Source organism: Hyla sarda, chromosome 1 (genome assembly GCF_029499605.1).
Source record: "Hyla sarda isolate aHylSar1 chromosome 1, aHylSar1.hap1, whole genome shotgun sequence".
NCBI classification, from domain to species: domain Eukaryota; kingdom Metazoa; phylum Chordata; class Amphibia; order Anura; family Hylidae; genus Hyla; species Hyla sarda.
In genome coordinates this window covers 423,272,079-423,344,167 of record NC_079189.1, presented here as the reverse complement: position 1 = coordinate 423,344,167, position 72,089 = coordinate 423,272,079, and the positions used below count along the sequence as shown (strand labels likewise).

The window sequence follows — 72,089 nt, the reverse complement described above, 5'->3', positions numbered from 1 at the left end:
ATTACCATTATACTGCATCAAATGCCAGAATGTTGAGATCAATATTATCAATAGTACCAGTACACAAGGAAAAAATATTATCGCCACTTTACAAAATTCAGTGTCTACCGGGATCAACATTACCAGTAATAACAATAAACAAGGGATGAATAATACTGGCACACCACAGCCACATTCTGTATAACCACCACATAGTGACTGAATAACATACCGTTACCAAGTAATACTATCTCACCATGATCACAAAGATGTTTGGGTTGCACAGAACCCATAGAGCAGCACAAACCTAACTGGTGTGAACCCCTAGTGTTGTAAATGGGTCTTCTGTGGACCAATTCACACTGTGGAAATTCCACCGCTGAAATTGATCCACGCAAAGAAAGAACATGTTTATTCTTTGCACAGAAGTCCACAAGCCCTGCATTGCCATCAATGGTGACAGCATAGGGCTATGTGGTCCTACAGCCGAAGTATTTCGATGGCCGCCACCAGATGGCGTTTCAGATCGCGAAATTCTCTGAGCAGGGATTCCGTTCACATTACTCAATGTGAGCATACCCTAAGGCAGAAAAGTAGGGGGGTTGGGGGGTAAGGCATATAGATCAAAGGGGTATTCCAGAAAAAACCTATATATATATATATATATATATATATATATATATATATATATATCTAGGGGAATATGCAAATCAGCTCATTACATCACCTTTTCAGGCAATGTTCCCTGGTATCAGCTTAGCTCCAGTTATGGAATATAAAAAGCTAATCTGGATTAATGCCAAGCCAGAATTCTCTCTCCAGAAGGAAAGAGCACCCATCTGCAGACAGCTGTTTTGGGGTACTTGCCCCTCATCAGTTCAGAGCAGGGTAATCTGGCTTGGCTGAGATGAGGGGCCTTAAAAGGTGATGTAATGAGCTGATTTGCAAAGTAAGGCCCCTCATAATAAAATGCACCTTTTTTTGGAGTGCTGCACCATTGGAATTTATATATTTATTTATTTAAAGTTTTTTCCTGGATAACCCCTTTACTGTATGGGGGGATGGGGTGGTTATGGGGAGCTATATATAGGTGGATAAGGAGCAATATATGTGAGATGGAGAGCTGTATATAGGTGTATAAGGAGCAATATATGTGAGATAGAGAGCTTTATATAGGTGGTATAGGGAGCAGTATATAGTGGGTTCATAGGGAGCTATATATGTGAGATAGGGGGCAATATATGGGGGCCATGTGGAGCAGTATGAGGAGGAGGGGGGGGTTCTGATTTGAGGTCTGTATCCCTAGATTAAAGGTCATTCCTTACACACAGGATAGGGGGAAAGTATCTTATTGGTGGCATCTGACCACTGGGACCCCCCAATAATCATGAGAACAGAGGTTCCTGTTCCCTTGCATGGATGGAGCAGCAGCACTTAATCGCATGCAGCTTCATTTATTCTATGGGAATAAGGAATATTGTTAAGCACTGGACTTGTCAATGTACTTAGATCTGGGGGTGATCATGTGCTCTACTGCTCTATCCACCTAGGGAACAGGTATCTTTGTTCTCCTTATAAGCTGGAGTCCCATTTAATGAATCCCATTAATCAGATACTTACAGTATACCCAGGTCCATTCATTGGTGTTTATATGTTGGGATGCTATGATACATTTGTATTATGGTCTTACAGAACTTTCTCGTCATTGGAATCTTAGGCTGTATTCACATGGGGGGGGGGGGGTGAATCTCAAAACCTGTCCAGAGGAAAAGCCCATAGCAACCAATCATATCGCTTCTTTGATTTTCCAGAGGCCTTTTCAAAAATGAAAGAAGCAATCTGATTGGTTGCTATGGGCAACTCAGCAACTTTTCCTCTGGACAGATTTTGATAAATCTCTCCCATGGTGTGCAATTGGTAAGGCTAAGTTCACATTGATGTTGCGCTCTGTCCTGTTAAGGGTCTGTTCAGCTCTTTTTATGCGACAAACATGGGTCAGAGCACAACGAACTCCACCGGGTCCCGACACATCAATTTGACTTTAATAGGGTCCTTTGGAGATCCGGTAGTCTACCAGAGTTTAATGGAGAAAAGAATAGTGCATTGCACTATTTTTTGCTCCAGTAAAATTTATGAAATTGGATCATAGATCCCCTCAGAGGAAATGAGGAAAACTGTCCCAGTGGAAAGTTTTGGAAAATATGTCCTGTTCTCTGCTAAGGGTTTCCAATCTGTTTTTGATATAAAGTATACCGCGCTAAAGCTGACAACAATAGAGTGGTGTAAATACAGACTAAACAATATGCTGTAAGGGACACAAAAGGGGCCATTATTATTGTGTGAGCATGATAATTACAATGTGGCACATTAAGAGGAGAACTATTGTGTAATGCCAAAAAGTTACACTTTTACTGATTGTCAGCACTGATGAGATCATGCAGTAGTAATAGTGCCGACACACTACGACAGTGAAGTAGAAAATGTTACACTCATAGGTTAGAGCTACACAGTGACTGTGACCATGACATGGATTGTGCAGCCAAATATTACCTTCTTGCGCTCACTGAATCATGCTGCATCGCAGCTAATGTGTGTGATAGGGTCACGTCACAATTGTCAGGTCACGGTTGCTACCATTTGCAGTTTGCAGTGCAAATCCATTTACTCAGATTAGCTGAAATGCAGCACAATTCAGGTAACTCAAAAGGAGAAAAGCATGGGCACTGCTGAATGAAAGGAAGAATGGGTGCAAACAGTGGCCAAAAAATTGTAATAGGAGCAAAGAAGAAAAGCTGACCACTACAAAGGATCCACAACCAAATAAAAAATGAAAAATATATATTTTTTATTGGATCCCTAGACTAGCACACAACATTTAAAACCACTAAAAAACACAATGTACATGAGGTGGAGGAGTGTAATCCTCACGACATCCAATGGACATCCCAGTGGACATTGAGGGCCTAGCGGAAGTGTGTATAGACACCCCTAATGGGACTTTTGTATGGCTTTAAAAGAGTAAGTATTCCTTTATATTACAATCCATCTTTACCAAGGGAACACCAAGCTGAAACAATAAGATTCAAAATGGCTGACTTCAAAATGGCCGCCATGGTCACCACCCATCTTGAAAAGTTTCCCCCCTCACATATATTAGTGTGCAACAAACAGAAAGTTAATATCACCAACCATTCCCATTTTATTAAGGTGTATCCATATAAATGGCCCACCCTGTACATTCCCTTGGTACACAGGAGATGCCCATGACCAGTCACTAGTGACAGTGGGGATCTACCAGTGATTGGCTGGGTAGTTGTTTCCCTGTTGAGTAAAAGACTAGAATATAGAGATCAGCAGGGATCCAGACACCATAAGAATAGTAGCAACAGGTTATCACCTACTGCTTTGTTTTTATTTTAGTCCACTGGACAATCCCTTCAATCTGACAACAGCAGAAATACAATATATTGTGCAGATGAACAAGAGCCCAATAGGTAGTGGGCCTGCTACCACTTTAATTGCAGCATCTTAGGGTCTATTGAAATCTATGCAAGGGACTGAAAAAAATAAATATGGCTATCAATTATTGCTGGATTGTTGGAGATATAGAGAAGGAGATGCTGTAAAGCGTACTTGTACTTTCAAAAGTGAAAGTACTGGTCAGTCACAGGCAGCACCTAGTCCTCTCTGCTATATCATGACATAATGCTGGAGAAAGGGCACTGGGCTGCACAAGCTGGCACTGTGCTGGGCTGGTGATTTTCCCAGTATACTACTATAGAAGGTATGTTGAGAAAAGAAGAAGGTAACAGCACATGAAGGAAGGGGGAGCACTAAGCACTAAAATGCTGATGATAATGATGATGACAAGACTATAGACTAAAGGGAATAGGGAGGGGGAGATTACATTCAGGAGTCAGAACCTTGTAGTCGAAGGAACACTGGTAGTTACACAAAGGGCAACTGCAAAACTTTATGAGTGATAAGCAATAGGGGGAAGCCTTTATTTACCTTTTAGATACAGTGTGGACCACATAAAGAAGGCCCATATACTGATTTTGTATTGGGACTCCCTGCTGTCTGTATCTGCAAGTGAAATCATATAATACTATGACAGTAAAATATGTAGCTGAAATGTCATTCATGTAATGTATCGGTTTAGCTGTATCAGTATACATAATAAATGCAGCACAATGGCAAAATATACACTTTCAGTTTCAGATGTGATATTCAGAATAAGCCATTATGCTTGTGTTGATAAGTGCTTTGTGAAGGAATGGCCTGCCATGTTTCCATTTTACGTTTCTTCCTTTGTATTCTGAGAAGCATGCCATTTCATTTGCTTCACTATTATCTCAACAATTTCAACGCTGGAGAATATTGCTTAAAAACATTTTTAATTAAATTGTTTGAAAAACAAGAATGTAATTTAGTTGTGACTCCAGGGTCACAGCCATTAAATTCATTTTTGGAAGGCAGCAACCATACATATTCTTCCCAGTCACTTTTAAGCAGCAGTAGCCTGATATGCATGAATAAGGGTCAGATACCGTTTCAGTTTTGGCATGCATTTTCTTTCTGCTGGTGGATTGTTCTTCAACTACATGTGATTACTTAAGCACTTCATATTGTAAAATCAGCATTGGTGAAGTCTGTTAACTTAAACTTGTCTGATCAATATTCCAGTATCACTTCCGACATCTAACATCTATGTCAGATGGAATTCTTACTGCACAGTCAGCGGTTTCTCATTGTCAAGGCTAAGTTACATGTACAGCTTGTTTTATTCAGTACCAACTGACATAATCTAGAGAAAAAACTTTATTTTAACAGTCCCCTAAAAAAGTTACTAAGTTTTATGTAAAGACAGAACATATAGTTTGCGTTTAAATTCCTGATAGTTCTGATTGGTGGGTATGAATGCTGCCATTTTTATGTACAATCACAGACTGAAGACCGCCAGGCCTTAATTCTGCTATCTGAACTAAGTGAATGTTACATTGCATCAATGTGTACAGGCTCGAATTCTAGAACAGAAGATATTTTAATTTAGTGCAGGAATACCTTTCTCCCCATTCCCACCCCCCCCCCCCCCCCCCCTACTTATAACTGGGAGTTTCCTGCTTCACCTCTATAGCATCTGTAGCCAGCACTAGACTTTTTGTGTGACTCTTTTTATACTTTTATTGTCATAGGCATGGTGGGACGAGCGGGTAGGAGATGTACAGGAGGGAGACAATCTTGCCCATGCAACACTACTACAAATCCCAGCATGTCCTTACTGTAAGGACATGCTGGGAATTGTAGTTGTACAGCACGGGGGGAGTGTGTTAGATGGGCGGGCGGATGACACCTGCTTGTCACCCGCCCACGCCGCATGACTAAAACTCCCAGCATGTCCTTACTGTAAGGGCATGCTGGGAGTTGTAGTAATGCAGTGGGGGCAGGTGACAAGCTTGTCAACCGCTTGCACATCTCCCCCCAGCCCTGCTGCATGCATGACTACAACTCCCATTATGTTCTTACTGAAAGTCATGCTGGGAGTTGTAGTCATGTGGTGCGGTGCAGGCGGGAAATGTGCAGGTGGATTACAGTAAATGTACTAACCTATTTTCCTTGTTTTTTTTTTTCCTTCTCATTTCAGATTTGTGTATCTTGTGGCCTACAACGATGACCAGTGTTCTTTTGTTTTGTTTTTGTTTAATGTTAATAAAATTATTTACGAGGTGAGGGAGTGTTTTCTGGAATAAAAGTTTTTTAAACATGTTTATTTTATTTACTTTACAGGCTTAGCAGTGAAAGCAGTCTTATAGACAGAATCCATTACTAAACCAGGGCTTAGTGTTAGCACCAAAAACAGCAAGCGCTAACCCCCAATTATTACCCCCGGTTCCCACCGCCACAGGGGTGCCGGGAAGAGCCGATACCAACAAGCCCGGAGCGTCAAATATGGCACTCCTGGGCCTAGGCGGTAACAGGCTGGCGATATTTAGGCTGGGGAGGGTCAGTAACAATGGTCCTCGCCGACCCTGTAAACGTCAGGCTCTTGCTGCTTGGTTGGTATTTGACTGAGAATGAAAATATGGGGAATCCTTTTCCTTTTTTTTTTCCATAATTAATTAAATAATAAAAGAAAAATGCATAGGGTTCCCTGTATTTTTTTATTCTCAGCGAGAAACCAACCAAACAGCAACAGCCTGATGTTACCAGGGTGGGCGAGGACCATTGTTACTGGCCCTCCCCAGCATAAATAACACCAGCCTGTTACCGCCTAGGCCCAGGAGCACCATTTTTGACACTCCGGGCTTCCTGACACCCCTGTGGCAGTGGGTATCGGGGGAAAAATTGGGGGGTTAGCGCTAGCTGTTTTGGGGGCTAAGGCTAAGCCCCGGCTTAGTATAGGACTCCGTCTAAAATATGGCTTCCATTACTAAGCCTGTAGAATAAAAAAATAAAAAAACACATTTAAAAAACTTTTATTCCAAAAAACACTCCCTCATAAGCCCTCGTTACAAAATGTTGTTAAAGGGGTTATCCAGGAAAAAACTTTTTTTTATATATCAACTGGCTCCAGAAAGTTAAACAGATTTGTAAATTACTTCTATTAAAAAATCTTAATCCTTTCAGTATTTATGAGCTTCTGAAGTTAAGGTTGTTCTTTTCTGTCTAAGTCCTCTCTGATGACACCTGTCTCGGGAAACGCCCAGTTTAGAAGCAAATCCCCATAGCAAACCTCTTCTAAACTGGGCGTTTCCCGAGACAGGTGTCATCAGAGATCACTTAGACACAATAGAACAACCTTAACTTCAGAAGCTCATAAGTACTGAAAGGATTAAGATTTTTTAATAGAAGTAATTTACAAATCTGTTTAACTTTCTGGAGCCAGTTGATATATATAAAAAAGATTTTTCTTGGAATACCCCTTAAATATTAAACAAAAAAACGCTGCTCATCGTAGTCCACCAAATCTGAAGTAGCCCACAGGATACACGGATCAGAAATGAAAAAGAAAAAAACAAACAAAAAATGGGTTAGTACATTTATGGTCTATTCACACGGACAGTATTCTGCGCAGATTTGATGTGCAGGATTTTCTGCTACAGATTTCAATGTAAACTGAATGACTGAACACAGCTTAGAATCTTGTGCATCAAATCTTCACATTAAATCTGCGCAGAATACTGTATGTGTGAATGTGTAAATGGTATAAAAAAATTAATAAACACACGTACATATTTTTTTGCTAAGAAAATTGTATTCCAAAGTGATTTAATTGTTTTTTGCTTATGTGAGCCAAATTTATGAACCCCTTGGTATAGTATGATAAATACACTGCTCAAAAAAAATAAAGGGAACACTTAAACAACACAATGTAACTCCAAGTCAATCACACTTCTGTGAAATCACACTGTCCACTCAGGAAGCAACACTGATTGACAATCAATGTTACATGCTGTTGTGCAAATGGAACAGAAAACAGGTGGAAATTATAGGAAATTAGTAAGACTCAGCCAATGAAGGAGTGGTTCTGTAGGTGGTGACCACAGACCACTTCTCAGTTCCTATGCTTCCTGGCTGATGTTTTGGTCACTTTTGAATGCTGGGGGGGCTTTCACTCTAGTGGTAGCATGAGACGAAGTCTACAACCCACACAATTGGCTCAGGTAGTGCAGCTCATTCAGGATGGCACATCAATGCGAGCTGTGGCAAGAAGGTTTGCTGTGTCTGTCAGCTTTGTGTCCAGAGCATGGAGGTGCTACCAGGAGACCGGCCAGTACATCAGGAGACATGGAGGAGGCTGTAGAAGGGTAACAAACCAGCAGCAGGACCGCTACCTCCGCCTTTGTGCAAGGAGGTGCACTGCCAGAGCCCTGCAAAATGACCTCCAGCCGGCCACAAATGTGCATGTGTCCACTCAAACGGTCAGAAGCAGACTCCATGAGGGTGGTATGATGGCCGACGTCCACAGGTGGGGGTTGTGCTTACAGCCCAACACCGTGTAGGACGTTTGGCATTTGCCAGAGAACACCAAGAATAGCAAATTCGCCACTGTGCTCATCACAGAGGAAAGTAGGTTCACACTGAGCACATGTGACAGACTTGACAGAATCTGGAGACATCATGGAGACCCACCAGCATGACCGGTTTGGTGGTGGGTCAGTAATGGTGTGGGGTGACATTTACTTGGGGGGCCGCACAGCCCTCCATGTGCTTGCCAGAGGTAGCCTGACTGCCATTAGGTGCCGAGATGAGATCCTCAGACCTCTTGTGAGACCATATGCTGGTGCAGTTGGCCATGGATTCCTCCTAATGCAAGACAATGCTAGAACTCATGTGGCTGGAGTGTGTCAGCAGTTCCTGCAAGAGGAAGGCAGTGATGCTATGGACTGGCCCTCCTGCTCCCCAGACCTGAATCTGATTGAGCACATCTGGGACATTATGTCTCGCTCCATCCACCAATGCCACGTTGCACCACAGACTGTCCAGGAGTTGGCGGATGCTTTAGTCCAGGTCTGGGAGGACATCCCTCAGGAGACCATCCACCACCTCATCAGTAGCATGCCCAGGCGTTGTAGGGAGGTCATACGGGCACGTGGAGGCCACACACACTACTGAGCCTACTCATTTTGACTTGTTTTAAGGACATTACATCAAAGTTAGATCAGCCTGTAGTGTGGTTTTCCACTTTGATTTTGAGTGTGACTCCATATCCAGACCTCCATGGGTTGATAAATTTGATTTCCATTGATAATTTTTGTGTGATTTTGTTGTCAGCACATTCAACTATGTAAAAACAAAAGTATTTCATATGATTAGTTCATTCATTCAGACCTAGAATGTGTTATCTTACTGTTCCCTTTATTTTTTGAGCAGTGTATGTCACACCTAAGCAAACCCAAAGAAAAAAAAATGCCTAGAGAACTCGCTTGCCAAAGCAACAATGATAAATGTCCCGCTATGTTGTGTGATCCTTCTGATATTTCTTTTACATATTTAAGAAATTGATATCTGTGTCCCTACACTGTCTGACCCTATCCACTCAGCGGTGACTGTGCTTGACTGTGTAAGAATAATGCCCTTTGATAAAGCAAATGGTAACACCTAGTTGTCAATTTAGTCTTACATTTCTAGAAGGAATTACAGAGAAATCACAGAGCACAGAGTATAAAGGGAAGTCCTCAAATTGTTATTTTACGGAGAAGAAAAGTATTTGGTAAAACAGACAGGCCAGGAGATGTGACAGGTCCTCTTTAAGGTAAAATTAATAAAATTGTAGATGGTTCTTTTTCCAAACTCATTCCGAACAGAACCCTTTTTACGTAAATACAATGAATGGAATTTTAATTAGACACATATTGCTACAGGTCAAGGCTGTATTACCTATCTGCAATATCAGTAATAGAAATGGCTCTTTGAAAACCCCTCAATCATTTTCATAGGAGAGAGGCAGACTGCCATCATTATAAATGGAACATGTGTTACTGGTGTGGAATGTGAATAGGTCTCCTAAATGCCATATTACAATATGAAAGAGTCACAAAGTTACAGAATTAAAGTGCAAAGAGGAGGATGCTGTATTTGTAGTAGACTCAAGTTTCCTTTAAAGGAAAACTGTCTGCTTGCTCCCCCCGCACTAACCATTTGTGCTGGCTGGTAGTGCGGGGGTACACTGATCAGTTTGATGCTTACCGTGCCTGGATCCGCCCCGCCATTTGGCAGTCATTTTCTATTTGCGGTATATGCTAATTAGGTGCTAACTGGCACTTTGACGTCAGCGCTTTTGGCAGCAGCGCCGCCTAGCTCATCAATATTCCTCTCGTCTCTCTGCCTCTCCTTCTTCATTACAGAGCGGGGAGAAGAGGGAGAGGTGGTGGGACGGGAGGAATATTGATGAGATGGGCGGCGCTGTGGCCAGAAACACTGACCTCAGAGTTCCAGTTAGCCCCGCCTGTGCAAGTTAGCACCTAATTAGCATATACCGCAAATAGAACATTACGTTCGAAAGGCAGGGCGGATCTGGGCACGATAAGCATCAAACTGATCAGCGTCCCCCGCACTACCAGCCAGTACCACTGGTTATTGTGGGGAGAGCAAGCTGACAGTTTTCCTTTAAAGTGAATATATGGACATATACACATGCAGTGAGGGTTCTGAAGATACAATAATGTTCAATGTTTATTCATTTAAATGTTAAGATGTTTTGATTTTTAAATGTGAGTCCATGTTGGATAATTCATAAATATCTATTTAAGCAATTTTGTTTTTGGAACACTGAGAATTTGGCTGTTTTTTTTCTTTTAACATTCCATCTCTTGCCAAAATTTCACAGCATGTAGGCAAGCCCTGAACATGAGCAATAACTTGCACTTCCAGCAAACAGCTGCTGGAGATAACCACGCTTTGTGGAGATTAGCAGTGTTGACATGTTCTTTTCAAAGCCTGAATCAACCTGTTTATCATGAAGTATTTTCCATTAATGTGACTGGAGCTGTCTATGAATAAACACACATGCATGGAGGTTGGGTTATGCCTGTGCTTTTCTTCACCATGATCAAGTCATAAAAGTACCTTGGGATAATATCCATACTAATAATACACAAATCCATCTTAGATCTCTTCTAATGAGAACTATTTACCTAATAGCAAATAAAGCTCCAATTTGGAGAAATGGGTACAACACATAACAGCTTCTTTATTAGCATTTTCCTATTATAATGTGATTTAAAACGGTTATCCATCCTTTGAAAATTGATGGCCTAGCCACATGATCAGTTTCAGGGTGGCTGTTAGGGTCCATTCATACGGCAGAACTTGTTTGCTGAATTTTGCCTAAAAATTGCGATGCAGCAGCCTCCCATTGCTTGCAATAAGATTCTGCTGTACTGTTCACACATCACAATTTCTGCCATGGTGTGAAACTCTGCAACGGAAATTCAAATTCCGACTCAATTTTGAATAAACATGTTCATTCTTTCAACGGAATTTGTTCAGAAGTGCATTGCTGTCTACGAAAACTGTGTATGTCTGAGCGTTCCTAGTGCTGAATGGGCTGAACTGCCTGAATGGGCCCTAACTTGCAACACTCCGCCACACTTTTTGTGGCAGCAAAGCAAGACTCATTTAGGTGAACAGGACCTAAAGGGCCAACTAATATATGAATTTCATATTTGCAAATACTAAGATTCTTGTAACCGATGTAAATATTGCAGCACTTTCATGAGCCCATCAGCCTTTTCAATCATCAGCAGAGGTGCCAGGAATCTGACCCCTGACCATCTAATATTAATGACCTATCATGATGACATGCCATCAAATTTTAAAGTTACGATGGTTCTTTTAAAAATGACCCTTGTGTGTGCACTAAAAGAGCTAGGCACAATGAGCCATAGTGCAGCTGGCAGTTGAACAATATAGGTGGCATTTACAAATATAACATATAGTAGCCTCTGTGGTTTTGAAATCCACCCTGAGAGAGCATTATAATGCACTTACTTATAAGTGCAGTGAGTTTCATCTCATCACAGTCCTGCTGGCTTTTTACCAGAAGTCTACACGTACAAATTACCACTGTACTACATGGCCATATACTTTTTCATATTATATTTATAATTCAACAAGCTAAGCAAAGAAAGCAAAGAAAAATGATAGTGGATCAGCAGTCATATCCTCCTACAGGAAAATCAATGCTTTTCCTGTTACAACAGATTGGGTAGATTTGTTATACACAGGATCAAAGAAAGGTCAAAACATTATATAGGGGTTCTGCCCCCCTTTTCTTAAAGAGAGCGAAAGCTTAAAAAAACTACACAGAAATGATATATTACAAGTAACAAATATTTCTGGAAAATTACCACATAATACTTTAACCCCTTCCCGCAGAATATATGTCATATATAAACGCCGGGTTGTGCAGTGCGTTCGCGCATCCCGGCGTCTATAAATGACATTCAGTTAACCCGGCGATGCGCAGCATCGCACGGGTTAATGGCAGAAGTCCCGCTGTTTCCAGCAGGGGACAACTTCTGCTTCACCCCCCAGGACCATCCATTGATGGTCCTGGTCAGCGATCACTGTGATTGGTCCCTGTGGACCAATCACAGTGATCTGGGGTGAAAGTTCAGATCCCCCGCACTGCCCGCCCCTGGAAGTCGGGCAGAACGGGGGACGAAGGCTGCAGGGGCTCGCGGGGACCTGCGGCACACGGGGGGAACACGTGGGGACCGGCGGACTTACCTGGAGCAGCGGCGGGACCGAGGAGCAGCGGCAGGACCGGCCACGTGGAGGAGCAGCGACGGGTAAGTATGTAGTCCTCAGAGGCAGCAGTGAAGATCTTCACTGCTGCTTCTAGGAGTCTGAAAACTACAACTCCCAGCATGCCTAGACAGCCTTTGGCTGTCTGGGCATGCTGGGAGTTGTAGTTTTGCAACATCTGGAGGGCCCCAGTTTGGAGACCATTGTATAATGGTCTCCAATCTGTGCTCTTCCAGCTGTTGCAAAACTACAACTCCCAGCATGCACTGACTGTCCAGGCATGCTGGGAGTTTTAGTTCAGCAACATCTGGCCCTTCAGATGCTGCCGAACTACAACTCCCAGCATGCCCTTCAGCCTTCTGGGCATGCTGGGAGTTGTAGTTTTGCAACAACTGGAGACACACTGGTTGGGAAACATTGTTTCTAACTCAGTGTTTCCTAACCTGTGTGCCTCCAGCTGTTGCAAAACTATAACTCCCAGCATGCACTAACAGACCATGCATGCTGGGAGTTGTAGTTTTGCAACATTGGAGGGCCCCAGTTTGGAAACCATTGTATAATGGTCTCCAATCTGTGCTCTTCCAGCTGTTGCAAAACTACAACTCCCAGTATGCACTGACTGTCCAGGCATGCTGGGAGTTTTAGTTCAGCAACATCTGGCCCTTCAGATGTTGCCGAACTACAACTCCCAGCATGCCCTTCAGCTGTCTGGGCATGCTGGGAGTTGTAGTTTTGCAACAACTGGAGACACACTGGTTGGGACACATTGTCTGTTTCTAACTCAGTGTTTCCTAACCTGTGTGCCTCCAGCTGTTGCAAAACTATAACTCCCAGCATGCACTAACAGACCATGCATGCTGGGAGTTGTGGTTTTGCAACAGCTGGTGCACCCCCCCCCCCCCCCTGCTGTGAATGTACAGGGTACATTCACATGGGCGAGGCTTTTACAGTGGGTTTCTCGCATCTTGAGATGCAGCAAATTTGGCGCTGGGAAACTCGCTGTAATCCCCCGCCCATGTGACTGTACCCTAAAAACACTACACTACACTAACACAAAAAAAAATAAAAAGTTAAAAACACTACATATACACATACCCCTACACAGCCCCCCTCCCCCAATAAGAACGTCCGGTACACCACTGTTTCCAAAGCAGAGCCTCCAGCTGTTGAAAAACAACAACTCCCAGTATTGCCGGACAGCCGTTGACTGTCCACGCATGCTGGGAGTTTTGCAACAGCTGGAGGCACCCTGTTTGGGAATCACTGGCGTAGAATTCCCCTATGTCCCCCCCTATGCAAGTCCCTAATTTAGGCCTCAAATGGGCATGGTGCTCTCACTTTGGAGCCCTGTCGTATTTCAGGGCAACAGTTTAGGGCCACATATGGGGTATCGCTGTACTCGGGAGAAATTGTGTTACAAGGTTTGGGGGGCTTTTTCTTCTTTAACCCTTCATGAAAAGGAAATGTTGGGGTCTACACCAGAATGTTAGTGTAAACATTTTTTATTTTTTACACTAACATGCTGATGTTGCCCTATACTTTACATTTTCACAAGAGGTAAAAGGGAAAAAAGCCCCCAAAATTTGTAATTTCTCCCGACTACAGAGATACCCCATATGTGAGCGCAAAGTGCTCTGGGAGCGCACAACAAGGCCCAGAGGGGAGAGCGCACCATGTACATTTGAGGTGATTTGCACAGGGGTGGCTGATTGTTACAGCAGTTTTGACAAACGCAAAAAAAACAAAACCCCACATGTGACCCCATTTCGGAAACGACACCCCTCACAGAATGTAATGAGGGGTGCAGTGAGAATTTACCCCCCACAGGTGTCTGACGGATCTTTGGAACAGTGGTCTGTGAAAATGAAAACTTGTACAGCCCACTGTTCCAAAGATCTGTCAGACACCAGTGGGGGCAAATGCTCACTGTACCCCTTGTTACGTTCCTCAAGGGGTCTAGTTTCCAAAATGGTATGCCATGTGGTTTTTTTTTGCTGTCCTGGCACCATAGGGGCTTCCTATATGGGACATGCCCCCGAGCAAAATTTGCTCTCAAAAAGCCAAATATGACACCTTCTCTTCTGAGCATTGTAGTTCGCCCATAGTGCACTTCAGGTCAATTTATGGGGTACCTCCATACTCAGAAGAGATGGGGTTACAAATTTTGGCTGGTATTTTCTGCTATTAACTCTTGCAAAAAGGTGAAATTAGGGGGGAAACACACATTTTAGTGGAAATTATTTTTTTTTTTTTTTTACATATGCAAAAGTCGTGAAACACCTGTGGGGTAATAAGGCTCACTTTATTCCTTATTACATTCCTCAAGGGGTCTAGTTTCCAAAATGGTATGCCTTGTGGATATTTTTTGCTGTTCTGGCACCATAGGGGCTTCCTAAATGCGACATGCCCCCCTAGCAAAATTTGCTCTCAAAAAGCCAAATATGACTCCTTCTCTTCTGAGCATTGTAGTTCGCCCATAGTGCACTTCAGGTCAACTTATGGGGTACCTCCATACTCAGAAGAGAAGAGGTTACAAATATTGGGGGTATTCCCTGCTATTAACCCTTGGAAAAATGTGAAATTTGGGGGGAAACACACATTTTAGTGAAATTTTTTTTTTTTTTACATATGTAAAAGTCGTGAAACACCTGTGGGGTATTAAGGCTCACTTTATTCCTTGTTATGTTCCTCAAGGGGTCTAGTTTCCAAAATGGTATGCCATGTGAGGGTTTTTTGCTGTTCTGGCACCATAGGGGCTTCCTAAATGCAACATGCCCCCCAAAAACCATTTCAGAAAAACGTACTCTCCAAAATCCCCTTGTCGCTCCTTCGCTTCTGAGCCCTCTACTGCGCCCGCCGAACAGTTTACATAGACATATGAGGTATGTGCTTACTCGAGACAAATCAGGCTACAAATATAAGTATACATTTTCTCCTTTTACCCCTTGTAAAAATTCAAAAATTGGGTCTACAAGAACATGCGAGTGTAAAAAATGAAGATTGTGAATTTTCTCCTTCACTTTGCTTCTATTCCTATGAAACACCTAAAGGGTTAAAATGATGACTGAATGTCATTTTGAATACTTTTGGGGGGTGCAGTTTTTATAATGGGGTCTTTTGTGGGGTATTTCTAATAAGAAGACCCTTCAAATCCACTTCAAACCTGAACTGGTCCCTGAAAAATAGTGAGTTTGAAAATTTTGTGAAAAATTGGAAAATTGCTGCTGAACTTTGAAGCCCTCTGGTGTCTTCCAAAAGTAAAAACTCGTCACTTTTATGATGCAGACATAAAGTAGACATATTGTATATGTGAATAAAAAAATTTTTTATTTGTAATATCCATTTTCCTTACAAGCAGAGAGCTTCAAAGTTAGAAAAATGCAACATTTTCAAATTTTTCATCAAATTTTAGGATTTTTCACAAGGAAAGGATGCAAGTTACCACAAAAATTTACCACCATGTTAAAGTAGAATATGTCACGAAAAAACAATCTTGGAATCAGAATGATAACTAAAAGCATTCCAGAGTTATTAATGTTTAAAGTGACAGTGGTCAGATGTGCAAAAAACGCTCTGGTCCTTAAGGCCAAAATGGGCTTGGTCCTGAAGGGGTTAATAATATAACTGGGTAAATCAAAGGTTTATTAACTATAGAGGCAGATAATATGTCTGCTATGGGACCCTTACTAAGGAGGTTCTAGATGGATTTATGCCCTACTGTGGAGAAAGGGACATTCCAGATGAGCTGCATTGTTAGCAAACAAGGTTGTATGTAAAATACTGCATGCAATGTCTGTATAAAGCAAGTAAGGAAGAAGCAAAGGAGGCACAGTTCACAACTATAATATAAAGGGAGAGACTACATGGATGCAACTCAAACAAAAAATATATATAGGATGGTATAGGTGGTGCACAGATAAGAAGGTGGGATGAAATCAATGACAGTAAATAAGATTTGAAAATCCAGCACTCACCGTGTCCATCGCAACATCAATGAAGACACATGGAAAGGAAGGGGGTGGAGGTGGTAGACGGGGGCTCAGAGACAAGGACCGGTGGTTTTGTGCTAATCAGCACTTCTACCGGCCGGCAGGCCGGAAGAAGTGCTAATTAGCACAAAACCACAGAATGGACACGGTGAGTGCGGGATTTTCAAATAGTGTTTACTGTCTATAATGCTGCTTACCGTGCCATCACAATGTAGCAGTCCAGTGGGAGCATAAATGTTACTGCATGGAAGAACACCTTTGGGATAGCTGAAACTATAATCTTATGCGGGTTACAGCCACTGTAATGCTGGTCATGTAGGCCCAAGGCTTCCATAGGGTCTTTCCACACTTCGTTGACTCGTGCAGGAATGAGGGGGCTTTGATGATAAGAGTTCCTCTGGGGAACACACTGTTAGATGTCCAGCATCATTGTGTTTGGAGTGCACTTGATGGTTTCATGCAAAAAGCAGGGCTGATGCTCCACAAAAAAGAAGGCACAGTCTGTTTAATGAACAGTTAATAAACAGTTCAAGGGTGGATCCAGAGTTTAGTCTCGGGAGGGGCACTATTAGAGTATTTTGTGTTGGCAGACAGAAAATAAGTTGTTGCTTAAGGAACTTACAATGTTATTAAATGTATAATACGGTCCTATCCTTGTTTAAGACTCATAGGTCATGTTCACACATCAGAATTTCCAATGCGGAATTTGGCACGGAAATTTCGCTGCAGCAGAGTCCTGTTGAATTGAACAGGATTCTGCTGCTCTGTGCACACGGCAGAATATCCATGCCAGATGTTTCCAACATGGAAATTCTGTCTTCTGTATCTGCAGAAAGAATGAACATGTTCATTCTTTCTGCATACACCGTGCGGACATTCCGTAGTGTGGACATGGCCTTACATTACATACAGATAGGATATGGTTAAACAGAGGCAAAGGAAAGGGTTTATTTTACACTAAGAATAATAAGGATGTGGAATCCTTTGCCTGCAGATGTAGTTTTATTAGAGTCTGTACAGACGTTTTAACTGGATGAATACTTGCAAAAACATAACATTAAGGGATATAGGCCCTGATTTTTTTAGCATGTTGTAATGCTCGCGGTATAGCCTGTTGCAGAAAATAATTTCCAGTATAATAATCAAATATACCAATTGCCACAGAATGGCAATGCTAAAGAAGATTTTAAACCGTTTTAAAGCATTTAAATCTACAGCTCCTAGTATGACCTTAAGTATGTGGTAAGGTTATGCTGGGAGTTGTTGTTTCACCCATCATTACTGCAAAACTTACAAGTGACTACAGCTCTGATAGGACATAGTGAAGAGACTACAGAATAATATCAGTGACTACAGGTGACGTCTTCTGTATAGTGAGGAGAATACACAATGATATCAGTGACTACAGGTGACGTCTTCTGTATAGTAAGGAGAATACACAATGATATCAGAGACTACAGGTGACGTCTTCTCTATAGTGAGGAGAATACACAATAATATCAGTGACTACAGGTGACGTCTTCTCTATAGTGAGGAGAATGCACAATGATATCAGTGATTACAGGTGACATCTTCTCTATAGTGAGGAGAATACACAATTATATCAGTGACTACAGGTGACGTCTTCTCTATAATGAGGGGAATACACAATGATATCAGTGACTACAGGTGACGTCTTCTCTATAGTGAGGAGAATACACAATGATATCAGTGACTACAGGTGATGTCTTCTGTATAGTTAGGAGAATACTTAATGATATCAGTGACTACAGGTGATGTCTTCTCTATAGTGAGGAGAATACACAATGGGGGACATTTATCAGAGCATTTAGTAGATTTTTTTGCTCAAAATTGTCGCAAAAAAGTCGCAACTTTTCTGCAACTTTTTGATTGTGCAGTGTCCTAAGCAAAAATATAAAAATCTTGCTTACCAAAGCAAAAATAGATTTTTGACTTTCAGTGGTCAGAGATTTATCAAGTGCGAAAGTCTCAAAAAAGTCGCATGACATGAAAAAACTTACAAAATTTACTCCAGCTCAGACATGGAGCAGAAAAAGCTAGTACCAAAGCAAAAAAATACTAAATTGCTTATGTGAAAGAAATTTATCAACAGGCTGAAACCAGTTGAAAAAAATTGTAATAAAAAATTACTAAAAAAGGAAGACATGAGCAAACATTGATAAATGTCCCCCAATGTTATCAGTGACTACAGGTGACGTCTTCTGTATAGTGAGGAGAATACACCATGATATCAGTGACTAGAGGTGACATCTTCTGTATAGTGAGAATACACAATGATTTTTTTAGCGTGTTGGGATGCACGCGGTGTAGCATGTTGCAGAAAATTATTTCCAGTATAATAATCAAATATACCAATTGCCACAGAATGGGAAAGTGCTAAAGAAGTTTGTAAACAGTTTTATCGCATTTAAAACTACAGCTCCTAGTATGACCTTAAGTATGTGGTAAGGTTATGCTGGGAGTGGTTGTTTCACCCATTATTACTGCAAAACTTAGAAGTGACTACAGCTCTGATAGGAAATAGTGAGGAGAATACACAATGATATCAGTGACTACAGGTGGCGTCTTCTATATAGTGAGGGGAATACACAATGATATCAATGACTACAGGTGGCATCTTCTCTATAGTGAGGGGAATACACAATGATATCAGTGACTACAGGTGACATCTTCTCTATAGTAAGGAGAAAACACAATGATATAAGTGACTACAGGTTACATCTTCTGTATAGAGAGGAGAATACACATCGATATCAGTGACTACAGGTGACGTCTTCTCTATAGTGAGGACCATACACAATGATATCAGTGATTACAGGTGACGTCTTCTCTATAGTGAGGAGAATACAGAATGATATCAGTGGCTACAGGTGACGTCTTCTCTATAGTCTTTCCTTATCTAATTTAGATGTACATACAGCCGGGTCCAGCTAAATGTTTTCTCTGCAGAACTTGACGCCGAGATGCCTTCTCACTATGTCAGCGGATTCTGATCCTCTATATGAAAACATAAAGAGGTGATGTCTTCTCTATAGTGAGGAGAATACACAATGATATCAGTGACTACAGGTGATGTCTTCTCTATAGTGAGGAGAATACACAATGATATTAGTAATTACAGGTGACATCTTCTCTATAGTGAGGAGACTACACAATGATATTAGTGATTACAGGTGACGTCTTCTCTATAGTGAGGAGAATACACAATGATATCAGTAACTACAGGTGATGTCTTCTCTATAATGAGGACAATACACAATGATATCAGTGACTACAAGTGACATCTTCTCTATAGTCTTTCATAATCTAATTTAGATGTACATATTACCGTGTCCAGCTTAATGTTCTCTCTGCAGAACTTGATGCCGAGATGCCTTCTCACTATGTCAGCGGATTCTAATCCTCTACATGAAAACAATAATTATTATAATACTGCCAAACACCATATCCTTTGAATATATTTCTGCCAGATACTGTATTCTGTGAATATATAGTAATACTGGCACACACTCTCTGAATATAATTCTGACACACTGTACACACTCTGAAAATACCACAACACACTGTACCCTCGGAATATAAAACTGCCATACACTGAACCTTCTTAATATATCCTTATAATATACACTATACCTCTGGAATGCAAAACACTCTGTGCCTCTCATATATAATAAATATTGTCCCATCTTGTGCTCCCACATATAATAATTATGACCCGTCCTGTTCCCCCCACATAATAATAATGCCCTCTGTCCTGTGCCCCTAGTATATAATGACCCCTGTCCTGTGCCCCTCACATATAATGGACCTGTCATGTTCCCCTCACATACCTACCCCCTCAGGGGCAATTTTATGTGAGGGGCACAGCATAGGGGGCATTATATGTGAGGGGCACAGGACATATAATGCCCTGTTATTACATTATATGTGGGGGGCATATGACAGGGGGCCCCACTGTCATGTGCCACTTACATATAATGCCCCCTGACATTTGCTCCTGACTTGTAATGCCCCCTGTTATGTTCCCCTCACTTATAATGTGCCCTTTTCTGTGCATCCCCCCCCCGAGTTTTAGTTTTAATAATTACCCTGTACCATATACAGCGCCCGAGCATCTCTCCCTTGCAGTCACCCTTCTCACATGCTGCTCCATTCTTACAGAGTGTGAGCGAGGATGTGACGTCATTTCACCGGCCTGCAGTGGATGGCGTCCACACGGCTCAAACGCTACAGCGGCTCACATGTAGGAAAGCGGCCCACATGGAGGAAAGATGAGGAAATGGTGAAGCAGGAGCTGACAGCTCCCGCTCCACCATGCTATGGTACGGGAGGGGCAGCAATCTCAGGGGAGGCAATTGCCCCGTTGCCCCCCCCCCCCCCCCCCCGGATACGGCACTGGACAGTCTTTGGTGGAAGTTACTGGAAGTATAACAGGGTTCCTGTGGCTGACAATCTAAGCTCTAGCCTATGTGTTTAATCACTACTTGCCCCCACCCTTTCCCAAAAGTCTCTGCTCCCTTGTCTAGCTGCAATGCCCAATGGCAGAGTACAGACTTCTTAAAGTTCTGTACCCTTGCAGAGACTTGGTCCTAGGCCCAGCCTAATACCCAAAAAGGTTCTAGGGTGATATTACAGTTCACTTGTACCACTTTTCCCTGTAGGCTTGTACCTTTTTATTCCTTTCTTCAATCTCTCTTATTTAGTCTCAGGAGGAACCAGAAACTTTGTAATGGTTCTTTGCTGGAGTTAGAACACCCCCAAGCTGTCTTGGGTATAGGACTTAGGCCATGTTCACACCTTGGAATGTACACACCGAAAATCGGTGCGGACAATACGAAGACTGCAGGGAATGTGCCGTCTCATAGACAGCAATGCATCCTGTGTGGAGTCCGCAGGAGCATTCTTTCTGCCGACACAGAATTTAGAATTCCCACGCCAGAAATATCTGGTGCGGAAATTCTGCTGTGTGCAAAGCACAGCAAAATCCGAATTCAAGGGGATGCTGCAGTGGATTCCCCAGACAGAATTCCAATGTGGAATTCCGGACAGAAATTTTGACTTGTGAACATAAAGAGATGTATGACACCTTCTATCTCATTTTGCACTCTTTACTATACTAATACACTCATACCCTTCCTGATTCTTTCTTTAGAGAGGCTGCGCCTTGAGCAAGCTCCTCCCCTCACTAGAAGCCTCCCCGAGAGTGTATGGGGCCATCTAAGTGCATATAGTATTCCATGGATCACAGCCAAACCTGGAACAATCAAGGAACAGCATAAAAACTTATAAAACTTTATTAAACATAAATAAATCAAACAAAAAAAGTTTTTGTCTCATGTGTCATATCCTTACTTACCGTATATACTCGAGTATAAGCCGACCCGAGTATAAGCCGAGACCCCTAATTTCAACCCAAAATCCCAGGAAAAAGTTATTGACTCGAGTATAAGCCTAGGGTGGGAAATACATCATCCCTCCCTGTCATCATCCAGATCCGTCATTAACATCCTCATCATCATCACCGCCTGTCATCATCCAGACCCTCATCATCATCACCTGTCATCATCCCCTTGTCATCATCCCACACATCCCCCCTTCATCATCCCCTTGTCATCATCCCACACATCCCCCCTTCATCATCCCCTTGTCATCATCCCCACCCCCCTTCATCATCCCCTTGTCATCATCCCCACCCCCCTTCATCATCCCCTTGTCATCATCCCCACCCTCTTCATCATCCCCTTGTCATCATCCCCACCCCCCTTCATCATCCCCTTGTCATCATCCCACACACACCCCTTCATCATCCCACACACCCCCCTTCATCAGCTGTCCGGGCTTGCTGGGAGTTGTAGTTTTGAAACCTCCGGAGGTCCGCATGTTGAAGACCACTGCGGCCTTCGACATCATCCAGCCCCCTCTCACCCCCCTTTAGTTCTGTACAGTACTCACCTCCGCTCGGCACTGGTCCGGTCCTGCAGGGCTGTCCGGAGAGGAGGTGGTCCGGTGGGATAGTGGTTCCGGGCTGCTATCTTCACCGGGGGCGCCTCTTCTCTGCGCTTCCGGCCCGGAATAGAGGTGTTGCCTTGACAATGACGCAGAAGTACGTTGGCAATGAACGTACCTCTGCGTCGTTGTCAAGGCAACGTGACTATTCTGAGGCCGGGCCAGAAGCGCTTAGAAGAGGCCTCCCCGGTGAAGATAGCAGCCCGGAACCACTATCCCACCGGACCACCTCCTCTCCAGACAGTCCTGCAGCACCGGACCAGCGCCGAGCGGAGGTGAGTACTGTACAGAACTAAAGGAGGGTGAGAGGGGGCTGGATGATGTCGAAGGCCGCAGTGGTCTTCAACCTGCGGACCTCCGGAGATTTCAAAACTACAACTCCCAGCAAGCCCGGACAGCCGATGGCTGCCCGGGCTTGCTGGGAGTTGTAGTTTTGAAACCTCTGGAGGTCCGCAGGTTGAAGACCACTGCGGGTGGAGAGTTCACTCGAGTATAAGCCGAGGGGGGTGTTTTCAGCACGAAAAATCGTGCTGAAAAACTCGTCTTATACTCGAGTATATACGGTACATACTTTATAACCTTGGATTTGTGTTTAGCTTGCTACTTCTACACAAAATATTACATTAAACAGTTTTAGGATTAATATTTTGTAATTATTGTATAATGCAATACAGAGAAAACACCTATCTAGAGTTACAGACTTCAATTGTTAAAATAGAAGCGGCAGCTGAACCAGCAAAGCCCTTGGTTTATGTGCTGTATTTTACACCAGCAACTAACAATTTTTTTAAATAACTGGTATATGACAATGATCGTCTGCAGCAGAACATATGGGATTATTCTCAAGTGATGTTTTATGAAAATAACTCTTGTAGACACTTAATCAATATCATGTGCAGCTGGCTAGCTAGCAGGTAACACATTATATTTACTGCCCCATAGAAAGCAAATTATTATTGAATAGACAAAGGTTTTCTTTGAATATGGAGTTTATTTTTATTTATTTGTTACAAGTAAATAAATGGTAAAGTGGTTGTAAGCTGATTTTAACCACTGATCACCTAAGATTCAAGTACACCGGAACCCTTGCTTACTATTATGGAAAGGTAACCTTTTGGAAAAATCTATATTCAGTAAAAGTAGCGTGTATGTATTTGTATGTAAATGAAGCAACATTATTTTAAGAAATGATGACAATTTGAGGGAACACTAAATGAAAATATGGGGCTGGTCTAAGAAAATGATATGTATTAGCAACACCTAACATGGCAGTAAATTGCTTAACCGCTTCCTAACCCATGACATACATTTACGCCATGGGTCGGTTGGGGGGTATGACTCGCGCTTAGGACCTGGGCCACCATAATCCCCCGCAGGTATTGGCTTCTGTCTGCAGCTGACACTTGCCAGTAATAATGGACATCGGAGATTACTCATGTTTAAATGCTGGGACAGCGGCATTTAAGCAGTTATAGAGTGTATAGCTATATGTGGTCAGATCACTCCCCCATGACTGTTTCTCTGACCAGCCCAAGGCCTGTACTAGGCTTCGGTGTGGGCCGTGACTTGGCAGTTGATACATTGGCAGGCTGAAGCAATATCATGTCAATCTCAAAGCTTATATGCATTACATTGATCTATATAATTAATCAAATGATTGCATATCATAGGTCTATAGTGAGGCCAAAACAGTGAATAAAAAAGTAAAAAAAAAAATGTTTTAATGAATCCCTCCTAATATAAGTTCAAATCACACGATTTTCCTTTAAAAAACGAAATAAATAAAAAATAAAGTTAAATAAACATATTTGATATTACCACGTGTAGAATTGTCTGAATTATTAAACTATCACATTCTTGATCCCACATGGAATAAATTTAGCATCTCAGTTTTACATTGTGGTGAAAAATTATTACCTTACAAAATTGTGCATTTCCATTTATTCTAGATTTTTTTGGTTATTTTGCCCCACAAACCTACACATATTTTTGTGTAGGGTTTTGTGTAGTGCCAGTAAGTAGTACTGAAAAAGTTATTGGTTTTAGAAGGTGGGAGGAAGAAAATGTAAGGCAAAAATCAATTTGGGAAATTTGTACGGTGGTAATGGGGTTAAACCCAACTTATATACATATATATATATATATATATATATATATATATAATAAAATGATGAAGGAGCACCGTGACAAGGCTTCAAGCTATAGTATATCAGCGCGGGTGCTCAGCCGGCTCCAACCTCGACCACAGGTACAATGAACAACAAAGTTTCAATAGGAAGCAAAACAGCGGCACTCCAGCAGTTTTAAGAAGAAAAATGTTTCCTTTATTCACACATATGGTGCTACGTTTCGACCCACTCAATTGGGGTCTTTGCCAAGCATGATAAAGACCCCATTGAGTGGGTCGAAACGTAGCACCAAATGGGTGAATAAAGGAAGCATTTTTCTTCTTGAAAATTTTGTAAAGACAAGCTTTTGGGATTCCTCCCTTTATCAAGTCCAAAGCAGATCTAAGCTCACAAACAGAAGACACAGGTTACATCTCACAAATATGCAGGGGTTAAGACATGCAACCTGTGTCCTCTGCTTGTGAGCCTAGTTTTGCCCCGGACTCCACAAAGGGAGGAATCCCGAAAGGCCGTCTCCACAAAACTCTGTTAGTACAACAAAAAAGGCACCACAAGACACAACAACACCTCCCGACATGTACGGCCACCATACATATATATAGAAAATTTGAGCAGCCGCACCAATCCAGTGATGCCGATGCAAGTCAAAAAATGTTGCAGAATCCGGCAACACCTTTCCCATCGGACCAACAGAACCCCGTAGAGACAAGCCCCCGGGACCCCTCCCTCCACCAAGTCCAAAGCAAATCCAAGCTCGCAAGCAGAAGACACAGGTCACATCTCACAAATATGCAGGGGTTAAGACAAAAGATGTGGAGAATTCACACTAAGATGGGCAATAAATTGTCCTGCTATAGGAACATAGACTAAATAGATAAGGATGAGAAAAAGGGGGGAGGGAGGGGGAGCAGGGGAGAGACTGATAATTAAAAAGGACAAAGTGAGATGCAAAAGAGAATCCAGTACAGGTTATAAGAAATTTTGATAATGAGATAAGAAGCTCAAATCCACATTGAGTCCCCTGTTTTTCGAGTCAAAAAAACAGTATTATTTTGGCTTCAAATATCTTTCTCTCTTGTGTGTTTTTAAAGTTCCCTCTCAGTATCCTGATTGTAAGGTCATGTACGGAGTGGCCTGTTTGGCTAAAATGATGTCCAACTGGGGTGCAGCAGTCATTTTCTTTATGACGGTTGATGCAATGTCTGTGTAGATTCATCCTTTCGTTGAGTTTCCGTCCGGTGTCATCAATATAGCATCCCGTGTCATTGTATCATTAGTGTTGAGCGGCATAGGCCATATTCGAATTCGCGAATATTCTCGAATATATGGACGAATATTCGTCATATATTCGCGAATATTCGCATATTCGTTATATTCTCGTTTTATTTTCGCATATGCGAAACTTCGCGTATGCGAAAATCAACATATGTGAATATTAGCATACACAAAATTAACATACGCGAAAATTCGCATATGCGAAAATTCGCATATGCTAATTTTCACATATGCGAATTTTCGCACGCCAGTCTCACACAGTAGTAATACAGCGTTCTTTACACCACACAAGCTGGAAGCAGAGAGGGATGATCACTGTGATGTGTACTGTGGAAAAAAAAAAAAAAAAAACGAATATTCGTAATTACGAATATAGCGCTATATTCGCGAAATTCGCGAATTCGCGAATTTGCGATATTCGCGAATAATATTCGAATTGCGAATATTCGTGAGCAACACTATGTATCATGTAGACCACATTTGGGGATGTGCAGGAGTATAGTCCCCTAATGTTATATGTCTTGTTGTTGTGGGTGGCTTCCATCTTGGTGCAGATATGTTGGCGGAGTTTTCGGCTGACCAGCTTTGTTTGTAAATTGTGTGGTTGTCTGAAGGCCAAGATGGGAGGTTCTGGGAAGATTTCTTTTGGCATCTCATCTTCCGCCAATATTGGCTGCAGGTCCTTGATTATTTTGCGTATTTCTTCAAGGGCCGGATTATATATAAATATAAAAAATAATATGTAAGATTTGTGTCATTTCTAGCATTATTTGTATTTTCAATGTTTTTGTTTCTTTGTAATATTATGTGGAGAATCTAGTGTAGTATTAAAGTACAAAACATTGTGCCACAACAGACTCATTCTAGCTTGTGCATTCATGAGGCTCACAAAACAGGGCTTTGTTTCTGAAAACATAGGTAAAGCAATGAGCAGTATTAATTTTTCATGTGAACTCTGCCCCTTTCAGTTGCCAGACTTATTCGAGCCTAGATTGTAGCCCTATAAGTAACTGTATTCATAACTGTCCTATCACATCTGCTATAACTATAGAGAGAAACAAAAGAGGGTAAATATGAGACTGCTTAAGCTTCAGGGCATAGCCGTCTGTATTTTTTCATATGTGGACATTGTGGTAACTTGAAATGCTGAAAGACAAAAGGACAATGGGCTGTATAGAACAACCAATGATAATTTCTTTCTGTACTATACTTTGGACATATCTTCAAAAAAAGGGAAAGAACCGGTGGTTTAAGTTTTGGATCCCAAGATAAAAGGACAATAAAAATACCTGGGAACATAAGGTGTTGTTCGAATTGGTTACTTCAGTGAATGCATTTTTATTTAGCAATTTAGTGCTATCTTGAACTATAACAGATGCTGGATTTTCACTAATCATGACTTTTACGGTGCCCATAGGGGTTGTCACCAAGCTTTTCCACACCCTAAATTACATATAAATCTGAATTGCTATACAGTTACACTCCCCCATGTTCCATTTTTCCTGCTGTTCTGGTGGTGTAAGTGCTACACTAGTTATGGCAATATATTCATGAACCATGACGTTTAATGATAATATAGGTCCTGCTCTGATGGAGGACAGCTGCAGCGTATGGGTTAATGGAGGACCCCAGTGAAAAGACAACTTAATTGAGAAAAATATGTATGAACTTATATATGCGTTAACATCAGTAAACAATACAAGTATAGTACACCTGCTGAGTGCTATAGAGGTATAATGGGTCATTTGGTCTCTGTCCTCATGTTTGGTTTCCTTTAAAATAAAAAAAAAAGACAAGTACAGGCTAATGTAATTGAGACAACCAATTTTACTGATCTTTCTTTCACACGCAGTGGTACAGCAATCTTTGTGGTTGCAGCCTCCTAAAAGACACATAGAAGCTTTACACTTATTCTGCACACTAGGGGGCACAATTGTTTTCAACATTACAAACAGAATTGTAACTGTAACACTGGGGGTCTGCTGACACCAGGCTCAACTCTTAGGCTAGGGTTAACTCCAGGCCTTCTTTAGTAGATGTCTCACCATTAATTTATCGCTAACCCCACTACTGGGGCCAAAGATATCCTGAATCTATCGTCTGAGTTCCCTCTAAATCTGCTGGGGCAGCAGCTACCACTTTAAGAGAGCAGTGGCTGCTGGGAGGTAGAGTAGCAGGACTTGCCATGCTCAGGCATGTCCAGCGCTACATTATCATGAGCAGGCATCCGTGCAATAGAAAGGCAACAGGCAACAGCAAAACAGCCTTTCTAGAGAACCGGACTGTGAGTGACCCTGAGGAGTGGGTCTTGCCAAGCCAGACCCAGGATGCTACCAGCAACCGCATACACAGTCAGTCTCTGCAGCTTCTATACTCCACTGTTTACTGCTATGGCCCATAGCAGTAGGTTTCAACTTCAGACCAGATGAGCAGTGGAGCCAAAAAGCGTATAATATGGTGGTTGGTACTCCAGGGGGGCAACTATCTATAGGGGAATTGCTATCTACAGGGTGGCTGCTACCTACAAGATGAAAACTATCTAGGAGGTTCTTCCTACAGGGGGACAACTATCTGGGGTCAACCTACAGGAGTCGGTTGCCTGGGGAGCTATCTACAGTAGACAGCTATCTAAGGGGGGGTCTACCTACAGGGCACAGCTATCTGTGTTGGGTCTACTTATAGGGGACAGCTATTTAGAAGAGTCTACCTATTCTGGCCAGCTATCTAGGGCGTCTTCCTAGAGGGGCACTAAAGGTCCTGGCAAAATGTGAAGCCTAATATTTCTTTTTGGCAGGCTCTGCAAAGACAAATTGTAGCTGGAAGAAATCATTATGATGGTCTGAGCTAATTGGAGAAGAAAAAAGAAAGCAAATGACTAAATCACTAAATGTAACTGCACTGTAATCACTTATATGGTCTATTGTGGTAATCATAGCAGTTGTTGTCAGTCTGTCAGAAGAAGGTATAGAAGGTCCTCCTAAACTCAGGGGACAGGTTGACAGCATTATTGCTGCTAAAGAGGTATTTCCATTCTGCATGTGCAATGTGTTATGTACAACAGTGGGAGAAAATTGAAGAAGGAAGCTGGGTGCGATTAGGTATGGCAAAGAGAATGGTTGAGGGTGTGGTTAGGGGATTTGCTTGTTCTTCTTTATTATTACTAATAAACATGAACAGCACCTCTGAATCTATCTGTTTATTCAAACAAACAATCATGCATCAATAAAAGAAGCAATGGTCAACTTTCATCTGCTTACTGGGAGTGTGGAGAAAGAACATGCTGTCAGGGTAATAGTCTAATGTATTATGTAGTTATGCTTTTGTATCTAGTTTATTGTATCTTCTTATGCTTATTGCTTGAACTTTCCACCCACACTCACTAGGTATGAATGCTTCTTGCGGTTCTTTGTGGCCTATAAGCCATAGCAATAGGTCCCCGGGCCAGATGTTGTAAACTTGCCAGCCCACACGTCCTCCGGCATCTGTTCCCCACCACTTCTCCAGACTGGCAGAGTAACCCAGACATCCCTATGTCCCGAAAGGATCTTTTGGGACACAGGTATGTTCAGGGATGAAATACACACATCCTGATGGTGGGCGGCGACAGCGATCGATGTTGGTAGTGGGCCCCGGGCCCCCCTAATCTTAATTTTTGTCCCGGCCCTGACTGTTCATGCCCTTATGGCGGCCCTGAATTGCATTGCTCTTTCAACTTGTCCTTCTTTCTTCCAGTGATTCTGACCACTTCTATATACCATTTTACCTCATAAAATTTTACCTTATAGAATTACACTGGTGTTATAAATGAAACACAATATGTAGAGAACCCTGTAATATAATTTGTATTGGGACTTCAAGTTATGCCTCTATACAAGTCTTTACTAATGTGTCCTAAGTCCTAAAAAAAAAGATGGTCTTCAAATAGTGTGTTTTATGTGTCATGAAATGATCAAGACCACTGCATTTGGAGCTTGCATCAGTACCAAATTCACATTATAATGTCTTAAGAGCACTGACATCAACAGAGGAATCAGTTCCTGCTTTTTCAGCAAGGTGTAGGAAAAAACTGTTATTGTTACAATTTCTCAGGGGCTGCATCTAGTCCTGACAGTATATGATTTATCTTCTGCACTGGAGGAAAGAGATTTATAAGAATATTGACCTGTTCACATACAAATTAATGGAGCATAACTTTTTGGTATTTATTTTTAGCTGTTCCGCAGAAGTTGCCCTTTAAGATAATTCTAAAAAATAAAGTCATTTTATTATCTAAATAGCAGCACTTAATTGAGCTATCATTAAAATATCACCCTGACATATTGTCTTTTAGATACCGGTACTTTTCATCTACTTCCATTTTCTGGGTTACTTTGTATTCTCTGAGTTTATAACCTCTGCACAAACGCTTTGATCATTAATCTGCAGCAGTTACTAAGGTATTTATGTTAGGACCTTTTTAACTCTTTCATTGCAGAAATCAGCTTAAATTGAATGTCAGGTACAGTAGGAGGGCAAGTGGTTGTATCTGTATCGCTTAGCATTTCGTACTCGAAAAGCCTTTTATGTTTGTACTTTTACTAAACCAATGTTTTACATGAAAAGCCCCCATACCTGAATAAGGTTTATCTGCTTAAGGGTACGATCACACTATGTAATTCCTGCGGGCGGAATTTCACGCGGTGAACTTTAACATCAATGTGAATGGGCTTCCGTGAGACCCGTTCACACAGAGCAATTTCAGCGCCGGACAATTCTGTGGCTGAAATTTATCTGCGCAAAGAAGGAACATGTTCCTTCTTTGCGCGGAAATCCGCAAGCTCTGCATAGCTGTCAATGGTGACGGCGCAGGGCTGCACATTCCTAACTTCCTACTGAAGAAGATTTTCTGCGGAGGCTGCCAGACTGAATCTCCTCTTGCTGAATTCCGTGGGCACAGATTGAATGCACCCTTAATGTTCAGTCATTTAACCAACCATTGTTTTCTTGACTTAGTAGACATGTAAACTCTCCCCCTGAACAAACCAGGATCCATTGGGCGCTTGTGAGTTGGAATTTTCTCCATAGGTATCTCACAGATCAAACACCAGTCCCTTATAACCAATGATAGAACTTTATTCCAGTAGCATTAAATAGAAAACATTTAAACCCTCTTTGAGGCCTTCCTCTGGTATCTAGACTTGACAGAGAAATTACCCAATGAAAGCAAACATGGCTGATAATGGTAAATGTCATATAGCGACTTACTGTACCAGGATTTAAAGTAAAAAGTCTGGAGAAAAATGTTTGTGATGTCAAGTGAACACAATTATAACACACAAAATCAGTCTCTACAAAGCATTCTGGTGCATATTCATGGGTGATGCATTTTAAAATATCACAGATAATTTCACTACTGCATCCAGTTATGCAATTTCGTTGTGTTTTACTTTGAAGTTGGGTGGTCACGTAAGAGGCATGTTTGTAGCCACGGTTATCTTATGTGTATTACCTATCCTAATGCACCAGGGATCAAGAAAAAGCCAGTAATTGAAGGGTGACGTGTAAGGGATAACTTTTCTCAAATTCATTTGAATGCATTTTCTAAAGAATAGTTTAGAGCAGGGGCATATATAGAAAAAGGAGGTAATGCAGTTTACTCATAGGCCCCCACAGCGGTGGTGTATTCTGCCTATATAGTGAGTATGCCACCATGGTGCAGGTCATGATCATACCACAACTGACAAGCCAAAATTTTAAGGAGTATTTCAGATTCCATAAATGCCAGATAAATGAGTGTTTTACCCCTAGGACTTTCACCCATCAGGATAATGTGGGTCATTTTATGGTCTTTTAATACAGCAATACAAGATAAATCATAATTTTTTTTTTTTATTAATGTTTACATTAGAACAAATTCAACTCACAGATACAAAACCTAAGTGTAAATGGCCATTGTAATTTAAGGTAATTATGTAATTATTCTCATCTACATTGCTAAACATAAGCCACTTTCTAGCTCTAGTTGGGCTAATTAAGTCATTGACATATAATACAAAGCAGCCTGATTTGAATCAGTCTCAGCTTAAAAGTCAATACATGTCATTCTGAAGTCAGTTATCTGCTGAAACGGAGCAAGTATAGATTGCATTAATAGTCCAAGGCCTGTTTTCGTTAGATTATGTATCATACAACCGATAGAGAGCCTCTGCAACCAAGGTACTGCAAAAATATAATCTTATTAACCTCTTTCTGCCTCCTGACATAAAGGGACATTTAAAAAAGCTACAAAGAAATGACTTGAACATTAACAAGAACGACATCTAAATTGTATTTATATTCTCCTGTGTTCTGCAAGGGTTCCTTCAAGGCACTCCAGGTTCCTCCACTACTCCATAAAATATATAAGAGGCTAATTGTCTTCTTTTAAAATTGTCTTCAGAGAATGTTCTTTTCGGAAATAAACAAGTTACTAGGGACTGATGTGAGTGGCTATACTATGTAGTGTTACGTTGGTAATTTATTAATTACAAAAAAAAAAATCACTAAATGGGTGCGTTAACACGGAGTAATTCAAAAGGAATTTACTCGAGTAATTCCTCTTGAATTCTCCGCTCCAAATTAATGCACATCTCCTCTGCCAATTGACTTTAATGTTTTTTTCCACTGTCCTGTTCACACTGCGGAAATACTGCTAGCAAATTCCATTCCGCTTGATGAATGAGCATGTTCATTCTTCAAGCGGAATACGCTAGCAGAAATCAATAGAAGTCAATGGTAAAAAAAAATTTCGTCCGACATCGTTTTTAAGCGGAATTGGTGCAGAAATGGCTGAAAGCCTCTTCATTTTTTCGGCGTGAATTACTCTTAATTTACTCAGTGTGAACGCACCCTATGGCAAAAATATGAGATTGTTTAGGCACCACACCTACTTGAGCTTGTTTCACTCCCGTAGGCATAAATAGGTTTACTTTATTTTGTGGCTATAATTGTCCCCACTTTTTGGGAAGGCTTTTAAAGGGGTTTTCCACCATAAGGTGATTTTAGTACGTACCTGCCAGATAGTAATAGACATACTTAGGAAAGATCTGCACTTGTCTTGGGGCTAAATGACTATGTTGTGAGATTACCATAACACTGTGGTTAGCTTTTTGTGAACTGGTATTTCCGTTTTGAGTTTTCTTCTTTGGCTAAAAATTCCATAATTCCATTTTCCTCCCTCTCACACATCAGCCACCCCAACTATTGAAACATACAGTTGCAAGAAAAAGTATGTGAACCCTTTGGAATGATATGGATTTCTGCACAGATTGGTCATAAAATGTGATTGGATATTCATCTACACCACAACAATAAACAATCACAGTCTGAAAACAAACTAAAAACACACAAAGAATTAAATCTTAACATTTTTTTATTGAACACACCATGTAAACATTCACAGTGGAGGTGGAATAAGTATGTGAACCCTTGGATTTAATAACTGGTTGAACCTCCTTTGGCAGCAATTACTTCAACCAAATGTTTCCTGTAATTGCTGATCAGATGTGCACAATGGTCAAGAGTAATTTCTGACCATTCCTCTTTACAGAACAGTTTAAGTTCAGCAATATTCTTGGGATGTCTGGTTTGAATGGATTTCTTGAGGTAATGCCTCAGAATCTCAATCTGGTTGAGGTCAGGACTCTGACCGGGCAAATCCAGAAGGCATATTTTCTTCTGTTTAAGTCATTATGTTGTTGATTTACTTCAATGCTTTGGGTTGTTGTCCTGTGGCAACACCTATCTTCTGTTGAGCTTCAGCTGGTGAACAGATGGCCTTAAAGGGGTTATTCACCATAAGGTGATTTTAGTACGCACCTGGCAGACAGTAATGGACATGCTTAGGAAGGATCTGCGCTTGTCTTGGGGCTAAATGGCTATGTCATGAGATTACCATAACACTGTGGCTAGCTGTTTGTAAACTAGTATTTCCTGTTTGACTTTTCTTTTTTTGACTACAACTAATTACACTACACTAACTTTACAGCCCCTGTAGCACAGTCAAATACAATATTTTCCTGGAATACCCCTTTAGGTTTTCCTGCAAAATGTCTTGATAAACTTGGGAATTCATTTTTCCTTTGATGATAGCAATCTGTTCAGGCCCTGATGTAGCAAAGCAGCTCCAAAGCAACCCCAAACCTTGATGCCCCCACCACCATACTTCACAGTTGGTATGAGGTTTTGATATTGGTGTGTGCTGCCTCTTTTTCTCCACACATAGTAGTAGTTAATCGTAGGTCTTCTGAGAGCTCTTTTTTGTGAGGCATCATTCACATCAGGCAATACTTCTTGTGCTCCAGTTGGATGACACCTCACTCCAATACGCTCTTGGAGATGTCATTAGTCTAGGGGGTTCACATACATTTTCCACCTGCATTGTGAATGTTTACATGGTGTGTTCAATAAAAACATGATAAGATTTAATTCTTTGTGTGTAATCAGTTTAAGCAGACTGTGATTTTCTATCGTTGTGACCTAGATGAAGATCAGATGACATTTTATGACCAATTTGTGCAGCAATCCATATGATTCCAAAGGGTTCACATACTTTTTCTTGCAACTGTAAATGAGCTGCATCCATTCAAAAGACCTGTGGTTTTCAATCAGGGTGCCTACAGCTTTTGCATTAGTTGCAGATTGATCTCTCTCCCACCAAGCAATCACTCCACCCATTGAAGCAGACAGGTTCCCTGTCATCAGCTGTGTCAACAGTCATTTTGTGGGGTGAAAATCTCATAAGAATTGTGAGAAAACTGTCACACACAGGTACAGACACTACAGTGGGGATCAAAAGTTTAGGCTCCCCAGGTAAAACTTTGCATTAATGTGCATAAAGAAGCCAAGGAAAGATGGAAAAATCTTTAAAAGGCATCAAATTACAAATTAGACATTCTTATAATATGTCAACAAAAGTTAGATTTTATTTCCATCATTTACACTTTCAAAATAACAGAAAACAAAAAAATTGTGTCAGCAAAAGTTTGGGCACCCTGCAGAATTTATAGCATGCACTGCCCCCTTTGCAAAGCTGAGACCTGCCAGTGTCGTGGATTGTTCTCAATTATCATCTGGTAAAACCAGGTGATGTCAATCTCAAAGGTTTTAAATGCTCAGACTCATGGGGCACTGACCTTGCCCAAACAATCAGAACCATGGGTTCTTCTAAACAGTTGTCTAGAAATCTGAAACTGAAAATAGTTGACACTCACGAAGCTGAAACATTTTCAAATGTCAATATCCTCTGTTCGGAATGTAATTAAAAAATGGCAGTCATCAGGAACAGTGGAAGTTAAAGCAAGATCTGGAAGACCAAGAAAAATATCAGACAGAACAGCTCACAGGATTGTGAGAAAAACTATTCAAAACCCACGTTTGACTGCACAATCTCTCCAGAAAGATCTGGCAGACACTGGAGTTTTGATACACTATTCCACTATAAAGAGATACTTGTACAAATATGGTCTTCATGGAATAGTCATCAAAAGAAAACCTCTTCTAGGTCCTCACTACAAAAATCAGGGTTTGAACTTCGCAAATGAACATATAGACAAGCCTGATGCATTTTGGAAGCAAGTTCTGTGGAACGACGAGGTTAAAATTTAACTTTTTGAAGGGACGTTTGGAGAAGAAGGGGAACAGAATTTAATGAAAATAACCTCTGTCCAACTGTTAAGCATGTGGGTGGATCAATCATGCTTTGGGGTTGTATTGCAGCCAGTTGCACAGGGAACATCTCACGAGTAGAAGGAAAAATGGATTCAATAAAATTTTAGCAAATTATGGATGCAAACTTGATGCCATCTGTGAAAAAGCTGAAGTTAAAGAGAGGATGGCTTCTACAAATGGATAATGATCCTAAACACACCTCGAAATCCACGGGGGAATACATCAAGAGGCGTAAACTGAAGGTTTTACCATGGCCTTCACAATCTCCTGACCTCAACATAATTGAAAATCTATGGATAGACCTTAAAAGAGCAGTGCGTGACCGACAGCCCAGAAATCTCAAAGAACTGGAGGCCTTTGTAAGGAAGAATGGGCAAAGATACCTCAAACGAGAATTGACTCTTGGCTGGCTACAAAAAGTGTTTACAAGCTGTGATACTTGCCAAAGGGGGCAGTACAAGATATTAACTCTGCAGGGTGCCCAAACTTTTGCAGACGCCATTTTTTGTTTTCTGTTATTTTGAAAGTGTAAATGATGGAAATAAAATCTAACTTTTGTTGACATATTATAAGAATGTCTAATCTGTAATTTGATGCCTTTTGGAGATTTTTCTATTTTTCCTTGGCTTCTTTATGCACATTAATACAAATTTTTGGGTGCCCAAACTTTTGATCCCCACTGTATATTATGAACTACACTAACTTTACAGCCCCTGTAGCATAGTCAAAATAAAAAAAAAAAATCCTGGCATACCCCTTTAACAACTCTTATAGAATATCTATGAAATTTGCATTCAATCAAAATACTATTTTTGACATAAGGCAGATGTTAAACAAGAATGTGTCAAAGGTGTTCAATGGAGTTTATGCCAGAGCTCTGTACAAAAAAACTCATGTTTCTCTATATCAAACTTCATTTACTCTGTGTATATGAACCTCACATTGTGTATAGGAGTACAGTCATGCTGGAACCACAATTTAGCTAATTTTGGGGTTTTTTGTTTTCACGCAGTGCACTTTATGATAAAACTGACATTCTATCTTTATTTTGTGGGTGAATACAATTAATATGACTATTATTGAACTACTTTTAAAAAAGACTCAAACTTTTGAAACTAAATTATAATGTTTTAAATCTCTCTTTTCTGACCCCTATACCTTTCAAATTTTTTAATTTACGAAAATGTATTAGGGCTAATTTTATTGCGCCTATATGTTAACTTTTTATTGGTTCTACTTTAGTGTATATATGACTTTTTGATCACTTTTTATTTGATTTTTTGGGGAAGTGCAATTTTTTTATTTTAATTTTTTTAACGTTTATGCTGTTTACCTTACGGGATCATTTTATTTTTTTTTACATTTTTTTATGTAAACTGGGAAAAGGAGGTTTTAATTTTTATCAGTGGAGAGGTTTGTTCACCTTAAAAAATACTTTTATTTTTTCTAATTTTACTTTTTATGTACCTATAGAGGACTGTCTATAGCAATCATTGGCATAGAACTGATCAGTAGTATTTGCAATCTACTTCTCTGGTCTGATAGAAGGCAGTGACAAATTCGCCACTGGTGCCCTGTGCTCTTCACAGATGAAAGCAGGTACACACTGCGCACATGTGACATGTGAGTCTGGAGACGCCGTGGAGAATGTTCTGCTGCCTGCAACATCCTCCAGCATGACTGGTTTGGTGGTGGGTCAGTAATGGTGTGGGATGGCATTTCTTTGGGTGCCACATAGCTCTCCATGTGCTTGCCAGAGGTAGCCTGACTGCCATTAGGTACTGAGATGAGATCCTCAGACCCCTTGTGAGACCATATGCTGGTCCGGTTGGCCCTAGGTTCCTCCTAATGCAAGACAATGCTAGACTTCATGTGGCTGGAGTGTGTCAGTACCTGCAAGAAGAAGGCATTGATGCTATGGACTGGCCCGCCCATTCCCCACACTTTAATCCGATTGAGCACATCTGGGACATCATGTATTGCTCCATCCACCAACACCACGTTGCACCACAGACTATCCAGGAGTTGGAGGATGCTTAAGTCCAGGTCTGGGAGGACATCCCTCAGGAGAACATCCGCCACCTCATCAGGAGCATGCCCAGGCATTATAGGGAGGTCATACAGGCGCATGGAGGCCACACACACTACTGTGCCTCATTTTGACTTGTTTTAAGGACATTACATCAAAGTGGTTTCCCACTTTGATTTTGAGTGTGACTCCATATCCAGACCTCCATGGGTTGATAAATTTGATTTCCATTGAAAATTTTGTGTAATTTTGTTGTCAGCACATTCAACTATGTAACATTGAACTAGACTAAAGTATTTCATTTCACGATTAGTTCATTCATTCAGATCTAGGATGATTTATCTTAGTGTTCCCTTTATTTTTTTGAGCAGTGTATATCCTTTGGGCACCCATAAATGTATTGCTGATCATTATTTGCTGAGCTAGTCTAGTAGTCTGTAACTATTTAAAGAGAACCATTCATCAGATTTCACCTTATATTCTGCTTGGCAAAGTGTTATATAGGGTAAAATCTTTATCCTCACTATTCCCGGGGGATTCTCCTGCCCCAGAGATGGTGAAGACATGAACTTATAAACTAATCACCGCCACAGCCGCAAGTAGTCCCCTGGGCTGGGAGCTCCACCCAGTTACTCCCGTTCTTTGGCCAGCATCAACGCCCACTCCACTTGATTGAAGGCCTTGTCATCGCCCTGCTCCGTCTGTTCAGTGAGCAGAGCGATGATGCGGCTCATCAATGGGGACCAGCAGCGGGGAGGACCTGCGGCAGCAGAATGCAGCAGTGAAAATCTGGTAAGTGATCTTCACTGCTGCATTGTAGTTTTACAACTACAACTCTCAGCATGCCCAGATAGCCAAAGGCTGTCTGGGCATGCTTGGAGTTGTAGTTTTGCAACATCTGGAGGGCTACAGTTTGGAGACCACTGTATAGTGGTCTCCAAACTGTGCACTTCTACATTTTGCAAAACTACAACTCCCAGCATGCCAAGACTGTCCAGGCATGCTGATCGTTGTAGTTCGGCAACATCTGAAGGGCCAGATGTTGAAAAACTACAACTCCCAGCATGCCCTTCGGCTCTCTGGGCATGCTGGATGTTGTAGTTGTGCAACAACTGGAGGAACACTGTAGTTTTGCAACAACTGGAGGCACAATTTTCTCCTCCACTTTGCTGCTATTCCTGTGAAACACCTAAAGGGTTAACAAACTTTCATAATGTCATTTTAAATACTTTAAGGGGTTCAGTATTCATAATGGGGTCCATTATAGGGTATTTCTAACATCCCTGAAAAATTCTGATTTTAAAATTTTCAAGAAAAATTGGAAAATTGTTGCAAAACTAAAAAGCCCTATAATGTCTTCAAAAAAGTAAAAACATGTCAACTTTATGATGCAAACACAAACTAGACATATTGTATATGTGAATCAACATATCATTTATTTGGAATGTCCACTTTCCTTACAAGCAGAGAGCTTCAAAGTTCGAAAAATGGTAAATTTTCATATTTTTCATAAAATTTTTAATTTTTTCACCAAGAAATGATGCAAGTATCGACACAAATTTACCACTAACATAAAGTAGAATATGTAACGAAAAAACAATCTCAGAATCAAATTCATAAGTTAAAGCTTTCCAGAGTTATCAATGCTTAAAGTGACAATGGTCAGATTTGCAAAAAACGGCTGTGTCCTTAAGGTCAAAATGGGCTTAAGGGGTTCAAGAGCATGTATTACAAGGAAATGATTTTTGTTTAAACCAAGTTTTTATGCAAAACATATTTTTAAGGATTTTTTATGATGGTTTTTTTCACAGGTCACAGAGCATGCATAGAAAATGCTCCCATTCATGTGAATAAGGTTTGCTCAAGTCAAGTAAGCCTGTGTCTATGGGGTTTATTGTAAAGCATATCTATAAAAGTTGTCAAAAAAAACGAAAATAACTGCCCCTATATTAATTTAATAGAAATTAATTAAATGAAAAATTACTGCCAGAAAATAAAAACAGATTAGAAAATGAAAAGATATCTCAATATCTCGTTCTAATCAGTAAAAACAAGTAATACAGTCGTTTTAGTGAAAGGATAGTATATGGCTGGCAATATGTGGCCTTTTATCTACCAAGCTTAAAATAGAAAGTATTAAATATATCCTTTAATACTATTTAATACTAGCAGGATAGGTAAGACCTTAAATACATATTAGTACCTGTTTTTCATGTCTTCCAGCTTTTCAAACAAATGCTTATCAGTCCTCATTTTCAGTACAAGAATAGCACATAACACACAGTTTTTTTTGTTTGTTTGTTTTTGTTCCTTGAAGCTTTGAGTTTCTTATAGCTATATAATTTCTGGAACAATCTGTTGATGTTACCTACTTCACTTATACAGAATGAAAAAAAGACTCTGCAGAATTATAAGGCAATGCATTGTTGTCTGGATTTATCAATCTGTCAGATTTGCCGATCACAACTTCATTTTTATTTCTCATATTTCTCTGGTAAAATGAAGGCTGAGCTCTGACTGGTTTCTATGGATAAAGTAGACACATATGAGGAGATTTATCAAAACCTGTGCAAAGCAAAGGTTGCCCAGTTGCGCACAGCAACCAATCAGATTGTTGTGACGCCTTAGCCAATCTAGAGTTATGGACATCTGGCCAATGCTGTGTCTTCTCTGAAGTCCACAGTCTATTTGACTTTGCTTATGACATAACTTATCTCTGTAGCTAGCATTCTCCTGCATCTGCAACTTATCCAGTTTACTTAGTTTGGTTTTGTACATTTGGTTATTCCCTCTGATACTCAATTCTGTACATTTGCTGTCCTCTTGGCTCCTGACTCGGCTCGCTGACAATCCTCTCTGTTTGTCTGTCTTACTGGTATATTGTATTAGTGTATGTTTACCTTTAGTGTCTTACTGTTTACCATGACCTGACTGTGTTGCTGTAGTTTGTTATTTTGACCTGTGATGGTGCAGCACTTATTCAGGGACATCTAAGGTGACATAGTCAGGGACAGGGGTTCTGGGTAGAGCTAGAGAGTGCTTAATCCTTGCCCATAAATGACAGACAATATATACAGTGGGGATCAAAAGTTTAGGCACCCCAGGTAAAAATTTGTATTAATGTGCATAAAGAAGCCAAGGAATGAAGGAAAAATCTCCAAAAGGCATCACATTACAGATTAGACATTTTTATAATATGTCAACAAAAGTTAGATTTTATTTCCATCATTTACACTTTCAAAATAACAGAAAACAAAAAAATGGCGTCTGCAAAAGTTTGGGCATCCTGCAGAATTTATAGCATGCACTGCCCCCTTTGCAAAGCTGAGACCTGCCAGTGTCATGGATTGTTCTCAATCATCATCTGGGAAGAACTGGTTATGTCAATCTCAAAGGTTTTAAATGCCCAGACTCATCTGACCTTGCCCCAACCATCAGCACCATGGGTTTTTCTAAACAATTGTCTAGAAATATGAAACTGAAAATAGTTGAGGCTCACAAAGCTGGAGAAGGCTATAAAAATATAGCAAAATGTTTTCAGATGTCAATATCCTCTGTTCGGAATGTAATTAAGAAATGACAGTCATCTGGAACAGTGGAAGTTAAAGCAAGATCTGGAAGACCAATAAAAATATCAGACAGCTCGCAGGATTGTGAGAAAAACTATTAAAAACCCATGTTTGACTGAACAATCCCTCCAGAAAGATCTGGCAGACACTGGAGTTGTGGTACACTATTCCACTATAAGGAGATATTTGTACAAATATGGTCTTCATGGCAGAGTCATCAGAAGTAAACCTCTTCTAGATCCTCACCCCAAAAATCAGTGTTTGAACTTTACAAATGAACATATAGACAAGCCTGATGCATTTGGAAAACAAGTTCTGTGGACTGATGAGGTTAAAATTGAACTTTTTGGCCGGAATGAGCAAGGGTATGTTTGGAGAACAAGGGGAACAGAATTTAATGAAAAGAACCTCTGTCCAACTGTTAAGAATGGGGGTGGATCAATCATGCTTTGGGGTTGTATTGCAGCCAGTGGCACAGGGAACATCTCACGAGTAGAAGGAAAAATGGATTCATAAAATTTCAGCAAATTTTGGATGCTAACTTGATGCCATCTGTGAAACAGCTGAAGTTGAAGAGAGGATGGCTTCTACAAATGGATAATGATCCTAAACACACCTCGAAATCCATGGGGGATAACATCAAGAGGCGTAAACTGAAGGTTTTGCCAAGGCCTTCACAATCTCCTGACCTCAACATAATTGAAAATCTATGTATAGACCTTAAAAGAGCAGTGTGGGACAGACAGCCCAGAAATCTCAAAGAACTGGAAGACTTTTGTAAGGAAGAATGGGCAAAGATACCACAAACAAGAATTGAAAGACTCTTGGCTGGCTACAAAAAGCGTTTACAAGCTGTAATACTTGCCAAAGGGGGCAGTACAAAATATTAACTCTGAAGGTTGCCCAAACGTTTGCAGTTTTCTGTTATTTTGAAAGTGTAAATGATGGAAATAAAATCTAACTTTTGTTAAAATATTATAAGAATGTCTAATCTGTAATTTGATGCCTTTTGGAGATTTTTCTATCTTTCCTTGGCTTCTTTATGCACATTAATACAAATTTTTACGTGGGGTACCCAAACTTTTGATCCCCACTGTGTGTATGTGTGTATATATATATATATATATATATATATATATATATATATATATATATAGTTGCTTTTTATCTAATTTTAAAGTAATACTAGGGGTTCTTTACTGGACTGTCATAAGATGATCTTTAGTAAAATCGTGTGGGCGAAGTATTTAACTGACTTATTGAAAAGCATGTGCCTCTCAGTAAATCAGGTTCTGCAGCAGCTTCCCTACATGTGACTCTTTATGTAGATTTCAGCTACAATATATGCTACCTCTCCAGAGTTAGGCTACACTCCCTTTTAATGTTAGTCACTTAGAAGCCTGTGGTAAAAAAATAAATAAAAATTAAATAAAAATAAAAATAAAATAAAACTATGCTAAACAACCCACCCTAAAAATTTACTTTCATGCCACCATAATTAAACAGAAACGTGCTATTGTGACCAACACACAATTTAAGAACCCAGTGTCTCTGTGTATGAATTTAACCAAAAATATGTTATTAGCAGAATACTTGGTGTTGCCCGTTCTTCCTACTGTTACGCCGAGCGCTCCGGGTCCCCGCTCCTCCCCGGAGCGCTCGCAGCGTTCTCCTGTTCGCAGCGCCCCGGTCAGACCCGCTGACCGGGAGCGCTGCGATAATGTCCCTAGCCGGGATGCGATTCGCGATGCGGGACGCGCCCGCTCGCGGTGTGCATCCCGGCCCGCTCGCGGTGCGCATCCCGGCCCGCTTACCAGACTCGTTCCCCATCTGTGCTGTCCCGGCATGCGCGGCCCCGCTCCCTAGGGTGCGCCCGCGCTGGGTCTCTGCGATTTAAAGGGCCAGTGCGCCACTGATTGGCGCATGGTTTTAATTAGTGTGTTCACCTGTGCACTTCCCTATATTACCTCACTTCCCCTTCACTTCCTTGCCGGATCTTGTTGCCATTGTGCCAGTGAAAGCGTTCCTTGTGTATCCCAAGCCAGAGTTCCAGACCTCTTGCCGTTGCCCCTGACTACGATCCTTGCTGCCTGCCCTGACCTTCTGCTACGTCCGACCTTGCTCTTGCCTTATCCCTTGTACCGCGACTATCTCAGCAGTCAGAGAGGTTGAGCTGTTGCCGGTGGATACGACCTGGTTGCTACCGCCGCTGCAAGACCATCCCGCTTTGCGGCGGGCTCTGGTGAAAACCAGTAGCAACTTAGAACCGGTCCGCCGGCACGGTCCACGCCAATCCCTCTCTGACACAGAGGATCCACCTCCAGCCTGCCGAATCCTGACAGTAGATCCGGCCATGGATCCCGCTGAGGTTCCGCTGCCAGTTGTCGCTGACCTTACCACGGTGGTCGCCCAGCAGTCGCAACAGATAGCGCAACAAGGCCATCAGCTGTCTCAACTGACTGTTATGCTACAGCAGCTTCTACCACAGCTTCAGCAACCATCTCCTCCGCCAGCTCCTGCACCTCCTCCGCAGCGAGTGGCCGCATCCAGCCTCCGTTTATCGTTGCCGGACAAGTTTGATGGGGACTCTAGACTTTGCCGTGGTTTTCTCTCGCAATGTTCCCTGCATTTGGAGATGATGTCTGACCAATTTCCAACTGAACGGTCAAAGGTGGCTTTCGTGGTTAGTCTCCTGTCTGGGAAGGCCCTGTCGTGGGCCACGCCTCTCTGGGACCGCAATGATCCTGTCACTGCCTCCGTACACTATTTCTTCGCGGAGATTCGAAGTGTCTTCGAGGAACCAGCCCGAGCTTCCTCTGCCGAGACTGCCCTGCTGAACCTGGTCCAGGGTAATTCTTCAGAAGGCAAGTACGCCATCCAATTTCGTACTCTCGCCTCCGAATTATCTTGGAATAAAGAGGCCCTCTGTGCGACCTTCAAAAAAGGCCTATCCAGTAACATCAAAGATGTGCTGGCCGCACGAGAAATCCCTGCCAACCTGCATGAACTTATTCATTTGGCCACCCGCATTGACATGCGTTTTTCCGAAAGACGCCAGGAGCTCCGCCAGGATATGGACTTTGTTCGCACTAGGCGGTTTCTCTCCCCGGCTCCTCTCTTCTCTGGTCCGCTGCAATCTGTTCCTGTGCCTTCCGCCGTGGAGGCTATGCAAGTAGACCGGTCTCGTCTGACACCACAAGAGAGGACACGCCGCCGCAATGAGAACCAATGCCTGTACTGTGCCAGTACCGAACACTTCTTGAAGGATTGTCCTATCCGTCCTCCATGTCAGGAAAGACGCACTCCGATTCTGCACAAAGGTGAGACAGCTCTAGGTGTGAACTCTGCTTCTCCACGTCTTACTGTGCCTGTGCAGATTTCTTCTTCTAACTCCTCCTTCTCAGCTGTGGCCTTCTTGGATTCTGGATCTGCAGGAAATTTTATTTTGGCCTCTTTCGTTAACAGGTTCAATATCCCAGTGACCAGTCTCGCCAGACCTCTCTACATCGCCTCAGTTAATGGTGAAAGATTGGACTGTACTGTGCGTTACCGCACAGAACCCCTGTTAATGTGCATTGGACCTCATCACGAAAAGATTTAATTTCTGGTCCTTTCTAACTGCACTTCTGAAATTCTTCTCGGACTGCCTTGGCTTCAACGCCATTCCCCTACCCTTGACTGGACCATCGGGGAAATCAAGAACTGGGGTACTTCTTGCTACAAAAAATGCATTACGTCTGCTCCCAGTCCTGCCAGTCAAAACCCTATGGCTCCTCCGATACCAGGTCTCCCCAAGGCCTATCTGGACTATGCCGATGTTTTTTGCAAAAAACAAGCAGAGACTTTGCCTCCTCACAGGCCTTATGACTGTCCTATTGATCTCCTTCCTGGTACTACTCCACACCAGGGCAGAATCTATCCCCTGTCAGCTCCTGAAACACAAGCCATGACGGAGTACATCCAAGAAAATTTAAAAAGGGGATTTATCCGCAAGCCTTCCTCCCCATGCATTGATTACCGCGGTCTTAAAAAAAGAACTATAAAAAACCGCTATCCCCTGCCTCTTATCTCGCAACTCTTTGACCGCCTACGTGGCGCCAACATCTTCACCAAATTGGATTTAAGAGGTGCATATAATCTCATCCGCATCAGCGAAGGGGACGAGTGGAAGACCGCATTTAACACCAGAGACGGACACTTTGAATATCTGGTTATGCCCTTTGGGCTTTGCAACGCCCCTGCTGTCTTCCAGGACTTTGTAAATGAAATTTTTCGTGATTTATTATATACCTGTGTTGTGGTCTACTTGGACGACATTTTGATTTTCTCTTCTAACCTCGAAGAACACCTCCGTCATGTCCGCCTGGTTCTTCAGAGACTCCGGGACAATCAATTATATGCCAAGATGGAGAAATGTCTCTTTGAATGCCAATCTCTTCCCTTCCTAGGATATTTAGTCTCTGGCCAGGGACTTCAAATGGACCCGGACAAACTGTCAGCCATGTTAGATTGGCCACTCCCCTCCGGACTCAGAGCTATCCAACATTTCTTGGGGTTTGCCAATTACTACAGACAATTTATTCCACATTTTTCCACCATTGTGGCCCCAATTGTGGCCCTAACCAAGAAAAACGCCAACACTAAGTCCTGGCCTCCTCAAGCGGACGGGGCGTTCAACCGTCTCAAAACTGCCTTTTCTTCTGCTCCTGTACTCTCCAGACCTGATCCATCTAAACCCTTCTCCCTGGAGGTAGACGCCTCCTCGGTGGGAGCCGGAGCTGTACTCCTACAAAAAAACTCTTCTGGACATAACGTTACTTGTGGTTTCTTTTCTAGGACCTTCTCTCCGGCGGAGAAAAATTACTCCATTGGTGATCGAGAACTGCTGGCCATAAAGCTAACCCTCGGGGAATGGAGGCACCTGCTGGAGGGGTCCAAATTCCCAATTATTATATACACTGATCACAAGAATCTCTCTTATCTTCAGTCCGCCCAACGGCTGAACCCACGCCAGGCTAGGTGGTCATTGTTTTTTGCCCGTTTTAACTTTGAGATTCATTTTCGCCCTGCTGACAAGAACATCAGGGCTGACGCCCTCTCTCGTTCCTCGGATGCCTCTGAAATGGAAGCCTCCCTGCAACACATTATTCCTCCTGAGTGTCTGATCTCCGCTTCCCCAGCTTCCATCAGACAAACTCCTCCTGGAAAGACCTTCGTCCCTCCACGCCAGCGCCTCAGGATCCTCAGGTGGGGACACTCCTCACACCTCGCCGGCCATGCTGGAGTCAAAAAGTCCATCCAGCTCATCTCTCATTTTTATTGGTGGCCTACCCTGGAAGCAGATGTTGCTGATTTTGTTCGGGCTTGTACAGTCTGTGCCCGGGACAAAACTCCTTGTCAGAAGCCTGCCGGCCTCCTTCATTCTCTGCCTGTTCCTGAGCTACCATGGTCTCAGATTGCTATGGACTTTATAACAGACCTGCCTTTATCCCATGGCAACACAATCATTTGGGTGGTTGTTGATCGTTTCTCCAAGATGGCACATTTTATTCCACTTTCAGGTCTTCCTTCTGCGCCACAGTTGGCGAAACAATTTTTTGTGCACATTTTTCGCCTTCATGGGCTTCCCACGCATATCGTCTCGGATAGAGGCGTTCAATTTGTGTCAAAATTCTGGAGAGCCCTCTGTAATCAGCATAAGATCAAATTAAATTTCTCGTCTTCCTATCATCCCCAATCCAATGGGCAAGTGGAGAGTGTTAACCAGTGTGGCAGTGTGGCAAGGAAAGGGTGTATTTCCTTGGCTCACCCTGCAGAAGCTCTCACCTGCTTCTTAAGTAATGAGGCAGGAGGGAAGGGAGGTGTATATGAGATGGAGACTCAGTGTAATGGGGGCTCTTCCTAGGAGACAGCATGTGGGCTGTAGGGAAGAGACAGAGGCTGCTGAGGAGTACACAGCCTGAGCTATGAGGGGCTCAAAGAGAGTGGCATTGTGAGTAGAAGGTTGCAGGGGACATATGTTTAACCGGCTGAGGGAAGCTCAGCGGTTGTTAGTCAGGACAAGCTGATCTGTTTAGTCAGTGACCAGACGGTCTAGGATTTTGTTTGTTACTGCTTTTTTGTTTATTTCTTTCCCTGCAACCTGTCTAATAAAACTGGCAAGGTGCCAGATTTGCATTATAAGCGTTTGTTTGCTGGTTTATTGAGAAGAAACGCATCCTGTGGCGTGGTCCAGGACGATCCCAGAGCTAATCCCCAAGACGGATCGTCACATTTTGGTGGAGGATGCGGGCACGCCGTTGCTAAGGGCAACCTGTTGCCAAGGGCAACCAACAAGCGAGTTGGAGAGGAGCCGTTGCTAGGAACAACCCCCTGCAAGATTGCAAGTCGGAGGAGCCCAGCAGAGGAGTTCATGCACAGTTTGGTGTCTGTGGAGGAGCGTTGCTAGGGGCAACGGATCGAGAATTTTTTTCAAGAAAATGGGACAACCTCGAAAGGCCGTTGCTGGGAGCAACCGACGTGGGCCACAAGCTGTGGTCGCCAAGACGAAGCCGAGGTCCCGTGAGTTGTCGGTGGGCGGAATCCCACTGTGGGTGGACTTGGATTGTTACCAGACTGTATCTCGGATTATGCCAGAAATAATTCCATTTGTGAAGTCCCGCCCGGAGCCCGGTAAGACTGTTCTAATTACCTTTGATACATGTTTTGGGACAGTAAGCCATATGATGGAGGTATGTGCGGAACTTACAGTGGAAATTGTACTGGGCAGAGACTTTCCGTATTTCTGGCAGCTGTGGGATGCTGAGAGTGCACCTGAGAGTTCACACCCAAAGGTTCCGGAAGGAGTGAGGACTGGGGAGTCTCTACTGGACTGTGTGAATGGGGCTGTATATTGTGAACCCATGCAGGCTGATAATGTTTTTCTTGAAACACTTATGTTAATGTGTTCTGATGTAAAGAGTTCTATTCCCACCTCTCGCAGGACAAAAGAAAAACTGTGTGAGCTGGAAATAGAAGGTAAAAAGATGGTGGTTTTGTTAGATCCAAAATGTGTAATAAGTCTGGTAAAGACCAGCTGCAGAAAGCCAGACCCCGCTATAGTGTCTATACAGGCCGGTATTTGGGGTTATAAAACAGTTAATGTGTGTATTTCTACTCCCTATGGTACCATAAGTCACAAGGTTGCCATAGAGCCTACCTTAGAGTATGAAGTAGTGCTTGGGAAGGATTTTCCGTTTTTTCAGCAGTTGTGGGAAGATAGTCAGGTGACTAGAGCAAGAACACCTGATAGGCTCACAATACTTGGTTTTCACCACATAGCAGGGGACAGTAACTCGGCAGAGGCTGAGAACAGGGAGTATCAGCAGACCCTAGGTACATCTCAGGTGGGAGTGTGCCAGACCACTAGGGGATCTGAAGAACAGTCTGCGAGTCAAGTTAAAGTGGTGACTGGAATAGAAGCTCCAGCGATGGCTGTGGAAAAACCAAAACTCCGGAAGAGAGTACCAGTGGAGATGGGGGCTGCACTTACGGTCACAGACAGAGTCCTAAGTGAAGGAGACTGTGACAAGACAAAAGAAAAGTCTGCCAAGAAGCCGAGAGAAAGTTCAGAGGAACTGATCTGGAATCTCCCTGACTTGCTGGTGCCAAGAGCCATTGAAGTTGTTGCTAGGGGCAACAAACTTACCGCCAAGGGATTGCCGGTCCGACGGGAGTGTTTAGCGAGAGTCTCCAGAGTTGCCAACGTGGTGGGAGAGGAAGAGTGCCAGGTGTCAGTGGCACCGGTTGTGGATGATAATAATGAGGCACAAGTGGCCGCAACCACGGAAAAGGGGGAGACTTCATCTAGAGATGGAGAAGAGCTGGGTCGAGTGTCTGACAGAGGACCAGAGGATGTCTCAAGGTCTAACAGCGAGAGTGAGGAGACCGCTGTCAGTAAAAGGTCTCGGAAAAGACGAGCTGGCCTTGGGAAAAAACTGGAGCAGATCCAGAATCTGGAAGAAACCCTGCAGATGGTTTCTGTGAAGTTGTGGGAGAAAGAAAAAGAGTTACATCGCTTGACAGAGGAGAGGGACAAATCACTTGCTGACTTTAAAAAAGAGCAAGAAGTGAGGCTTCAGCTGGAAAAAGTCATGGAGCATCACAGAAGTGAGTTTGTGGCTCTGCAGGATGAACTGTCCCGTTCCCAGGGTCTTGTGACCAGCAAGGAGAGTGAAGTGCAGAGTCTGGCCAAGCGGATGTCCTTCCAGGAAGAAGAAGTGACTCTTCTACATGGTGCATATCAGGCTCTGCAGAGTGATCACAAGGCTAGCCTGGTGGCCATGGAAAAAATAGAAAAAGAGAAGAATGAAATGAAGATGGAAGTTGATGATCTTGCCAGCAATCTGGAGAGTGTCTCTAAAGCTAAGAGACAACTTGAGGAGGAAGTCAAGGTGAAGAATGCCCTTGCACATGCTCTTCAATCTGCTCGTCAGGACAATGTCTTGCTCCGTGAACAGTATGAGGAGGCCCTGGAACAAGTTGAGACTCTGAACCATGAAAACAAGAACTTGCAACAGGAGATCTCAGATTTAGAGTGGAAAATCTATCAATGAGTTAGTGAAGTCCAAGAAACAGTTGCTGGACAGTGAGAAGATGATCTCCACAAAGCTCAAGAGTGAGCAGCTGAAATATATAAAGCTGGAAGATGACATGAAGATCTTAAAAGAGAGCCTGGAAGTGCAGAACGAAACGCGCAGAAGGTCCCATGTAGCTGCCTTTGTTTTGCTGGGAGCGCAACTCTACAAGCAGGTGGCTGTGCTGGCGGACAATGAACAGTTGAGGAAACAATTGCTGTCTTCGGAAGATACTGTCAGGGACTTGACAGAGTTACTTGACAGTGAGAGGATGAAGTCCGCTAAGCTCCAGTGTAAGCTGTGAAAATGTGAGAAAAAGGAAGAGGACCAGGAAGTCCTAAAAGAGAGCAGAGACCAAGATATGGCGGAATTGGCTCAAGAAAGGCTTCTGGGGCCGAAGTTACAGGATACAGTTATGCTTTCTCTGATTGCGAAAAAGTCCTCTAAAGCTAAGATTGAGGTGAAGTCCTGTAAGAACTCCCCTGAAGCTAGGACTGAGCTGAAACCTGGTGGGAAATCCTATGAAGTGAAGACTAAGGAGAAGAGAGGTGGGAAATCCTCTGAACCTGAGCAGACCAAAAATTCTGAAGGTAATGCTGAGGCAGAGAAATCCTCTGAAGCAGAAGCTAAACCAGAGTCAACCTCAAAAGCTGTGAGTAAAGAGAATGGCACAACTGAAGCTACAGGTGAAGAGAAGAGTAAGCCTGAAGAAGCTGCAGTAGTAGAAGCTGATTCTACACAAGAATCTGAAGGAGCCAAAGACTCTGAAGCCAAACCTGAGGAAGCTGGTGCCCCAGAAGAGAAAGCTGGATGGGATGAGGTGAAACCATGTGAGAAATCCACTGAAGACAAGACTGAGGTGAAACCAGGTGGGAAGTCTTCTAATGTTGAAACTGAGATGGACCCGTGTCAGAGGTCCTCTGACGGTACAGAGAACAAGACAGTGGTTGGTGAAGCCACTGAGGCCGAAAGATTCTCTAAAGCAGAGGCAGAGGTCCGGCAAGCCAGAAGAAGACAAAGGTTAGAAGCATCGGTCCTCTCACTCCTTAATTTCAAGAACCCTGCCCACACCAGGGTGAAGAACCTGGTACTGGAGAGGTGTGACCGAGAGACTTGCAATTGGTGGCTGGTAAAAGTCCGGAAGAAAAAAGTCAAGGACTTCAGAGACTGTGGGACAAAAGTTGTCCAAGAGAAAGGAAAGGCAGATTGTTTCTGCCTTTCAAATACATGTGCTCCTTCCCGGTGGTCTGAGCAAAGGGGGGGGATATGTGGCAGTGTGGCAAGGAAAGGGTGTATTTCCTTGGCTCACCCTGCAGAAGCTCTCACCTGCTTCTTAAGTAATGAGGCAGGAGGGAAGGGAGGTGTATATGAGATGGAGACTCAGTGTAATGGGGGCTCTTCCTAGGAGACAGCATGTGGGCTGTAGGGAAGAGACAGAGGCTGCTGAGGAGTACACAGCCCGAGCTATGAGGGGCTCAAAGAGAGTGACATTGTGAGTAGAAGGTTGCAGGGGACATATGTTTAACCGGCTGAGGGAAGCTCAGTGGTTGTTAGTCAGGACAAGCTGATCTGTTTAGTCAGTGACCAGACGGTCTAGGATTTTGTTTGTTCCTGCTTTTTTGTTTATTTCTTTCCCTGCAACCTGTCTAATAAAACTGGCAAGGTGCCAGATTTGCATTATAAGCGTTTGTTTGCTGGTTTATTGAGAAGAAACGCATCCTGTGGCGTGGTCCAGGACGATCCCAGAGCTAATCCCCAAGACGGATCGTCACACCAGGTTCTTGGTGACTATTTGCGACATTTTGTTTCCTCCCGCCAGGATGATTGGGCCGATCTTCTACCCTGGGCCGAATTCTCGTACAATTTCAAACTCTGAGTCCTCCGCTAAATCCCCGTTCTTTGTGGTGTACGGCGGTCACCCTCTTCCCCCCCTCCCCACTCCTACGCCTTCTGGTTTGCCCGCTGTTGATGAGGCATGCCGACAAAAAAAGAAGAACTCCTCCTGTCTTTGTTCCTGGAGACAAAGTGTGGCTCTCCGCCAAGTATATCCGCTTCCGTGTCCCCAGTTATAAACGGGGACCACGTTATCTTGTACCCTTTAAAATCAAGTGCCAAATCAATCCTGTCTCCTACAAACTGCTTCTTCCCCCTTCTCTCAGTATTACCAATGCTTTTCATGTCTCTCTCCTTAAACCGCTTATCCTTAACCGCTTCTCTCCCAAGGCTGTTGCTCCTACTCCTGTCTCTGGGTCCTCAGATGTCTTTTCGGTTAAAGAAATTCTCGCATCTAAAACGGTCAGAGGTAAAAAAAAAATTCTTGAAGATTGGGAGAATTGCGGTCCTGAGGAGAGGTCATGGGAACCCGAGGATAACATTCTTGACAAGGACCTTATTCACAAATTTTCTGGTTCAAAAAAGAGGGGGAGACCCAAGGGGGGGGGGTACTGTTACGCTGAGCGCTCTGGGTATCCGCTCCTCCCCGGAGCGCTCGCAGCGTTCTCCTGTTCGCAGCGCCCCGGTCAGACCCGCTGACCGGGAGCGCTGCGATAATTTCCCTAGCCGGGATGCGATTCGCGATGCGGGACGCGCCCGCTCGCGGTGCACATCCTGGCCCACTTATCAGACTCGTTCCCCGTCTGTGCTGTCCCGGCGCGCGCGGCCCCGCTCCCTAGGGCGCGCGCGCGCCGGGTCTCTGCGATTTAAAGGGCCAGTGCGCCACTGATTGGCGCATGATTTTAATTAGTGTGTTCACCTGTGCACTTCCCTATATTACCTCACTTCCCCTTCACTTCCTTGCCGGATATTGTTGCCATTGTGCCAGTGAAAGCATTCCTTGTGCATCCCAAGCCAGAGTTCCAGACCTCTTGCCGTTGCCCCTGACTACGATCCTTGCTGCCTGCCCTGACCTTCTGCTACGTCCGACCTTGCTCTTGCCTTATCCCTTGTACCGCGCCTATCTCAGCAGTCAGAGAGGTTGAGCCATTGCCGGTGGATACGACCTGGTTGCTACCGCCTCTGCAAGACCATCCCGCTTTGCGGCGGGCTCTGGTGAAAACTTAGAACCGGTCCGCCGGCACGGTCCACGCCAATCCCTCTCTGACACAGAGGATCCACCTCCAGCCTGCTGAATCCTGACACCTACCTAAACCTTGTGGGAGAGAAAAAGCAACAGTGATGCTCTCATCCTCATATCCCAACCTCATATCCCATCCTCATATCTTGTCCTCAAATCCCAACCTCATAGCTATCCTCATTTCCTGTCCTCATATCACATATCCCAACCGCATATCCTAACATCATATCTTGACCTTATATCCCATTCTGATATCCTGACTTCATTTATCGAAACCTCAAATCCCGACCTCATAGCTATCCTCATATCCCGTCCTCATATCTCATATCCCGACCTCATATCCTAACCTCATATCTTGACCTCATATCCCAGACTTACTTTATCGAAATCTCAAATCCCGACCTCATATACCAAAATGGGGGATCCACAGTAGAGGGAGCCAGAGGGCTTACCTATTCTCCTAGTTTAATAGAACTGCAGTGATCTGTATGAGGAGTCTTTTGATTCCTCCTTAAAGTCCCCTAAGGGGACTAATAAAGAGTCGGAAAAAAGTTTCATAAAGGTTTAAAAAAAAAAAACATACATAACCCCTTCTATATTAAAAGTATGAATCATCACCCTTTTCCTTTTTTAAATAAAAAATATGTAAACATAAAAAAACAAACATATTTTGTATTGACTCGTGTGAAATTGTCTTAACATATCATATAACATATCTAGCCCATACAGTAAATAGCGTAAATGTATTAACAAAATAAATAAAGCAAAAAGTAATTAAAACATCTGATGAATACGACTATGACACCAATAAAAACAACAGATTATGGCGCAAAAATGTTTTCCTCATAAATCTTGGTATATGGACGAATTGCTGAAAAAATCCATAAAATGTAAAAATTTTTATAATTAGTGTTAGCATTATTGTTATTGTGTATAAAGATAACATGCAAGAGGAAGAGAGTAGGTCAGCTCACCCGACGTAGACCCACCGCGGCACTAGCAGGTGCGGACCTCACCACAGTAATGAGGAAAAAGAGGAGTCCAGCGCGGTGTATTCAAGCAGATTGTGCAGATTATGCGGTTGGTGGTGACGTGTTTCGGCAGGTGGCACCTGGCCTTACTTGTCACCACCATGCTTCTCTTGTGTACTGCTTGCAAGTTATAATGAATAACATAAAATACAAGTTATGGTGATTAAAAGGCAAGGATGAAAAAAACTAAAGTGCAAAAAAGAAAATTGGCCCGCTCCCTAAAGGGTTAAAACATTAACATGCATATAAGTATTCGGTTATTGGATCAGATCTATCTTACATCCACCAGAAACGAACTGATAAATACAACAGATTAGACAATTGAAGATAATGCTTACACTAATATTTACATTTTCATTAAAATAGTGTATATATTTGTAAATATGCCGTCATGTGTATGTTTAGGAAAGCTAGCTACCTTTCCTAATGGCCAATTTCAGATAAAAAAAAGGATAAAAAAAAGTAATCGGCTTTGAATCACTTGAATGTTGTAGAAACATCCATTGATGTCAAATGGAAAGTCATAAATTGTACAATATTTCCCTAGAGCTGGTAAGAGATTTGAGAAAGGGTTTAGAGGGGTTTGGAGATTTTCCTTAGTTATTCCCAGGTCAGTATATCTACCCTGTATTACCAAGTCATAAGATCTTTGTTGCAAGTTTTTATTGCTTCAGTAGTAAGCAGTTCAAACACAAGGTCACATACCAGTCAAATATAATGAGAGTTAGCAGTGTTGTTTGCTTTCAGAATTGGAAATCTATCATTCCACCGCTCACCCTAGAAATAAACCATTGATGCTTCTTATAGTGGTTTTCTCAAAGTAGATATCATTATGTCTGAATGTGAAACCAAAATAAATAAATAAATAAAAACTAATTGCATGGTCATGGAATAATTGCATTGACTGGTCTAACTTCAGGACTTGAGGACCTTTTCTAGTACTGTATATAACAAACCAAGCAAGAAAACCTCACTCTTCCCTAGGGTGACAAAAGTATAGCTCTATATTACAGTGAACATAACGCATCAAATATTGTTGCAGTCTTTTTGTATGTTGTTAATACTTTTTATAGTCTCCTTTTATACTTTGCCCAATGATTCATTGCATAGTATTTGTTCTGAACGTTTATATGTTCAGTACAAAACATACAACAAACAATATACTATTGTGATTAATTGTGATAGTGAATTCCAAAGCTGTTGTGATCCAGCAGACGTCTTCTGTGGCCACCAAGCTTGTGTTCACTATCTTAGTTACAATGCCTCATCTCCCAGCATGCATCTTCATGATATGATAAGGATCCTGAGGCTTGTTGGGGGTAAATTGCCTATTAGTGCTTAAGTATAAATGAGTGATAAGGATACGTGCACCCCAACAGGACACACACGCACACATACATACACCCATAATATATGAAATTAGTTGTGGTGAAAAAAAAATATATACATATTACTAGTCCATTGTGTGAAAAACAGAGTCCCAATTCCCTACATACACATAGAAGTAATTAGATATTATGTATTAAAGATTATATAATAGTAACTGTCCACATATACATAAAAGACATATTCTCTCTTTTTGGTATGTTTTACTGTGCATGTTGCAACACGTGGAACCTCGCGACCATGACCCATTGAAATATGTTTAAACATTTGAACAAGCCCCTATTAGGGGCCTGTATATTATATAAGTATTCAGTCAATAGTCCAAGGTCCGCCCAGTGCTACATGCCACACTCCTGTATCCATATCCGTCCGTGTGTACCCAATCCACGTAAAATGGATCCGTAAAATGCCAAAAATACACTGCCGGTAGCTCAGCAGAGCTGATTGGGATCATCACGGGAAAATCTCGATGTCCCGAACAGCTGAGAAAATGGGGGGGGGGGGCCCTTACCTGCTTCCTTATCGTCCGATCGGTTCGTCATGGCTCCAGTCAGCCTTGGCAATGGAGTACGATAACACTGATCACTGCTATGCTATGGCATAGCATTGAACAGTGTATGCAATCTAATGATTGCATGTAATAGTCCCCTATGGGAACTAAAAAATAGTGTAAAAAAATAGTTAATAAATGTGATTTAACCCCTTCCCTAATAAAAGTTTGAATCACCCCCCTTTTCCCATAAAAAAATATGTAAACAAAAATAAACATAAGCATAAGTGGTATTGCTGCATGCGTAAATGTCCAAAACATAAAAATATTATGTTAATTAAACCGCACGGTCAATGGCGTATACATAAAAAAATACCAAATTCCGGAATTGTGTATTTTTTTTTTTCAATTTGCATACCTGATCAAAAAGTCCCATCAAAACAAAAATGGTACCTATAAAAAGTATAGATCACGGAGCAAAACAATTAGCCCTCACACATCTCCGTATATGAAAAAAAAAAAATGTAACCGGTCAAAAGAGGACATTTTTAAACATGCCAATTTTCCTACAAAAAGTTATAATTTTATATATATATATATATATATATATATATATATATATATATATATATATTAGCCCTCACACATCTCCGTATATGAAAAAAAAAATGTAACCGGCCAAAAGAGGACATTTTTAAACATGCCAATTTTCCTACAAAGAGTTATAATTTATATATATATATATATATATATATATATATATATATATATATATGTATATATATGTATATATATATATATATATATATATATATATATATATATAGGTATTGTTTTAACCATATGAATCTCCAGAATAAACATAATGGCCCTGATTTACTAAGAGTGTTGTGTAGGTTTCTTTGTGGGTTTTAATTCCCTTCATTTTTTCCACGGTATTTACTAAGGTTTCCCTACATTTTGCACTTTTCCCTACATTTTGCTTGGGTTTTCCTCAGCTCAAATCCACCACATTTTCAATGGAAACCTTAGTAAATATGATGTTTTTTTGTGAAAATGTTGGTAACACACCCCTTTTCTGTTACCACTCCCCCTTTCCCTGACTGCCATGCCCCCTTTTCGGGTTTTCTCTGTAAAACAGAGAGTTAGTCAGGTTTTTCTCAATCTTGTCACAAATTCTGGCATAGACAGAATTTCTGGTGCACAACCCATCAAAACATGTCATGTTTGCAATAGTAAATGAGGGCCAATGTGTAATTCTTACTGAAAATTGCTCTGTGTAAAATCAGAAGCCCCCAAAAGTAAATTTTTTCAATTTTGCCACACAAATTATTATTTTTTGTTTGTTTTGCCCTTGATTTTGTGGTAAAATGATTGCTGTCATTACAAATTACAATTGGTGGCACAAAAAACAAGCCCTCATGTGGGTCTGTAGATTAAAAACTGAAAGCATTAGGATTTTTAGAAGCTGAGGAAGAAAAAAACAAAAGTGCAAAAATGAAAAAACAAAACAAAAACTGTGTCCTTAAGGAGTTAATTGTATAGAGGAAGCCTATTACATGACCTTGTTCTCAAAGAAAAGTAAGACCTGGTCATCACTCATATAAAAGTAAAATGACCCAATTATGTCATCTCTAGGCTTCTTGAGTTTAGAACGTTTTCAAGTAATTGGGTGATGTCTTCTCTGCAGCTTGCAAATTACTGCACTTGAAACTAGCTACTTTAGCAGTTGGAAACATTGCTTTCAGGTACTACACCCTGGCTAAAGATTTGTCGTGGAACAAAGAGGTGTTGGTGGCAGCTCTTTATGTAAGCTTTAATAAAGTAGGGGTCCCGGCACTCAAATGAATCTTTCTTTCTTCTTATTTATTTTGTATTTGCAATATCACATAGAGTAAAACGCAGTACGCGTTACGGCATGAAAGCCTTTCTCAACTGCACAAAGCAAAAGCATCACATGACCAGTATATAACACATGGAGGCTAATTACAATTCATTAGTCACCATGACTACAAACATAAACAAAAAAAAGAAAAAGGGTATTGTTACATAGAAATACATAAAACAAAAAACAAGAATACTTACCATATTTATCTGGGTATACCACGCACCGGCCTATAACACGCACCCTCATTTTACCAAGGATATTTGGGTAAAAAAAAGTTTTTTACCCAAATATCCATGGTAAAATGAGGGTGCGTGTGTGTGCGTGTATACCCCGATACATCCCCAGGAAAGGCAGGGGAGAGAGGCAGTCGCTGCCCGCTTCTCTCCCCTGCCTTTCCTGGGGTCTAGAGCCATGCTGCCGGCCCTTCTCTCCCCCTGGCTATCGGCGCCGCTGCCCGTTCTGTCCCCCTGACTATCGGTACCGGCGCCCCGCTGCCCCGTTGCCTCCCCCCATCCCCGGTGGTATAATTACCTGGGTCGGGTCCGCGCTGCTGCAGGCCTCCGGCGTGCGTCCCCTGTGTCGTTGCTATGCACGGCACGGCGCACTGACGCATAGCAACGACGAAGAGGACGTACGCCGGAGGCCTGCAACAGCGCAGACCCGACCCAGGTAATTATGCCACCGGGGATGGGGGGAGGCAACGGGGCAGCGGCGCCGGCAATGGGTGCCGCTGCCCTTTCTCTCCCCCTGGCTATCGGCGCCGGTACCGATAGTCAGGGGGACAGAATGGGCAGCGGCGCCGATAGCCAGGGGGTGAGAAGGGCCGGCAGCAGGGCTCTAGACCCCAGGGAAGGCATGGGGAGAGAAGCGGGCAGCGACGGCCTCTCTCCCCCTGCCTTTCCTGGGGCGGTATCGGCGTATAACACGCACATAGACTTTAGGCAAAAAATTTTAGCCTAAAAAGTGCGTGTTATACGCCGATAAATACGGTATATTGTTTCACGTCCTCGCCTTGTAATTTTTTCATTCAAATTGGTCTCTAGAAATAAAATCAAAAACGATACATTTTGCTATTTCATATTCGCGGTTCATCCCTCTCAGGCTCAAGGGTCCCCAATTTGTGGATCCAGTGGGCCTCCCGCTTCAGGAGGAGCTTCTTCAAACTCCCCCCTCTGCGAGGAGGCACTATCTCCTCCAGTACCTGATATTGTAACTGCGCTATGTTATGACCCATTTTTTTTAAATGTGCAGGTATCGGGAACAATAAATTATCACACCGTATAGTGTATTTATGTGTATTGATCCGGTCTCCTATAGTTGGGTGGTCTCCCCAACGTACAGGAGACCGCACAGACATTTAATCAGATACACCATATTTTTTGTCTTACAGGTAAAAAAGCCTTTTGAGTAAAAAATCTTACCACTGTGTGGGTGTACAATCCTATCTCCCTTCAACAAAATTTATAATTTCATTTTGTCCATAATTCTATAATGAATCGTTTTTGATTTTATTTCTAGAGACCAATTTGAATGAAAAATTTACAAGGCGAGGACGTGAAACAATATAAGTATTTTTGGTTTTTGTTTTATGTATTTCTATGTAACAATACACTTTTTCTTTTTTTTGTTTACGTTTGTAGTCATGGTGACTAATGAATTGTAATTAGCCTCCATGTGTTATATACTGGTCATGTGATGCTTTTGCTTTGTGCAGTTGAGAAAGGCTTTCATGCCGTAACGCGTACTGCGTTTTACTCTATGTGTAATAATTTATTTCTACGACATGCCAAAATATGGCGTTGATTCATTGATGACATCATTTGCATCTGGGAGGGGCCACGTTCGTCCTTGGAGGAATTTTTTCAATATCTGAATAACATCTGGGATGAATTAAAATTTACGATAACTATAGATGACAGTCAGGTTAGTTTCCTTGACACTCAGGGTGGTTTTGACACGGAGCTCTATCAAAAACCAACGGATAAGAATAGTTTGCTCTATTTCCATAGTGCCCACCCAGCTTCCATTAAAAAATCGATCCCTTTCTCCCAAAAGAAGAGGGTACAGAGAATTGTCACTGATCCCTCTTTGAGAGAAAAACGCACTATTGAGTTAGTGGAGAAATTTAAAGCCAGGGGATATCCGGAGAGGATTATTAATGCTATCCCCCAGGACAGACCCCGAGACATAACTAAAAAATGTGATAGAATGCCATTTGTCAGGACCTTTCATCCCCAGATGAACTTAATTGACAACATAATCTGAGAGAATTGGTCAATTTTAAGTAATGCATACCCTGATATTGCAGAATTTCAGACTGCTCCTCTGATTTGCAATAAAAGGCTCCCGAATTTACGGGATAGGCTAGTTAGGGCAGATTTGGGGTCCATTAAGAGAAGTAAACAAACGTTCTTAGGTTCCCGGAAAAACGGGACATACCCATGCCTGAATTGCGCCCAGTGTTAAAATGTGTTGAAGGGAGATAGGATTGTACACCCACATAGTGGTAAGATTTTTTACTCAAAAGGCTTTTTTACCTGTAAGACAAAAAATGTGGTGTATTTGATTAAATGTCCGTGCGGTCTCCTGTACGTTGGGGAGACCACCCAACGTATAGGAGACCGGATCAATAAACATAAATCCACTATACGGTGTGATAATTTATTGTTCCCGATACCTGCACATTTTAAAAAAAATGGATCATAACATAGCGCAGTTACAATATCAGGTACTGGAGGAGACAGTGCCTCCTCGCAGAGGGGGGAGTTTGAAGAAGCTCCTCCTGAAGCGGGAGGCCCACTGGATCCACAAATTGGGGACCCTTGAGCCGAGAGGGATGAACCGCGAATATGAAATAGTGAGATTGCTCTGAAGTCTTTTTATGTTTGCTCATTTTGTCCATAATTCTATAATGTATCGTTTTTGATTTTATTTCTAGATACCAATTTGAATGAAAAATTTACAAGGCGAGGACGTGAAACAATATAAGTATTTTTGTTTTATGTATTTCTATGTTACAATACCCTTTTTTCTTTTTTTGTTTATGTTTGTAGTCATGGTGACTAATGAATTGTAATTAGCCTCCATGTGTTATATACTGGTCATGTGATGCTTTTGCTTTGTGCAGTTGAGAAAGGCTTTCATGCCGTAACGCGTACTGCGTTTTACTCTATGTGATATTGCAAATACAAAATAAATAAGAAGAAAGAAAGATGCATATGAGCTACATAACATAACTCTCGCTGAGTATCATAGAACGAGTTGTATCCCCCGCGGCCTAAGGGTTAACCTGAGACCGACTCTGTTTGCTGAGGACGAAGCCTTTTGCAAAGACTTTGAACGTATCCTGAACAAGTGCTCTTTGGATATTATTGTACTGACGGTACAACGTCTGCAGAAAGCAATAACGGACTAATGAATTGTAATTAGCCTCCATGTGTTATATACTGGTCATGTGATGCTTTTGCTTTGTGCAGTTGAGAAAGGCATTCATGCCTTAACGCGTACTGCGTTTTACTCTATGTGATATTGCAAATACAAAATAAATAAGAAGAAAGATTCATTTGAGTGCCGGGACCCCTACTTTATTAAGTTTCTACATTTTCCTCGTGCACCTGTTTTCTGGTAGTGCCGACCACTTGCCTTGGACTTTATGTAAGATTGGCTACATCAATGATGAATTGAGGAGTTGAAGAAGAACAATTTTCCTGACTATTCTTCTATTTGTCTCCAATTTTAAATTGTCCTCTTATAGTAAAACCAATAAAACCTATGCAAGTGGGTCACATGTGTTTGGAAACAAGAAGACATTAGCCATCATTTACTAAGAGTAGAGTGGAATTTTCTTTGTTTATTTGTTTTCCTGACAGGTATTTTCCTATTGTGTTAACTATTTTATTTATTTTTTTACCAACATTTATCAATTTTCCCTACGTTTTGCTTTTTTACAACCAATCTGAGCTGTTGGGTTTTCCAGACCTCAAATCTATCACATATTATGTAGGAACATTAGTAAATATCTTGGGATTTATTTTTACTTTTGGGGACAGACCCCTTTTTTTAGGTGTCCACGCCCCCCTTTCCCAGTGACACACCCTTTTTGGTTTTTCTGCGCAAAATGAAGAGTTGGTCAGGTTTTTGGGGATTTTTTGGTGGCAAATTCTGGTGCAGAAAGCATGCAACACACTTTGGACACAAAACCTGAGATAAAACAGTCGGGATCACATCAGCAAAGACCCCCATTGTTTTGTCTCTACTGTGAGCATAAATGTTTATGCCTTAATTTCCAGTGTGCCTTGTGAGGTTCAGAGAAACTCCTTGCCTTGATCAGAGAGAGGGGAGATTACCAGGCGTCTGACACTTCCTTTCCTCAATGATGAATTGATGATTCAAGATACGAATTTCAAATCCCTTAAAATATCCTGTTTTGTTTTTGTGTATTTTGGAGCTGTGGAGAATTTCTCAGACTGTTCCCTCAGCAAGAAACTTCTGATTTTTCTGCTGCTACTACAAGAAACCTTACGCCACCCCTCAATCAGCACATCACATTGGGGGAGATTTATCAAAACCTGTCCAGAGGAAAAGTTGCTGACTTGCCCATAGCAACCAATCAGATCGCTTCTTTCATTTCTCTGAGGCCTTTTCAAAAGGGAAAGAAGTGATCTGATTGATTGCTATGGGCAACTTGGTAACTTTTCCTCTGGAAAGGTTTTGATAAATCTCACTCATTGTTAATTTTCAAGTGGGAATCCGGCATACTAAAGAGATTTACCTTCCGGGTCCTCCAGTGTTCCAAATGTGGTATGCTCTAAGGGTTGCCTTAGCTTACTTGCTATTTCTCATTTAGTGAACATGTCCAATTGCTTGCTCTTTTATAGCATCATTCCTAACACTACTCTGCTGATTCCAGGTAATACATTTTCTAGGGCTGAAGTATATATTATTTCTTTATTGGAGACCAAGGTATTGTCAGCCTACATAAAAAACAAAAAAACAGACAAAAAAAAAAAAAACGAATAAGGGCTTCACAGAAATCTTCCTCTTATGGGGCCAGATTCTTCTTTTGCACCAAAACCATATATTGATTATTGTGGATTTAATTAAATATGCTGTAAAAAATAGATATCCTCTCCAGTTGATCTGTGAGATATTTGACTGTATTAAATGGGTCTCTGACTTTATTGGATGTAGCCGACTATCTGGTTCTCATTCAGCAATGTATAGTAGAAGGGATATACCTTGTGATGCCTTTCCCTCTGTGTAATACCCCCACTACCTTTAAATAATTTGTGAATTACATATTTAGGGATACTTTTGGAGGGGGTGTGACAGCTGTCATGCCCCCTCCCATAGACTTGCATGGAGGGGCGGGGTGTGACGTCACACGGGGGCAGAGTCGTGATGTCACGATCTTCCGTCCCGGTGGTCGAGATGGACTCCGGTGATGTGACATCTTATCCCCTATCCTTTGGATAGGGGATAAGATGTCTAGGGGCAGAGTACCCCTTTAACTTCATTCATACAAGCAGTGGTCCTGGGATGATAATTGTCTATGTGTGTTAGGTGCTACTATATTAGTGTTGCGGACCACAAAGATTAAATGATAGCCATGAATAGGTATGTGTAGGATATTCAAGAACCAGGAAAGTATTCTCTTGAATTAGTGTCCAGTCATATAACATGTAAAGACAGTAGCATAGCCCTTTATAATTCTGGCTCTCCTAATAGGTTTAGAATAGCCAATAACCAATTAGTTGTTCCGAGAAGGATGTATTCCCTCGGGATATACCCTTTGCTGATACTATGTTTGTAATTCTCTTTTGCCTCATGCTAGAAATAAAGGTATGTGCTGTATGAAACACCATTTCCATTCAAAGTTACAGTAATAAAAACCCAGTTATATTTCTTTTTTATAAAGCAGTGTGAAATGCAAACATTGCACATTTTCATTGTTGCATTTCCTGTCCCTGAACAATATGAAAACGTTCTGGACTATCTTGGATCGGTGTCATTATGTTATCGAAATAACATGTTTTCGCAGAGCACATTTAGCCAGGGAGTTGAGCTGTGACTGATAAGACTCCACTATATTTCTTAATTTCTTTTCATTTTCTCATTGTTAGCTATGATCACGTTAGGCAAGCAGTTTGCTTTATTTTCAGTATCATAGTACAAGCACGCACACCGCCTCACATATACTAATCTCATCTGCACGACTGTGAAAAACCATTATCATATAATTTCACTAGTTGTCTAACCACATTAAAGCCTCCAAATTCAGAAAGCTGATCTGCCCCCAATGTCCCTTTTTTCCCTCGGATTTGTATCCTTGGCAACGCCTCTGCCAGAATCCAAACTGATTGCAATGGAAAGCCTCATCTAAATTAGAAGAGATTTCATCTCTCCTCGAGCCACCGCGTCAGTAATGAGATTCTAATTGATTAACCACAGCAAGAAGAATCCCAGTTTTGTCAAATTGGTCATTTGTCTCCGAAGTGGCATTGGGTGAAACGTTACAAAGATCTTTTAGATGTTGTAAAAAGTGGTTTTCTGAGAGCCAGGATTCCAATCCTTAAATAATACATATTCATAATGAACAATTATGTTACATGTTCATTATATAAAATGACTTAGTACACGGGAACTTACTTTCTTATACTTACTTTCTTGTGCTTCTTATTCTTATTAATGCTACCATTTTTTTTGTCTTTCCTTTTGCCATTAATAAAAAACAAAAATCCCATATGCTCAAAATATCAATAAGAGATTTAGGAATGTCCCTTATTCCCCTTTCAAATTTCTGTAGTAGGGAGATAGTCATGCTGGCTTATTTGTTACTACCTGAGGGACTGAACAAATCTACAGTAATTTATTAAAGAACTACAAAATCAAAGCCAACACACTGTCTTACATTTACCTGTGTTAGGAGTAATGCCGTGGTCAGACATGCTGGCTGTGGACAGACTCCTCCTCCACTGCCCAGCACTGCCCGTACTGCCCCTGCTGCGATGTGCATCACGCGATGCGTTCGCATTCAGCCATCTACTCTTCACCTTCCCTTTCATCCCTGTGCGCTTCCTGCTTACACGTCCCCACCTCCTAGGGCATGTTGGTGCTTTCTCTATGAAATTTAACCCCTTAACGACGCAGGACGTATATTTACGTCTTGCGCCGGCTCCCATCACATCACGTCGGTCCCGGCACTCATCAACGGCCGGGACCCGCGGCTAATACCACACATCGCCAATCGTGGCAATGTGCGGTATTAACCCTTTAGAAGCTTTGACCGCTGCTTCTAAAGCGAAAGTGAAAGTATCCCGGCTAGTCAGTCGGGCTGTTCGGGACCGCTGCGGTGAAATTACAGGACATCGGGAGGGCCCTTACCTGCCTCCTCGGTGTCCGATCGACGAATGACTGCTCCGTGCCTGAGATCCAGGCAGGAGCAGTCAACCGCCGATAACACTGATCACAGGCGTGTTAATACACGCCAGTGATCAGCATAGGAGATCAGTGTGTGCAGTGTTATAGGTCCCTATGGGACCTATAACACTGCACAAAAAAGTAAAAAAAAGTGTTAATAAAGGTCATTTAACCCCTTCCCTAATAAAAGTTTGAATCACTCCATTTTTCCCATAAAAAAAAATAAAACAGTGTAAATAAAAATAAACATATGTGGTATCGCCGCGTGCGTAAATGTCCGAACTATAAAAATATATAATTAATTAAACCGCACAGTCAATGGCGTACATGTAAAAAAAATTCCAAAGTCCAAAAAAGCGTATTTTGGTCACTTTTTATACCATTAAAAAATTAATAAAAAGTGATCAAAAAGTCTGATCAAAACAAAAATCATACCGATAAAAACTTCAGATCACGGCACAAAAAAATGAGCCCTCATACTGCCCTTTACGTGGAAAAAATAAAAAAGTTAGGGGTCAGAAGATGACATTTTTAAACGTATACATTTTTCTGCATGTAGTTTTGATTTTTTCCAGAAGTACGACAAAATCAAACCTATATAAGTAGGGTATCATTTTAACCGTATGGACCTACAGAATTATGATAAGGTGTCATTTTTACTGAAATATGCACTGCGTAGAAAAGAAAGCCCCCAAAATTAACAAAATGGCGTTTTTTCTTCGATTTTGTCGCACAATGATTTTTTTTTCCGTTTAGTCGTGGATTTTTGGCTAAAATGACTAATGTCACTGGAAAGTAGAATTGGTGACGCAAAAAGTAAGCCATAATATGGATTTTTAGGTGGAAAATTGAAAGGGTTATGATTTTTAAAAGGTAAGGAGGAAAAAACGAAAGTGCGAAAACGGAAAAACCCTGAGTCCTTAAGGGGTTAAAGGCCCAGAACTTCCTTTTGACCCTTGCCGGATCTTTGTGCCTTATCAGCCTAAGAGAAAGTGTTCAGTTTGTGTTTTGCCTTGCCGTGTATCTGACCCTATTGCTACGTATCCTGACCTTGCTCCTGTGCCGCTTGCCCTCTAACCTCTTGCTATGTGACCTGACCTTGTTACTGTCCTGCCTGCCCTGATATCCTGCCTGTCCTGACTATGTGTTGCCTTATCCTTCCAGTACGTTTCACCTCGGCCACCTTTGTGGACAAGTCGTATCAGGGGTAGCGACCTGGGTGCCACCTGCCGCAGCAAGTCAGTCCCGCTTTGCGGTGGGCTCTGGTGAAAACCAGAAGCACCTTAGACTCCGCTCCCTGGTACGGCCCACATCATCATCCACACACGTATGGTGGATCCACTTCTCCTCAGCCGTAACAACCTGTACATTTTATCAATGTATAATGTTACCTATGGAGCCCACATGTTCTTTATTACAAGATGTGTGTACAATACTGGACTCCATACATGTTCATTCTTATAAATGTTCATACAATACTGAACACCCAAAAATGTTCACTATTACAAACGTTTATACAGTACTTTACTCCATACATATTCATTATAATAAAGGTTTATACAGTAATGTACCCCATATGTGTTCACTATTACATGCATTTATACAGTACCGTACTCCATATACAGTCATGGCCGTAAATGTTGGCACCCCTGAAATTTTTCCAGAAAATGAAGTATTTCTCACAGAAGAGGATTGCAGTAACACATGTTTTGCTATACACATGTTTATTCCCACTGTGTGTATTGGAACTAAACCAAACAAAGGGAGGAAAAAAAAGCTAATTGGACATAATGTCACACCAAACTCCAAAAACGAGCTGGACAAAATGATTGGCACCCTTTCAAAATTGTGGAAAAATAAGATTGTTTCAAGCATGTGATGCTCCTTCAAACTCACTTGGGGCAAGTAACAGGTGTGGATAATATAAATATCACACTTGAAAGCAGATAAAAGAGGAGAGAAGTTCACTTATTCTTTGCATTGTGTGTCTGTGTGTGCCGTACTAAGCATGGATAACAGAAAGAGGAGAAGAGCATTGTCTGAGGACTTGAGAACCAAAATTGCGGAAAAAATATCAACAATCTCAAGGTTAAAAGTCCATCTCCAGTGATCTAGATTTGCCATTGTCCACAGTGCACAACATTATCAAGAAGTTTGCAACCCATGGCACTGTAGCTAATCTCCCTGGGCATGGAAAACAGTGAAAAATTTATGGAAGGTATCAATGCAGAATAGTCCGGATGGTGGATAAGCAGCCCCAAACAAGTTCCAAAGATATTCAAGCTGTCCTGCAGGCTCAGTGAGCATCAGTGTCAGTGCGAACTATGCATCGAAAATTAATTAAAATGAAACACTATGACAGGAGACCCTGGAGGACCTCACTGCTGACACAGAGACATGAAAATGCAAGACTACATTTTGCCAAAATGAACTTGAGTAAGCCAATATCCTTCTGGGAAAACGTCTTGTGGACAGATGAGACCAAGATAGAGCTTTTTGGTAAAGCACATCATTCTACTGTTTACTGAAAATGGAATGAGGCCTACAAAGAAAAGAACACAGTACCTACAGTGAAATATGGTGGAGGTTCAATAATGTTTTGGGGTTGTTTTGCTGCCCCTGGCACTGGGTGCCTTGAATGTGTTCAAGGCATCATGAAATCTGAGGATTACCAAAGATTTTTGGTCACACTGTACAGCCCAGTGTCAGAAAGCTGGGTTTGCGTCCAAGATCTTGGGTCTTCCAGCAGGACAATGACCCCAAACATGGGTCAAAAAGCACACAGAAATGGATAGCAACAAAGCACTGGAGAGTTCTGAAGTGGCCAGCAGTGAGTCCAGATCTAAATCTGATTGAACATCTGTGGAGAGATCTTAAAATTGCTGTTGGGAAAAGGTGCCCTTCCAATAAGAGAGACCTGAAGCAGTTTGCAAAGGAAGAGTGGTCCAACATTCCGGCTGAGAGGTGTAAGAAGCTTATTGATGGTTTTAGGAAGAGACTGATTTCAATTATTTTTTTCCAAAGTGTGTGCAACCAATTAAGTTAAGGGTGCCCATAATTTTGTCCAGCCCATTTTTGGAGTTTGGTGTGACATTGTGTCCAATTAGCTTTTTTTCCTCCCTTTTTTGGTTTAGTTCCAGTACACACAAAGGGAATAAACATGTGTTTAGCAAAAGAAGTGTTACTGCAAACCTTTTCTGTGAGAAATACTTCATTTTTTGAAAAATTTAATGGGTGCCAACATTTACGGCCATGGTTGTACGTTCACTATTAGAAATGATTGTACAGAACGGTACCCATACATGTTCACTATTACAAACGTTTAGAAATTTCTTTTCTCTGTACATATTTATTATAACTAGAGATCAGTGAATTTTTAAAAAATTAAATTTGGCCAATTTGCAGAACTTTCTGAAAAAATGTGATTTGATCCAAATTTATTTGCGGCAAATCGCTATTAAAAATACCTATTTCTGGGCTACAGAGAGCCTCAATAGGGGTGTAGAACACTTTGCCTTGTCGTGACACGCATAGGGAGTGGTGTGCTGTGTTAGTGAAATAATACTGTTATTCAGAATGACATGCAGATTACATGCGTCCCTATTAGAATCACTGCCACAGAGCGTCACAATGACAGAGCCTGGTAATTGGAATGAGCAAACTTGTGAGGGCAAGTCTGGTGCCAGCAGCCACGGTAATTCTAGCTCCAATAGTGTATAATTGCTGCAGTGTATAAGTTGCTGCAGTGAAAAAGCTCATACTTGTATCTGCCAATGACTGAGGGTCCACTTAAAAAGGGAGGGACTGCAGCACAGCAACTTGGACAGGAGCACATTTAGCTTCTGCGCCGTTGGACGAATGGGCGCATACTGCCATAAGTTGCTGCAGTGAAATAGCTTGTACTTGTATCTTAAAATCGAGCTGGCCATCAGCCAAAAGGCCAGCGACCACCTGTCCCAGCCCCTGCCTCTCAGCATCCCCCTAATGCTCATGACTGAGTGTCCTGGGTGCCCGAAGCGTTTTCTTTGAAAAAATATTGTCAAACTACAAGATCAATATAACAAGGAGATCACATGGCGGCACAATGACAGAGCCTAGAGGTGGCAGCAGCATTATGAGACCATAGGGTGGCACTATGATAGAGCCTGGATGTGGCAGCAGTATGTGGAGACCATAAGTCAACACAATGACACAGTCTGGAGGTGGCGGCAGCCTATGTAGGCCACAGAGAGGCACAATGACAGAGTAGTGTGTCAGTAGTTTGTCCTCCCTCTCAGTGGTGCAGACCTGACCCGGGAGGGCTACTGGGTAGATCCTGCCAGTATCATATGATTGTCTAAAATATGCAGCCATGCACATGTAAGTAAACACGACTGGTACTGCGAGACTGTGTATGAAACTGTGAATGTTTCATTTAATCAGTTACTGTTTAATTTTCTAGCTCGAACCTGTTTCTTTGGATTGTTGTGGTAGTTCCAGAAATAATATATGACGACTAGAGATGATTGAGTTTTATGGAAATTTTGATTTGTCCGATTAGGCGAATTTAAAAAAAAATTTGGTTTGATCAGAATTTATTTGCCATGAATAGCTATTAAAAACTAACATGAGCCAGTGTAGACCAAATGGTGGCAGAATGACACAGCCTGGAGGTGATAGCAGCATGAGGAGATCATAGGGCGGCACAATGACAGTCTGGAGGTGGCGGCACAACAACAGAGTAGTGTGTCAGTTTGTCCTCCCTCTCAGTGGTGTGGGTAGGCTATTGGATAGATCCTGCCTGTATCATATGCTTGTCTAAAATATCAAGCCATGCATGTGTAATATCCTGCCAGTATCATATTTTTGTCTAAAATATCAAGCAATGCATGTGTTAGTAAACATGGCTGGTACCTCGAAACTGCGTATGAAACTGTGAATGTTTCATTTAATGAGTTATGGTTTAAATGTTCTCGCTCCAACTTGTTTCTTTGGATTCTTGTGGTAATTCCAGAAGTAATTTGTGATGACTAGAGATAATTGAAATTTATGATTTTTTTTTATTTGTCTGATTAGCCGAATTTCCCCCCAAAATTTATTTTGATCAGAATTTATTTGCTTCTAATAGCTATTAAAAACTGACATGAGCCAGTGGAGACCAAATGGCAGCAGAATGACACAGTCTGGAGGTGGCAGCAGCTGCGGTAATTCCAGCTCCAATAGTGTATAATTACTACTACAAGATCAATATAACAAGATCACATGGTGGCACAATGACAGAGCCTAGAGGTGGCAGCAGCCTGACAAGACCATAGGTCCTCACAATTGAAAAGATTAAAGATATTTTTTAAATGTAAATTGAAGATTTTAAATAGATGATGAACATAAAAATTTTAATTTAATGTGCCAACAGCATGAAGAGACCACATGGCGGCAGAATGACACAGCCTGGAGGTGGCAGCAGCCGGGGTAATAACAGCTCCAATAGTGAATAATTACTACTACAAGATCAATATAACAAGATCACATGGCGGCACAATGACAGAGCCTAGAAGTGGCCGCAGTGTGACGAAAGCATAGGGCCTCACAATTGAAAAGATTAAAGATATTTTTTTAAATGTATATTTTAAATAGATGATGAACAATAATATTTTAAGTTAATGTGCCATCAGCATGAGGAGACCACATGGCGGCAGAATGACACAGCCTGGAGGTGGCATAAGCATGGGGAGACAAAATGGTGGCAGAATGACACAGCCTGGAGGTGACGGAAGCATGAGGAGATCATATAGTGCCAGAATGACACAGCCTGGAGGTGGCACCAGCATGAGGAGACCATATAGTGGAAGAATGACACAGCCTGGAGGTGGCGGAACCATTAGGAGACCATATAGTGGCAGAATGACACAGCCTGGAGGTGGCGGAAGCATGGGGAGACAAAATGGTGGCAGAATGACACAGCCTGGAGGTGGCGGAAGCATGAGGAGACCATATAGTGGCAGAATGACACAGCCTGGAGGTGGCACCAGCATGAGGAGACCATATAGTGGCAGAATGACACAGCCTGGAGGTGGCGGAACCAAGAGGAGACCATATAGTGGCAGAATGGCACAGCCTGGAAAAGGCACCAGCATGAGGAGTCCATATAGTGGCTGAATCACACAGCCTGGAGGTGGCGGAAATACCAAACCATATGGCGGCAGAATGACACAGCCTGGAGTTAACAGCAGCATTAGGAGTCCTGAAAGTGACCCGGTGACAGAGTGGGGCAGTGGGTGGCAATACCAATACCCGCTGACGAAGGTGGGTGAAAGAAGGAGCACTTGGCATCAGATGTGTGGCATTGAGGATATGCATTAGCTAAAACCTAAGTTTTAATAATATTCTTAGGAAAAAATATTTGGACCCAAAACATTTTTTAAATCAAACAAAAGGGAAGGTTTGCAAAAAAACACTATGTGCTACCTACACCACCAAGTATTGATATGATGCAAAAACCTCTAAAAACCTCTAAAAGGAAGGGAACAGCGTATGGTCGATTATAACAGGTGGGGATAAAAACTAACCCTGTAAGGCCCCTGTAAGGAATTAAGTAATGTAATAGACAGTCACCATTTTTAATATTCAGGGACTCTATAGTAACAGGGACTGTTCCCCAGGACTGGCACATGGCAAATGTGGTGCCAATATTTAAAAAGGGATCAAAAGGTGACCCCAGGAATTATAGACCTGTTTGTTTAATCTCCGTTGTATGTAAATTGTTTGAGGGTTCTCTAAGGGAGGCTATTTTGGATTATCTTTATATAAATAAATGTATGACTACATATCAGCATGGGTTTATGAGGGATCGGTCCTGTCAAACTAATTTGATCAGCTTTTATGAGGAGGTGAGCTCGAGCCCGGTTCAGGGGCAATTGCTGGATGTCGTATATCTGGATTTTTCCAAAGCATTTGATACGGTGCCACATAAAAGGTTGGTGCATAAAATTAGAGGGATTGGGCTGGAGGAAAATGTGTGCAAGTGGTTTCAGTAACTGGCTCAGTGATAGGAAACAGAGGGTGGTTATTGATGGTACTTGTGTTCGGAGCTCCATACATGTACTAGTGACAGGAAAGATTGCCTACATACCTATACAAGATCTTACCCTAGCATAGCGGTCTGAGTTGTGCCATAACTGTGCAATGAGGGCACGCCTATAGAGGGCATGCCCTATAGTGAAGGAATAAAATAAGGGAGGGTTGGGAGGGTTCCACAAACGACACAGGCTCTGC

General features: G+C 42.0%; 1 protein-coding gene across 1 annotated transcript; it reads left to right on the top strand.

Annotated features, from left to right (window-relative positions):
• Nucleotides 1-17,385: 17,385 nt before the first annotated feature.
• LOC130269256 (uncharacterized) lies at nucleotides 17,386-51,059 on the top strand. Its single transcript, XM_056518096.1, has 4 exons — nucleotides 17,386-17,462; nucleotides 20,945-21,189; nucleotides 50,079-50,371; nucleotides 50,450-51,059. The coding sequence occupies exons 1-4, from the start codon at nucleotides 17,386-17,388 to the stop codon at nucleotides 50,954-50,956; spliced, it is 1,122 nt and encodes a 373-aa protein (XP_056374071.1). The 3' UTR covers nucleotides 50,957-51,059.
• The last annotated feature ends 21,030 nt before the right edge of the window (nucleotides 51,060-72,089 follow it).

Bases quoted from the DNA above. Each gene is read 5' to 3' on its own strand.
- LOC130269256 (XM_056518096.1), top strand. From the start codon at position 17,386: ATGGCAATGCTAAAGAAGATTTTAAACCGTTTTAAAGCATTTAAATCT. The intron at 21,190-50,078 runs GTGCGGAAATTC...AATCCTATGAAG, and splicing joins TCCCACGCCAGAAATATCTG to TGAAGACTAAGGAGAAGAGA. The intron at 50,372-50,449 runs GTGAAACCATGT...GTTGAAACTGAG, and splicing joins AGAAAGCTGGATGGGATGAG to ATGGACCCGTGTCAGAGGTC.